This window comes from Pan paniscus, chromosome 12 (assembly GCF_029289425.2).
Source record: "Pan paniscus chromosome 12, NHGRI_mPanPan1-v2.0_pri, whole genome shotgun sequence".
In the NCBI taxonomy this organism is placed as follows: domain Eukaryota; kingdom Metazoa; phylum Chordata; class Mammalia; order Primates; family Hominidae; genus Pan; species Pan paniscus.
This window is the reverse complement of record NC_073261.2, coordinates 52,652,856-52,724,600: the sequence shown is the minus strand read 5'-3', so window position 1 is coordinate 52,724,600 and position 71,745 is coordinate 52,652,856. Positions and strand designations below refer to the sequence as shown.

The 71,745-nt window shown below is 43.0% G+C and overlaps 2 protein-coding genes across 3 annotated transcripts; one reads left to right on the top strand and one right to left on the bottom strand.

Annotated features, from left to right (window-relative positions):
• Positions 1-24,901: 24,901 nt before the first annotated feature.
• LOC100967829 (putative ALMS1-like protein) lies at positions 24,902-60,640 on the top strand. 2 transcript variants are annotated; one of them, XM_055107795.1, is made up of 5 exons: positions 24,902-25,039; positions 25,353-25,595; positions 26,356-26,539; positions 27,387-27,450; positions 59,125-60,640. In XM_055107795.1, the coding sequence occupies exons 1-5, from the start codon at positions 25,034-25,036 to the stop codon at positions 59,165-59,167; spliced, it is 540 nt and encodes a 179-aa protein (XP_054963770.1). In that variant the 5' UTR covers positions 24,902-25,033; the 3' UTR covers positions 59,168-60,640. The 2 variants fall into 2 exon arrangements, with proteins under 2 accessions (XP_054963770.1, XP_034809286.2); XM_034953395.2 differs by lacking the exon at positions 59,125-60,640 and adding an exon at positions 37,546-37,782.
• On the bottom strand, positions 52,612-54,236 carry LOC100971190 (putative N-acetyltransferase 8B). Its single transcript, XM_003846206.7, has one exon. The coding sequence runs from the start codon at positions 54,154-54,156 to the stop codon at positions 53,230-53,232; it is 927 nt and encodes a 308-aa protein (XP_003846254.4). The 5' UTR covers positions 54,157-54,236; the 3' UTR covers positions 52,612-53,229.
• Positions 60,641-71,745: the final 11,105 nt, after the last annotated feature.

The following is a 71,745-nucleotide window of genomic DNA, read 5'->3' as shown; positions in this document are numbered from 1 at the left end:
GCAGGTCTGTTGTAGTTTTCTGGAGGTCCACTCCAGACCCTGTTTGTCTGGGTATCAGCAGTGGAGGCTGCAGAACAGGGAATATTGCTGAACAGCAAATGTTGCTGCCTGATCATTCCTCTGGAAGCTTCGTCTCCGAGGGGTACCCAGCCGTGCGAGGTGTCAGTCTGCCCCTCCTGGGGGATGCCTCCCAGTTAGGGTACTCGGGGGTCAGGGACCCACTTGAGGAGGCAGTCTGTCCATTCTCAGATCTCAAACTCCATGCTGGGAGAACCACTACTCTCTTCAAAGCTGTCAGACAGGGACATTTAAGTCTGCAGAGGTTTCTGCTGCCTTTTGTTCAGCTATGCCCTGCCCCCAGCGGTGGAGTCTACAGAGGCAGGCAGGCCTCCTTGAGCTGCGGTAGGCTCCACCCAGTTCGTGCTTCCTGGCTGCTTTGTTTACCTACTCAAGCCTCAGCAATGATGGGCGCCCCTCTCCCAGCCTCGCTGCCACCTTGCAGTTCGATCTCAGACTGCCGTGCTAGCAAAAAGCGAGGCACTGTGGGCGTGGGACCCTCCAAGCCATGCGCGGGATATAATCTCCTGGTGTAGTGTTTGCTAAGACCATTGGAAAAGCGCAGTATTGGGGTGGGAGTGATCTGATTTTCCAGGTGCTGTCTGTTACAGCTTCCCTTGGCTAGGAAAGGGAATTCCCTGACCCCTTGCGCTTCCTGGGTGAGGCGATGCCTTGCCCTGCTTCGGCTCGTGCTCAGTGGGCTACACCCACTGTCCTGCACCCACTGTCTGACAAGTCCCAGTGAGATGAACCTGGTACCTCAGTTGGAAATGTAGAAATCACCCGTCTTCTGCGTCGCTTATGCTGGGAGCTGTAGACTGGAGCTGTTCCTATTCGCCCATCTTGGAACTGCCCAACACTCCATCCTTATCTATAACCCAGAGTTCTTCTATACCCCATAGAAAGCACCCCTTACACTCGGACATGCACAGGAAGGAAGCTGCTAATTGGAGGGAAGACTCACTCACACTGTCCCCAGGCTCCACTCCAAAGGTGGCCAGTGCAGCTCTTTCACCTCCATTACCTCCAAGTGGTGCTGTCACTCACAGTAAGCCCAGAAGAGCAGGCTGACCTCCACATGGAGCCCCCTCATTTCCACTCCTCACTGCTGGCTGCTGGCTCCATGGACCCTCTAAAACCACCCTTGATAAGATCACCAGGGGTTTCCTAACTGCCAAGTACCAGTAATGCTTTATAGTCCTCAAACATGCTGAACGCTGAGGAAGTTCCTGAATTCATAAAGCTGCTTGCGGTACCTGGGTGCTATGCTCTGAATATGTCCCCCCTAAACTCCTATGTTGAAACCTCATCCCCAAGGTGATGGTATTCAGAGGTGGGATCTTGGGAGGTGATTAGGTCGTGAGGATGAAGTCTTCACCTGTGGGATCAGTGCCCTTACAGAAAGACCCAAAAGAGCTTGTTTGCCCCTTCCGCCATATGAGGATACACAAAAACCACCATTTATGAGGAACAGGTCCTCACCAGACATAAATCTACTGGCACTTTGATCTTGGATTCCCAGCCTCCAGAGCTGTGAGAAATAAATTTCTGTTTACAAGCTAAATGTAAAGTGTTTACCAGTTTATGATAATTGTGTTATAGCAGACCGTATGAACTAAGGCACTGGAGTCAGTCCAAGAGCTTAGATGTAAGGGAAATAAGATCAGAGCAGAGATGTGCAAGAGACTGGCTCCTAGCAGAGCAACTAAGAGTCAGGCAAATAATGTCAACTGAGGAGGCTTCTGGGTCCAGCAGCCACCCAGCTGCTTTAACACATGGCTCTTCATTTCCTATCCCCTTCTCTCCTGGTCTGTCTTTCCCTCTTTGATGGTTCTTTTTCAAGCTTTCATTTTGAGTGTTCCTCAAATGGAAGTTTTCCTCACAACAGAAAAGTTCATGTTTCCTTCCTAATAATTAATAGGAAAAAAATGCCAAATGGATAGAATGGACTCCAGATAAGAATGGAGAATTTTTTAAAGAAGAAGCAAATATGGTTTATGAATATATTTTAAAACTGTGCAAAAAAGAATATACAAAAAAACTCACTAGAAATCAAATAAATAAAAATCAAATTAATATCCAGGTTTTACCTATCATTGTAAAGAATTAAAAGAATGGTATGAGCTAATATAGGACAAGCACAAAGAAATGTGCAGACACACACACTTTTGACGGAATATTGAAATGGGAGATCCATGCTGGAGAATCATTACACAGCATGTCAAAATCCTTTTTTTAAATCAAAACAGAGTCTCGCTCCATTGCTCAGGCCAGAGCGCAGTGGCACAGTCATAACTCACTGTAACCTCAAGCTTACAGGTTCAAGTGAGCCTCGGCCCTTGTCCTCCTCTCAAGTAGCTGGGCCTACGGGCACCCACCACCACATCTGGCTAATTAAAAAAAAACTTTTTTTTAGAGACGGGGTCCTGCTATATTGCCCAGGCTGGTCCCTAATCCTTGGGCTCAAGCAGTCTTCCCACCTCAGCCTCCCAAAGCACTGAGATTTGAGGAGTGAGCCACCCTGCTCGACCTCAAAGTCCTTTGAAAAGACTTGATCCAAATTCAACTTCTAGGGTTAGAGCTCAAGAAAGTAACTGGTCAAATGTGCAAAGATGTTTGCATAAGGATGTTTATCACTGTAAAGTTTATTGACATAGAAGCAACCTAAAATGCAACAAGAGGGGACTGGCTGAATAAATCCTGCTCTATTTCTGTAGCACAGTACCTCACAGCCATGACCAATGCTGATGAGGGTTTACTGACATGAAAAACATTGCCCAACTATAGCACCAAGCAAGAAAAGATTATAAAACAATATGTTTGGATTTATTTTTGGAAAAATGGCATTGAAAAATGATATCCACAAACAAGCATGCAGAGAGAAAAGTCTGAGTGGTTCCGCCAAATGTTGGTAGCAGTTACCTCTGAAAAGAGGAATTGTGGGGGATTCTCTGCATAAAAGATAAACTCTGAAGGTCTTTGCACATTCTAGGCACTTGGCCCTGCTTTCAGACAGTGAAACTGAATCTTGGGAGTCTAAAGGGACTCAGTTATGATTGTGAGCTCCTAAAGGTAAGACCCGTGTTCGGTTTTATTTTATTATTTCAATTAATCCTATTAATGTGCACAATTCAGTGGCATTTAGTACATTCACAATATTGTGCAACGACCACCCCTTTCTTGTTCCAAATCATTTTTATCACCGCAAAAGGAAATTCCTTATTCATTAAGTGGTTCCCCCTTATTTCCCTCTCTCCCCAATCCCTGGCAACCTAATCTGCTTTCTGTCTCTATGGATTTATTTATTGTGGATACTTCATATAAATGGAATTGTACAATATCTGACCTTTTATGTGTGGCTTCTTTCAGCTGATGTTTTCGAAATTCATTCGTGTTGCATCATGCATCAGTACTTCATTCCTTTTTAGGGCTCAGTAATATTCCATGTATGTTTATACTGCACTTTGTTTATCCATTCATTCATTGATGGACATTAAGGTTGTTTCTACGTTTTGGTTATTGTGAATGGTGCTGCTGTGAACATTCAGGTACAAGCAGTTATTTGAATACCTATTATCAATTCTTTCGATGTATACCTAGGAGCAAAATTGCTGGTTCATATTTTAATCCTGTTTAACATTTTGAGGAAATGCCAAACTGTCTTCCAAAGTGTCAGCTGTAGTTTACTTTCCCACCAGCAGTGAATCTTATTTTACTCCACTGCCTGCCTCAGCACTACTGCCTAGAACATAAAGGGAAGAAGCAATAGCTGTTTTTTTTACCAAGAAGTTATTAGATGCCCAGCACTGTGAGAAAGAGGGCTTCCCATGTTGTGCAATTTAATGTTAACAGCCTTGGAGCTAAGGTTGGTATTATTAACATCCCCATTTGGCAAATGGGAAACTGAGGTCCAGAAACCTGAGGTTTCCTCTCCACAGCCCCATATGGGAAGTGAAAGCTCAAACCTAAGGTAGCTCTGACTCCAAAGCCTGCACTGTTTTACTTTTTCAGTACAGCATGCTGACCCTGCAGGCAGGGATTTGACAAGTGTTCAGTGAGTCTGAAATTCACATAAAGCCTCACAAGCCCAGAGAAGCAGCTCTGTCTGGAGGCGCATAAGATTCACCAGTAAGGCCCCATCACCCCCATCCTGTTGCCAGTGGTCAGGACACCCTTGACCAAATTCCCATATGTGACTAAGGCTCTATTCCTTCTTCAAGATCCAGTTTAGTGCTACCTGCTCCGTCCACTTCTGACCACCCAACCAGATGAATCTGGTCCCAGTCCCTCCCTCCTTGGAAGCCTTTGCATTTCTCATTAAACACTTGTATTGCTGCCATTTGTTGCTTACTTAATAATTAACTTATCATAGTTAATTAGACTAGAAATTAACAGTTCAACTACCCTGATAAACTATTTTGTCTTTCTATTGCCTCTATGAACCTGATTATAATAAATCATTGTATTGTTGGAGTCACTGTTATTCCCAGAGCTGTGGGGTTTCAGAGCAGCGTGTCAGTGCCACCCCATGCCTGCATCCAGGAAGATCACTCCTCCACTGGACCAGCCCAGCCTGGCAAGGGGCCAGTGAGGTGGAAGGTGGACAATCCAGGGCCAATACATTCTGGGAGTCTCAGAGGAAGAGAAAAATCGATTCAGACTCATTTAACATAGGCTCCTGGAAAGGATATCATCTCCCCCAGTTGCTCATCAATAACCCAACATCAGATCAGTGCCCTGGACTTATCATATGAAACAGAATGAAAGTAGACAGGTCATCCTTGGTTAGATGTCCAGAAATCCGAGGATGGTGGTCCTAGCTCTTCAGAGAGGACACGTTCTTTAACCTAACCTTTTAACAAATTCTCTACAGAAGATATCAGGTCCCAACACTTCACGTAGCTTCATAGATATAGGTAATCAAAGGACTAATTATGAAGGTGTAGATGGGTAGAGGGGAGCAACAAGGATGGCACAGGAACCCATAGCCCTGAGGAGGAGGGAGAGTTGTTGGAACCTGAAAGGACCTGGGCAGAGCAGGCTGCCCTTAGAGCAGGCCTGGGGCCAAGGCACAATCAATACCAAGCCTGCCTCACGCTCTCTTCCCTCCACTCCTCAACTTGCTGCTGGCTTTCAGAAAAGTTAAGAACTTGCCATTTCTACCCCTTTGCCATTGTTGTTGTCTTACCATAAGGCGGGGAGCAATATAGTATCCAGTTTTCTAGATATGGAAGTGGAAATCAGGTGTATATACCCAGTATATTAGTACCTATTAGTATTCTTATTGGTATTACTTTCTAGATGTTATGTAACTGTAGCTTTGGATTTTCTATTTGATTCAAAAGACATATAAGAGATTTTTTTTTGCTAATTCCATGTTGGATTTATTGTCACTACTTATTAAGTTATAATTTTAATGCATTGTGATTAGAGATTGTACTGTGTTCTATTTGTGTTTTAAGGATACATAGAGATTTTCTTTGTGGCTAAATATAAGTAATCCATGGGTGTTTTAAAGAAGGTAGAGTTTCCAAATAGAGTATGACATTCCAGTCACTGTCAGATTCCACACAACATTTCAGTCAGCCACAGAACATATAAATGATAGCAGTCCCATGAGATTAAAATAGTATATTTTTCCTACACCTTTTCTTTAAGTAGATATTTTAGATACACAAATACTTACCACTGTGTTAAAATTACCTACAATAGTCAGTAGAGTAACATGCTGTACAGGTTTGTAGCCTAGGAGCAATAGGCTATACCTTATAGCCTAGATGTGTAGTAGGCTGTACCATCTAGGTTTGAGTAAGCATATGCTGTGATGTTCACACAACAATGAAATCACCTAACGATGCATTTCTTAATATACATCTATTAAATCATTTTATTAATTAAATTAATTATATTCTTCCTGAATATTGATTTTCTTAATCTGTTGAGAACTTCAAAGAGTATATTTTAAGTTAATTGAATATAGCTTTTGTTAATTGAATGGTTATATATATATATATTTTTTTTTTTTTTGAGAAGGAATCTGCCTCTGTCACCCAGGTTGGAGGGCAGTGGCGTGATCTCGACTTACTGCAACCTCTGCCTCCTGGATTCAAACGATTCTCCTGCCACAGCCTCCTGAGTATCTTGGACTATAGGTGTGCACCACCACACCCGGCTAAGTTTTGTATTTTTAGTAGAGATGGGGTTTCACCATGTTGGCCAGGATGGTCTCAAACTCCTGACCTCAAGCGTTCCACCCACCTCGGCTTCCCAAAGTGCTGAGATTACAGGCATGAGCCACAGCACCCGGCCTGGTTATATATATTTTTATTTTCGGCACATAAATATTAATGACATGAATATTAATGACACTTTTTTCACTGTGAATCATACCATAAATCATATAAAGTAACTTTTATTTTACCTTTTGAATATGTTTTGCCTTTTATTCTACTTCATCCAATACAGTTTTATTAAATGTGGATTGTAACATTGCTCTTTGTCCATCCTTTTACTTTTGGCTTTTCTGAGTCACTTCACTCAAGTGGAAGTAGCACCTACTTGAATTTAACTTTTTTCCCCCACCCAATTTGAAGTTCTTTTTTTGAAGTGAGTTCAACTTAAGTTCATTGTTGTAACAAATATGTTTGGTTTAAATTTTATCATTTTCCTTTTTGGTTTTTTTCCTTTTCTGGTAAACTTATTAAGTTAATGTTTGTTAAACTAAATTCCATTTCAAACGGTGGGGAGGAGTAAAAAACACCTAACATAAAGTTTACCATCTTAAGCATTCTTAAGTGTACAGGTCAGTAATGTTAAATATATTCACATTGTTGTGAGACAGATCTCCAGAACATTTGAATATTGCAAACCTGAAACTCTATACCCATTGAATAACAACTTCCCTTGTCCTCCTCCCCCAGCTTCTGGTAACCACCATTCTACTTTCTGTCTCTGTGAATTTGTCGATACCAAGTTTGGAAGATAAGAAATATCTTTTAATTCCTGATTTTGTGTGATAAGAGAAATAAAATATCTACCCTTTAGTGACTGACTCATTTCACTTAGCATAAGATCCTTAAGATTCATCCATGTTGTAGCATGTGACAGGATTTCCTCCCTTTTTAAGTCGGGATAATTTTCCGTGGGTTGTGTGTGTCACATTTATGTATCCATTCCTCAGTGGATGGGCATCTGTGTTGCTTCCACATTTGCCTATTGTGAGTTGTGCTGCTGTGAGCATGGGTATGCTGTTAGCTTTTTAAGTCCCTGCTTACTGTGCTTTTGGAGACATACTCAGAAGAGGGATTACTGAATCAAATGGTAGTTCTAAGTTTCACCTTTGGAGGAATCTCAATACTGATTTCCAGAGCAGTTGTGCCATTTTACATTGCCACCAACAGCACACATGAGACCCATTTTATCTACATCCTCACCAATACTTGTTATTTTCTTTTTTTTTTATAATGGCCGTCCTAGTGGGTGTGAGGTGATATTTCATTGTTGTTTTGATTTGCATTGCTCTGATGATTGGCGATATAGAGCATCTTTTCACATGCTTGTTGGCCATTTGTATATCAACTTTGGAGAAATGTCTATTCAATTCCTTTGCCCATTTTTGGTCAGGTTATTGATTTTGTTGTCATTGTTGAATTCTGAGAGTTATTTGTGTATTCTGTATATCAGAATCATGATTTGCAAATATTTTCTCCCAATCCGTAGGTTGTCTTTTACTCTGTTGAATGCATCCCCTGAGGCACAAGTTAAGCCTGGTGGTCCCATTTGTCTATTTTTGCTTTTGTTGCCTGTGCTTTTGGTGTCATATTCAAGAAAGCACTGCCATATTCAATGTCACAAAGCCTTTCCTCTATGTTTTCTTCCAAGACTTTGATAGTTTTAGGCCTTACACATAGGTCTTTAATCCATTTTGAGTTAATTTTTTTACATAAGACTAGAGTCCAACTTCATTCTTTTGCATGTGAATGTCCAGGTTTCCAAGCATCATTTGTGAAAAATCTGTTCTTTTCCCATTGAGTGGTCTTGGCACCCTTGTCAAAAATCATTTTGGCCAGGGACAGTGGCTCACACCTGTAATCCCAGCAATTTGGGAGGCCGAGGTGGGTGGATCACCTGAGGTAAGGAGTTCGAGACCAGCCTGGCCAACATGGTGAAACCCTGTCTCTACTAAAAATACAAAAAATTAGCTGGGTGTGGTGGCGCACATCTGTAGTCCTAGCTACTCAGGAGGCTGAGACAGGAGAATCACTTGAACCCAGGAGGCAGAGGTTGCAGAGAGCCAAGATCGTGCCACTGCACTCCAGCCTGGGCGACAGAGCAAGACCCTGCCTCAAAAAAAAAAAAATCATTTGACCGTATGTGAGAGTTTATTTGTAGGCACTTTATCATATTTCGTTGGTCTATTTGTCTGTCTTTATGCTACTATCACACTGTTTTGATTATTGCACCTTTGGTAATATGTTTGGGTTTTCGGTTGTTGTTGATTATTTTGGTTTGTTTGTTTTTTGTAGAGATGGGGTCTCACTGTGTTTCCCAGTCTGATATCAAATTTCTGGGCTCAAGTGATCCCCCAGTGTTGGTCTCCAGAAGTCCTGAGATTACAGGTCTGAGACGCCGTGCCCAGCCAGTAATATGTTTTAAAATCAGGAAATGTGAGTCCTCCAACATTGTTGTTCTCTTTCAAAATTGTTTTGGCTGTTCAGGATGTCTTATGATTTTTACTGATTTCTTGCCATTTCCCATCTTTTTTGTTCATTACTATGTTATATATGCTTTTTATTTTATTTTATTTTATTTTATTTTTGGAGATTGAGTCTCGCTCTGTTACCCAGGCTGGAGTACAGGGGCATGATCTTGGCTCACTGCAACCTCCACCTCCCGGGTTCAAGCTATTCTCTTGCCTCAGCCTCCTGAGTAGCTGGGATTACAGGCATGTGCCACCATGCCTGGCTAATTTTTGTATTTTTAGTAGAGATGGGGTTTCACCATGGTGGTCAGGCTGGTCTTGAACTCCTGACCTCGTGATCTGCCCGCCTCAGCCTCCCAAAGTGCTAGGATTACAGGCGTGAGCCACCATGCCCGGCCATAATATATGTTTCTTTGAGCTGTTTTTCTGATAACTTAGCGGCCATGTAATCTAATTAACTAATATCCTTCAACCACTTTCTCAATCTATCACTCTCAGACACGAAACAGTATCTGTTGACTCTATCATATGAAAAATTAAGAAAGTGACTGCACTTCTCCCCACCTGCGCCCCCACATACAGACATTCCCCCAACTAACCAATAATGGTTATATTTTGTGGATTTTGTGTCAGCTCATTGTAGTAGTATTGCTACATTGACTAGCTTTACTTATTTCTGGATTCTTGTAGGTTTTTAAGATTTTATACTATGCAGCCATAAAAAATGATGAGTTCATGTCCTTTTTAGGGACATGGATGAAATTGGAAATCATCATTCTCAGTAAACTATCGCAAGAACAAGAAACCAAACACCGCATATTCTCACTCATAGGTGGGAATTGAACAATGAGATCACATGGACACAGGAAGGGGAATATCACACTCTGGGGACTGTTGTGGGGTGGGGGGAGGGGGGAGGGATAGCATTGGGAGATATACCTAATGCTAGGTGATGAGTTAGTGGGTGCAGCGCACCAGCATGGCACATGTATACATATGTAACTAACCTGCACAATGTGCACATGTACCCTAAAACTTAAAGTATAATTAAAAAAAAAATTGAACAAAAGAAAAAAAAAAAAGAAAAAAAAGATTTTAAGTCTAGTTACTTTTCTAGGGTATGTCTCAATGTAGGTCAAGCTCTGTTTTTTTATTAATTGAGATAAAATTCACATTCCATACAATTCTTTTTTATTATATAATTCAGCATGTTTTTGTATATTCAGAAAGTTATACATCCTTCACCCCTAATTCCTGAACATTTTTGTCTCCCCAAAAAGAAACCGTGTGCCCATTAGCAGTTACCTCCCATTACCCTTGTTCTTGCACCCCCGCCTCAGCCCTGGCAACCACTAATCTACTTTCTGTCTCTATGGGTTTGCCTATATGAGACATTCCACATAAATGGAGTTGTAAAATATGTGGCTTTTTGTATCTAGCTTCTTTGACTTAACATGATATTTTTAAGGTTGTAGCGTATATCAGTACTTCATTTTTTGGTTTGCAGAATAAAATCCGTTACGTGGATTTACAACATTTTATTTATATATTCATGAATGGATGGATACTTGGGTTGTTTGTACTTTTTTACTTTCACAAATAATGCTGTTATAAATTGTTATAGATTGTGTACAAGTTTTTGTGTGGACATAATTTTTTCAGTTCTCTTGGATATATACGTAGGAGTAGAACAGCTGGGTCATATGGTAACTCTCTTTTTAACCTTTGAGTAACTCCCAAACTGTTTTCCAGAGTGGCTGTGCCGCATTATATTTCCACCAGGATCATATTAGGGTTTCAGTATTTCCACGTCCTCGTCAATAATTGTTATTTTCTGACTTTTGATTATAACCATCCTAATGAGTGTGAAGTGTCATCTCATTGTGGTTTTGATTTGCATTTCTCTAATGACTAATAATGAGAAGCACCTTTTTAAGTGCCTATTAGCCATTTGAATATCTTCTTTGCAGAAATTTCTATTCAGATCCTATGCTCATGTTTAAATTGGCTTATTTTTGTTCTTTTATTATTGGGTTCGACGTGTTCTCCATATATTCTGAACAGCAGTCCCTTATTCACTATATAATTTGAAAACATGTCTCCCATTCTTTGGGATGCTTTTCACTTTCGATGGTATCATTTGCAGTACAAAATTTTTAGTTTTGACAAGTCCAATTTATCTACTTTTGTCATTTGTGTTTTTCATGTTGTGTTTAAAACTATTGCCTAACCCAACATCACACACAAAAAAAGTTTACTTCTTTGCTTTTTTCTAAGAGTATTATAATTTTAGCTCTTAAATTAGGGTCTATGATCATTTTTTAGCTAATTTTTGTATGTAATGTGAGGCAGGGGATACAGTTTCATTTTTTGCATATGGATATCCAGTTGACCCCACACCATTTGTTGCAGAGACTATTCTTTCTTCCATTAAATTGTCTGGGGTCCTTTGCCAAAAATTAATTGACCATAAATGTAAGAGTTTATTTCTAGACTCTTAATTCTATTTCATTGATCCATATGTCTCTGCAAATGCCACCACCACACCGTCTTGTTGTGGTGTTCTTGTGGTAAATTTTGATGTGTGAGTCCTCCAACTTTGTTTTTCTTTTATAAAATTGCTTTAGCTATTTATGGGTTCTATGAACTTTAAGATCAGCTTGCCAGTCTCTGAAAAAAAAATAAAAGGCAGCTTGAATCTTGGTAGGGATGTCATTGAATCTATAGTTGGAATTGGGGAGTACTGACATCTTAAAAATATTAAGACTTCTAATCTATGAACATAGGATCTATTCCCATTTAGTTAAGTCTTCTTTCATTTCTTTCAACAATGTTTATAGTTTTTACTTCTTTGCAGTTCGGCACATCTGTCATTAAATGTATTTCTATATATTTTCTTCTTTCTAATGCCATTGTAAATGAATTTGTTTTCCTAATTTCAATTCTAGGTTGTTTACTGCTAGTGTATAGAAATACAACTGATTTTTCTTACATTGATCATAGATTGTACAAGCTTGCTGAACTTGTTTATCAGCTCTAATAATTTGTGTGTGTATATGTGTGCCTTAGGATTTTCTATATAGAATACCATGTCACCTTCAAATAGAGATGGTTTTTCTTTCTAATCTTATGCTATTTTTTCTTTTTCTTTGCTGATTGCCTTTGTTTGAACCTCCAGAACTATGTTGAATAGAAGTGGCAAGAATGGATGTCCTTGTCTTGTTCCTAATCTTAAAAGGGAAAGCTTGACAGTCATTAAGCATAATATGAGGGATGAGTTATTTGTAGATGCCCTTTAACAGGTTGAGGAAGTTCCCTTCCATTCCTAGTTTGTTGAGTGTTTTTACCATGAAAGGGTTTTTTATTTTGCCAGAAGCCTTTTATATTTCTATTGAGCTAATTATATGTTTTCCCTTTATTCTATTAATATGGTGCATTATATTGATTTATTCATATGATAAACCAACCTTGCATTCTTGAGATAAATCCCACTTGGTTTTGATGTGTAATCCCCTTTCTGTCTTCTTGGATTCAGTTAGCTAGTATTTTTGTAGTATTTTACATCTGTAGTCACAAGGGATATTGGTCTGCAGTTCTGTGATATCTTCGTCTGCCTTTGGTATCAGGGTAATACTGGCCTACATAGAAGGAATCAAGAAGTGATCTTTCTGATTATGTTTTTTGTATGAGATTTTGAATAATTGGTGTTACCTCTTCTTTAAATATTTGGCAGAACTTATCAGTGAAGCTTGGTCCAAGCTTTACTTTTGGAGAAGTTTTCTGATTATTAACTCAGTCTTTTCTCATTATAAGCCTACTGAGAGTTTTTATTTCTTCTTGAATCGATTTTGATCATTTCTTTATCTAGAAATTTGTCTACTTCATCTAGGTTGTCTAATATCTTGGTATATGATTGTTCATAGTATCCCCTCATCCATTCTTAATTTTAGTGATTTGAGTCTTCGGTTTTTCCTTGGTGAATCTAGCTAAAGATTTCAGTTTTTGTTGATGTTTTCAAAGACCAAACTTTTGGTTTCTTTAATTTTCTCTTGCATTTTCCTAATCTCTGTTTTATTTATTTCCATTCTAACATTTAGCATTTCCCTCCTTCTACTTATTTTTGTTTTAGTTACATAGAACTTTAGTTACGTAGAGCTCATCTTTTTCTAATTCCTTTTTAAAATGATTTCAATTTTTATTATAGATTAAAGGACACGTGCACATTTATTACATGGGTATATTGCTTGACACTGAGGTTTGGGGTATAAATAATCCCATCACCCAGGTGGTGAGCATAGTACCCAATCGGTGGTTTTTCAGCCCATTCCCTCCTCCTTTCCTCCCATCTAGAAGTCCTCACTTTGTATTATTCTCATCTTTATGTATATTCAGTGTTCAGCTCCCGCTTGTAAGTGAGAACATGCAGTATTTGGTTTTCTGTTCTTGCATTAATTGGCTTAGGATAATGGCCTCCAGCTCCATCCATGCTGCTGCAAAGGGCATGATTTTATTTTATTTTTATGTCTGCACGGTATTTCGTGGTGTATATACACTACATTTTCTTTATCCATCCACTGTTGGTGGCCACCTAGGTTGATTTCATGTCTTTGCTATTATGAATAGTGCAGGAAAGAGCATGTGAGTACATGAGATTTTTTGACAGAATGAATTCTTTTCCTTTGAATATATACCCAGTAGTGGGATTGCTGGGTTGAACAGTGGTTCTTTTTCAGTTCTTTGAGAAATCTCCCAACTGCTTTATACAATGGCTGAACCAGTTTGCATTCCTACCAACAGTGTATAAGCATTCCCTTTTCTCTGCAGCCTTGACTGCATCTGTTATTTTTTGACTTTTTAATAATCAGAATTCTGACTGGTGTGAGATGTTATCTCATTGTGGTTTTGATTTGTATTTCTCTGATGAATGGTGATGTTGAGCATTTTTTCATGTTTGTCAGCTGCTTGTACATCTTCTTTTGAGAAGTGTCTTCCTGTTCTTTGCTCCCCCCACTTTTTTTTTTTTTTTTTTTTTTTTTTTTGAGAAAGGGTCTCACTCTGTCACCTAGGCGGTAGTGCAGTGGCACGATCTTGGCTCACTGCAACCTCCGCCTCCCAGGTTCAAGCAATTCTTGTGCCTCAGCCTCCTGAGTAGCTGGGATTACAGCTAATTTTTAAATTTTTAGTAGAGATGGGATTTCGCCATATTGGCCAGCTAATTTTTAAATTTTTAGTAGAGATGGGGTTTCGCCATATTGGCCAGGCTGGTCTTGAACTCCTGGCCTCAATTGATCTTCCCACCTTGGCCTCCCAAAGTGCTGAGATTACAGGTGTGAGCCACCGTGCCCAGCCCCTTTGCCCATTTTTACAAATGGAATTATTTGATTTTTGCTTTTTAAATTTTTACATTTCCTTACAGATTCTGGACATTAGAGATTTGTTGGATGCATAATTTCCTAATATTTTCTCCCATTCTGTGAGTTGTCTCTTGATTGATCATTTATTTTACTGTACAGAAGCTCTTTGGTTTAATTAGGTACCAATCATCAATTTTTTTATTTTGTTACAATTGCTATTCAGGACTTAGCCGTAAACTATTTTCCAAAGCCAATATTGAGAAGGGTATTTCCTAGGTTTTCTGCTAGGATTTTTATAGTTTGAGGTCCTCCATTTAAATCTTTAATGTACCTTGATTTTTTAAAATATAGTGAGAGGTAAGGGTCCAGTTTCTTCTGCATATGGCTAGCCAGTTATCCCAGCACCATTTATTGAATACAGAGTTCTTTCTTCATTGCTTATTTTTGCCAATTTTTTGAAGGTCAGATGGTTGTAGGTGTGCAGGTTTATTTCTGAGTTCTCTACTCTGTTCCATTGGTCTATTTATCTGTTTTTGTACTGGTACCATGCTGTTTTGGTTACTGTAGCCTTACAGTGGCGTTTGAAGTTGGGTAATGTGATGCCTTCGGCTTTGCTGTTTTTGCTTGGGATTGCTTTGACTATTTGGGTTCTTGTTTGGTTCCAAATGAATTTTAGAATACATTTTTCTAATTCTGTGAAAAATGATATGCTATTTTGATAGGGATAGCATTGAATCTGTAAATTGCTTTGGGAAGTATGGCCATTTTAACAATAATATTGATTCTTCTCATCCATAAGCATGGAATTTTTTCCATTTATTTGTCATCTCTGATTTCATTCAGCAATGTTTTATAGTTCTCCTTGTAGAGATCTTTCACCTCCTTGATTAGGTATTTCATTTTTTGTGGTTATTGTAAATGGGATTGTGTTCTTCATTTGGTTCTCAGCTAGAACGTTATTGATGTAGAGAAATGCTACTGATTTTGTATCCTGAAACTTTAATAATTTGTTCATCAGGTCCAGGAGGCTTTTGGTGGAGTCTTTAGGGTATTCTATGTAACTCATATCATCAGCAAAGAGAGATAGTTTGACATCTTGTTTTCCTATTTGGATGCCTTTCACTTCTTTCTCTTCCATAATTGCTCTGGCTCAGACTTTCAGTACTAGAAGTGGTGAGAATGGGCATCCTTGTCTTGTTCCAGTTCTCAAGGGGAAAACTTCCAACTTCTGCCTATTCAGTATGATGTTGGCTCTATGTTAGTCATAGAAAGCTCTTATTATTTTGAGGTGTGTTCCTTCAGTGCCTTGTCTGTTAAGGGTTTTTATCATGAAGGGGTGTTGGATTTCATGGAAGATGTTTTGTGCATCTACCAGGCTGCTCTGGGGTCCAAGGCCTATGGAGGTCCCTTGTGGACTTGAGTGTTGCCTCCTTATACACTCTGGGCAGGCAGCTCCCTGTATCAGTCTATATGCCTGGGGGTCAGGAGGAATCTCCCATCCCAGGATTGCACAGGTCCCCGCAGGAAGTGTAGATCCCCCAGGGGCTCGCACTCACTATGGAAACCATTTAGTTGCCCATAGTAATGTGGTTGAATTCTCTTTAACTGCCTTATACATGTTTATAAGTTGCTGTTTGAATCCCCTTCCCAGGACATGACTGGTAATTGTGTGTGGTTTGTATTAATTTTGTTCCTTGGAGCTTGGAGAAGCCAGAGAGGGAGTAGGTGATTCTAGGACTCTGTGCAACCTCCTGAAGTGACATTTTTCTCTGCGATTGTTTTAAAACTCACAAACTGATGGCTGCTTTAGCAATTGCAGGGTAAGGGAAATACCTAGTTCTATGGGACGTGCCCTTGAGGTTTTGCTTTTGTACTTCTTTAAGGTGGCTATTGGCTGCTTTGGTGGCTTCCTAGTGTACAGTAATATTGCTGGGCCTGATTTTTTTCTAGCAAATCTTTATAATGCAGCTAAGCTATTCAGATCTAAGAGATAATTTTCCAGACATTTTTCTGATTTCTTTCTGGCTAGAAGGGGTATATGATTAATCTTCACTCAAGCTAGGGCAGAAATGCTGTTTTCTTTTTTAAACAGGGTTGCATGTCTCTAGTTGAGAAGTTTATCTCTTACCTTAGTCACCTTTTCCGTCAAAAGTGGGCTATCCGTAGGGTATTTTGAATGTAATGACTCACCTTTCACCGTCTGTATGTATGATCCTTTGTGGAGAAAGAACTGTGTATTAGCTCTAAATTTGTGATATGAGTTGAGCCCCTTCTCTGGATTCTGAAGATTCTTTTCATGTTTTGTTTGTTTGTATATTTCAGTCATGGAAGAGGAGATTCATTATGCCTATTTCCTAAAATCCATCACCTGTTTTCTCAGTGTTTCTCTCCTCTTTACTCAGCTTCTCTGTTTCTATAGGCTGCTTCCTCTTCACTGGAACCATGCTTTAGTCATTCCTCACATGGACTGGGGAGGACAAGTGTGACAGGATGGCTTCTGTTGATGTTTCTACTGCCTTACATCTTTCTCTTTATTACCAAATATGTAATATTTTATTAAGTATAAAGATAAAAGGATAGTTAAATATAAAGAGTTCAACAACATAGAAAATAAAAAGGCCTTGTAATTCATCCATAATTCTCCCCATCCTGAAATAGTCCTGATTAACATTTTATATATAATCTTCCAGTTTTATATTTTATGATTCACATACCTTGTTTTATTTTAAAAAATGGAATTATACCAAGTGATTTGAAAGTCTTATTTTCAACTTTTGTTTGTTTTGAAAATGTTCATTTAATATATCATAATAGACATCTTTCTGTGTGAAATACAGATTTATGTAGTCTTTTTTATTGCTTTATGAGTTCCATTGTATACTTATACTGTTTAATTAGTTCCCTAATAACAGATATTTAAATCATTTAAAATATTTCTTTTTTATTATTATTATACTTTAAGTTCTAGGGTACATGTGTACAACGTGCAGGTTTGTTACATATGTATACATGTGCCATGTTGGTGTGCTGCACCCATTAACTGGTCATTTACATTAGGTATATCTCCGAATGCTATCCTTCCCCCCTCCCCCCACCCCACAACAGGCCCCAGTGTGTGATGTTCCCCATCCTGTGTCCAAGTGTTCTCATTGTTCAATTCCCACCTATGAGTGACATAGGTGTTTGTTTTTCTATCCTTGCGATAGTTTGCTCAGAATGATGGTTTCCAGCTTCATCCATGTCTCTACAAAGGACATGAACTCATCCTTTTTTATCACTGCATAGTATTCCATGGTGTATATGTGCCACATTTTCTTAATCCAGTCTATCATTGACGGACATTTGGGTTGGTTCCAGGTCTTTGCTATTGTGAGTAGTGCCACAATAAATATACGTGTGCATGTGTCTTGATAGTAGCATGATTTATAATCCTTTGGGTATATACCCAGTAATAGGATGGCTGGGTCAAATGGTATTTCTAGTTCTAGATCCTTGAGGAATCACCACACTGTCTTCCACAATGGTTGAACTAATTTACAGTCCCAACAACAGTGTAAAAGTGTTCCTATTTCTCCATATCCTCTCCAGCACCTGTTGTTTCCTGACTTTTTAATGATCACCATTCTAACTGTTGCGAGATGGTATCTCATTGTGGTTTTGATTTGCATTTCTCTGATGGGCAGTGATGATGAGCATTTTTTCATGTGTCTGTTGGCTGCATAAATGTCTTCTTTTGGGAAGTGTCTGTTCATATCCATTGCCTAGTTTTGATGGGGTGGTTTGATTTATTTCTTGTAAATTTGTTTACGTTCGTTGTAGATTCTGGATATTAGCCCTTTGTCAGATGGGTAGATTGTAAAAATTTTCTCACATTCTGTAGGTTGCCTGTTCACTCTGATGGTGGTTTCTTTTGCTCTGCAGAAGCTCTTTGGTTTAATTGATCCCATTTGTCTATTTTGTCTTTTGTTGTTATTGCTTTTGGTGTTTTAGTCATGAAGTCCTTGCCCATGCCTATGTCCTGAATGGTATTGCCTAGGTTTTCTTCTAGAGTTTTTATGGTTTTAAGTCTGACATTTAAGTCTTTAATCCATCTTGAATTAATTTTTGTATAAGCTGTAAGGAAGGGATCCAGTTTCAGCTTTCTATATATGTCTAGCCAGTTTTCCCAGCACCATTTATTAAATAGGGAATCCTTTCCCCATTTCTTGTTTTTATCAGGTTTGTCAAAGGTCAGATGGTTGTAGATGTGTGGCATTATTTCTGAGGGCTCTGTTCTGTTCCATTGGTCTATCTCTGTTTTGGTTACCAGTACCATGCTATTTTGGTTACTGTAGCCTTGTAGTATAGTTTGAAGTCAGGTAGCATGATGCCTCCAGCTTTGTTCTTTTGGCTTAGGATTGTCTTGGCAATGCGGGCTCTTTTTTGATTCCATATGAACTTTAAAGTAGGTTTTTCCAATTCTACGAAGAAAGTCGTTGGTAGCTTGATGGGGATGGTATTGAATCTATAAATTACCTTGGGCAGTATGGCCATTTTCACGATATTGATTCTTCCTATCCATGAGCATGGAATGTTCTTCCATTTGTTTGTGTCCTCTTCTATTTCACTGAGCAGTGGTTTGTAGTTCCCCTTGAAGAGGTCCTTCACATCCCTTGTAAGTTGGATTCCTAGGTATTTTATTCTCTTTGAAGCAATTGTGAATGGGAGTTCACTCATGATTTGGCTCTCTGTTTGTCTGTTATTGGTGTATAGGAACGCTTGTGATTTTTGCACATTGATTTTGTATCCTGAGACTTTGCTGAAGTTGCTTTTCAGCTTAAGGAGATTTTGGGCTGAGGCAATGGAGTTTTCTAAATATACAATCATGTCATCTGCAAACAGGGACAATTTGACTTCCTCTTTTCCTAATTGAATACCCTTTATTTCTTTCTCCTGCCTGATTGCCCTGGCCAGAACTTCCAACACTGTGTTGAATAGGAGTGGTGAGAGGGCATCTCTGTCTTGTGCCAGTTTTCAAAGGGAATGCTTCCAGTTTTTGCCCATTCAGTATGATATTGGCTGTGTGTTTGCCATAAACAGCTCTTATTATTTTGAGATATGTCCCATCAATACCTAGTTTATTGAGAGTTTTTAACATGAAGGGCTGTTGAATTTTGTTGAAGGCCTTTTCTGCATATATTGAGATAATCATGTGGTTTTTGTCTTTGGTTCTGTGTATATGATGGATTACATTTATTGATTTGCATTTGTTGAACCAGCGTTGCATCCCAGGGATGAAGCCAATGTGATCCTGGTGGATAAGCTTTTTGATGTGCTGCTGGATTCGGTTTTCCAGTATTTTATTGAGGATTTCTGCATCAGTGTTCATCAGGGATATTGGTCTAAAATTCTCTTTTTTTGTTGTGTCTCTGCCAGGCCTAGGTATCAGGATGATGCTGGCCTTGTAAAATGAGTTAGGGAGGATTCCCTCTTTTTCTGTTGATTGGAATAGTTTCAGAAGGAATGGTACCAGCTCCTCTTTGTACCTCTGATAGAATTCAACTGTGAATCTGTCTGGTCCTGGACTTTTTTTGGTTGATAGGCTATTAATTATTGCCTCATTTTCAGAGCCTGTTATTGGTCTATTGAAGGATTCAACTTCTTCCTGGTTTAGTCTTGGGAGGGTGTATGTGTCCAGGAATTTATCCATTTCTTCTAGATTTTCTAGTTTATTTACATAGAGGTGTTTATAGTATTCTCTGATGGTAGTTTGTATTTCTGTGGGATCGGTGGTGATATGCCCTTTATCATTTTTTATTGCATCTATTTGATTCTTCTCTCTTTTCTTCTTTATTAGTCTTGCTAGCGGTCTATCAATTTTGCTGATCTTTTCAAAAAACCAGCTCCTGGATTCATTGATTTTTGGAAGGGTTTTTTGTGTCTCTATCTCCTTCAGTTCTGCTCTGATCTTATTTCTTGCCTTCTGCTAGCTTTTGAATGTGTTTGCTCTTGCTTCTCTAGTTTTTTTAACTGTGACTTTAGGATGTCAATTTTAGATCTTTCCTGCTTTCTCTTGTGGGCATTCAGTGCTATAAATTTCCCTCTACACACTACTTTAAATGTGTCCCAGAGATTCTGGTATGTTGTGTCTTTGTTCTCATTGGTTTCAAAGAACATCTTTATTTCTGCCTTCATTTCGTTATGTACCCAGTAGTCTTTCAGGAGCAGGTTGTTCAGTTTCCATGTAGTTGAGCGGTTTTGAGTGAGCTTCTTAATCCTGAGTTCTAATTGGGTTGCACTGTGGTCTGAGAGACAGTTTGTTATCATTTCTGTTCTTTTACATTTGCTAAGGAGTGCTTTACTTCCACCTATGTGGTCAATTTTGGAATAAGTGCGATGTGGTGCAGAGAAGAATGTATATTCTGTTGATTTGGGGTGGAGAGTTCTGTAGATGTCTATTAGGTCTGCTTGGTGCAGAGCTGAGTTCAATTCCTGGGTATCCTTGTTAACTTTCTGTCTCGTTGATCTGTCTAAAGTTGACAGTGGGGTGTTAAATTCTCCAATTATTATTGTGTGGAAGTCTAAGTCTCTTTGTAGGTCTCTAAGGACTTGCTTTATGAATCTGGGTGCTCCTGTATTGGGTGCATATGTATTTAGGATAGTTAGCTCTTCTTGTTTAATTGATTCTTTTACCATCATGTAATGGCCTTCTTTGTCTCTTTTGATCTTTGTTGGTTTAAAGTCTGTTTTATCGGAGGCTAGGATTGCAACCCCTGCCTTTTTTTGTTTTCCATTTGCTTGGTAGCTCTTCCTCCATGCCTTTATTTTGAGCCTATATGTGTCTGTGCACATGAGATGGGTCTCCTGAATACAGCATACTGATGGGTCTTGACTCTTTATCCAATTTGCCAGTCTATGTCTTTCAATTGGAGCATTTAGGCCATTTACATTTAAGGCTAATATTGTTATGTGTGAATTTGATCCTGTCATTATGATATTAGCTGGTTATTTTGCTCGCTAGTTGATGCAGTTTCTTCCTAGCATTGAAGTTCTTTACAATTTGGCATACGTTTGCAGTGGCTGGTACCAGTTGTTCCTTTCCATATTTAGTGCTTCCTTCAGGAGCTCTTGTGAGACAGGCCTGGTGGTGAGAAAATCTCTCAGCATTTGTTTGTCTGTAAAGGATTTTATTTCTCCTTCACTTATGAAGCTTAGTTTGGCTGGATATGAAATTCTAGGTTGAAAATTCTTTTCTTTAAGAATGTTGAATATTGGCCCCCACTCCCTTCTGGCTTGTAGAGTTTCTGCTGAGAGATCAGTTGTTAGTCTGATGGGCTTCCCTTTGTGGGTAACCTGACCTTTCTGTCTGGCTGCCCTTAAGATTTTTTCCTTCATTTCAACTTTGGTGAATCTGACAATTATGTGTCTTGGAGTTGCTTTTCACGAGAAGTATCTTTGTGGCATTCTCTGTATTTCCTGAATTTGAATGTTGGCCTGCCTTGCTAGGCTGGAGAAGTTCTCCTGGGTAATATCCTGCAGAGTGTTTTCCAACTTGGTTCCATTCTCCTCATCACTTTCAGGTACACCAATCAGAGATAGATTTGGTCTTTTCACATAGTCCCATATTTCTTGGAGGCTTTGTTCATTTCTTTTTACTCTTTTTTCTCTAAACTTCTCACTTCATTTCATTCATTTGATCTTCAATCACTGATTCTCTTTCTTCCACTGGATTGAATCAGCTACTGAAGCTTGGGCATCTCTCACATAGTTCACGTGCCATGGTTTTTAGCTCCATCAGGTCATTTAAGGTCTTCTCTATGCTGTTTATTCTAGTTAGCTATTCATCTAATCTTTTTTCAAGGTTTTTAGCTTCTTTGCAATGGGTTCGAACATCCTCCTTTTGCTCAGAGAAGTTTGTTATTACCAATCATCTGATGCTTACTTCTGTCAACTCGTCAAAGTCATTCTCCATCCAGCTTTGTTCCATTGCTGGAAAGCAGCTTTGTTGCTTTGGAGGGGAAGAGGTGCTCTGATTTTTAGAATTTTCAGCTGTTCTGCTCTGGTTTCTCCCCATCTTTGTGGTTTTATCTACACCTTTGGTCTTTGACGATGGTGATGTACAGATGGGGTTTTGGTGTGGAGGTCCTTTCTGTTTGTTAGTTTTCCTTCTAACAGTCAGGACCCTCAGCTGCAGGTCTGTTGGAGTTTGCTGGAGCTCCACTCCTGACCCTGTTCACCTGCGTATCACCAGCGGAGGCTGCAGTACAGCAAATATTGCGGTACAGCAAATGTTGCAGCCTGATCCTTCCTCTGGAAGCTTTGTCTCAGAGGGGCACCCAGCTGTATGAGGTGTCAAGTTGTCCCCTAATGGGAGATGTCTCCCAGTTAGGGTACTCGGGTGTCAGGGACCCACTTGAGGAGGCAGTCTGTCCGTTCTCAGATCGCAAACTCCATGCTGGGAGAACCACTACTCTCTTCAAAGCTGTCAGACAGGGATGTTTAAGACTGCAGAAGTTTCTGCTGCCTTTTGTTCAGCTATGCCCTGCCCTAGAGGTGGAGTCTACAGAGGCAAGCAGGCCTTGTTGAGCTGTGGTGGGCTCCACCCAATTCATGCTTTCCGGCTGCTTTGTTTACCTACTCAAGCCTCAGCAATGGCGGACACCCCTCCCCCAGCCTCGCTGCCGCCTTGCAGTTTGATCTCAGACTACTGTGCTAGCAGTGAGTGAGGCTCTGTGGGCATGGGACCCTCCAAGCCAGGCGTGGGGTATAATCTCCTGGTGTGCCGTTTGCTTAGACTGTTGGAAAGGTACAGTATTAGGGTATGAGTATCCTGATTTTCCAAGTACCATCTGTCACGGCTTCCCTTGGCTAGTAAAGGGAATTCCCCTACCACTTGCACTTCCCGGATGAGGTGATGCCCCACCCTGCTTCGGCTCACACTCCATGGGCTGCACCCACTGTCCAACAAGCCCCATTGAGATGAACCTCGTACCTCAGTTGGAAATGCAGAAATGACCTGTCTTCTACATCCCTCATGCTGTGAGCTGTAGACTGGAGCTATTCCTATTCAGCTATCTTGGAACCCTCTGGTGGTTTTGAAGTTCATCACTTTTTTTAGCTATCTCCAGGCCTCCTTATCTCACATGAAAATTATATGCAAGTGTCACTTCAGAATTTCCTTCTGAAGATGCATCAGACTAATGTTTGGCTAGCATTCTCTTCAGAGTTTTTCCAGGCCCAGTGAAAATAGCCAGGCTTTTTTTGTCTTACCACCTTACAACAAACAGCTTAAGTCCTATCCAACTACAACATTCTCCCAACACAGATACAAGGCAGCATGTTCACATTATCTCAAGCTTCCTCCAAATACATCTCAACAGTTAGAATTGGATTAGAAAGAGGACTTGTTGGCTTGCTTATCCTGTGGGTAACTGTGACATTGACTGCAGGTAATAATAACAAGATCTGTTTTATTTTTCTAGGTAGCAAACCATGTGATTTCTTCTGAGTCTATTTCCTCTTCTGCCAGTAGTTTCCTGAGCTCGAACTCTACTTTTTGCAACAAGCAGAATGTACACATGTTAAACAAGGGCACACAAGCAGGTAATTACTTGAATCTGAACTTTTTCATTGAAATACACTGAAATGGCTCTTAAACATATAAGATACTCAACCTCAATCATAATAAAGGACATGAAGTTAAAACTATATCCAACTGCCAATTTTCATCTTATCAGATTGGCATAAATTCAAGTGTGATGGCAAGTTTGTGGGCAAGAGTGTAGGGAAGTGTGTTCCCTTGTATATTCCAGTGGGAGTAGAAGTTGGTTCACTGTGAAAGACAATTTGACAGGTCCTGTCAAAATTACTTTCACTCAGCATTTTTACCTTTGAAATGTCTGCTATAGATATACTATGAATATGTGGAATTTAACCTATAGATATACTTGCATATGTGCAAAATAGTGTACAAAATTAACCACTGAAACATTGTTTTTTATAGCAGAAGATTAAAATGAATTTAGGTATTCCTCAGTAGCTGAATGATTACATAAATTATTGTATATCTGGATAATGAATGAAATTCTACATAGAATGAGGAAGCTCTCTCTTTACTAACGTGGAAAGATCTCCAAGGCATATAACTGATTTTAAGAAAAGGTACAGAACAGTGTATAGCATACTACAATATGAGTTTTTTTAAATAAAAGAAGTAAAGGAGGGAAGAGAATTGCTTAAATGTGCAAAATGAATTCTCTGGAACCATATGGGGTTGTGAACAGAGTAAATGGAGACAAGAAGTGGGAAGGAGGATTTTTAGCTATTGCCTTTCTATACTTTTGGTTTCATAAAATGAAAATAAATAAACTTTCTTGATTTGTTTCTTCCCCTCAAATCCTGTCTTTACTTCTGTCAACCTCTTCCATACCTGGGTGACTACCAAAAGGACTCTAAGTATTTATTGTCTTTCTGCCTTGGGATCCAAGTGGAAATTCTTTACCCTTTGAACCCATATTCATTCTTCTTTCCCTCTCATACCTAAAATGACTTACAAATAAAACCCTTTCTTTTTTCTTCTCCCTCTTTTTCCCTCCTACTCTCCCCTGTCCTTCCTTCTTTTCCTCTCTCTTCCCATCACTCCATCCCACACGAAGGGATTGTATTTTTGAAACATTAAAAAGGTTCACATACTCACTTGAATAAACCTGTCAACTCAGCCTCAAGGTTACTCCCAGAGACACCTATGATCCTTCCCCTCAGGTAACTTGGAGATTGTGAACGGTGCCGAAAAACACACTCGAGCCAACTCCAAGTTCCAGCGAGGCTAAATTGGAAGAGGACAGTGATGTGACTTCTTGGTCAGAAGAAAAACATGAAGAGAAAATGCTCTTTACCGGTTATCCTGAGGACAGAAAGTTAAAAAAGAACAAGAAGAATTCCCATGAAGGTCAGTTTCTCATTCCAGATCTTGTAGTAGAGAAACTAGTGAATTTCAAGTCCCCTGCAATGCTGACTCTGTGTTTCCAAGTGATTCTATGTGACCCCCACCTACCCCCAGCCACCACCTTGTCAGGTTTTCGAAGTCCACCACTGCAGTTAACACAGTCATCCCTGCAGTGAAACCAAACTCAAGGGCACCCTGTGGCCACTGACAGCTGAGACCTCTGAGAGCCTGTATTATATGCATGTCCTTGATGAAAGCCAGGTGGGGCTGTAAAAAGTGAAAATTCTGTTTTCCTTCTAAAAACTATTTCCTGTAGGAGTTTCCTGGTTTGTTCCTTTGGAAAATGTGGAGTCTAGATAAAAAGAAGGAAAACTTGCTTAAGACTCATGACCCTGGCATCTCCCGGTTGGAACCAGTAACCAAGACCAAGCCGTGGAGGGAGCCACTGCGGGAGCGGAACTGGCAGGGGCAGCACCTGGACAGTCGGGGCTCTCTGGCAGGCCCAGGCAGAGAGGATGGCAGAAACCCACTGAAGCTGTTTGTGAGAGCAACCCTGCAGGTGCAGTGACGTTGACTTAACTTTAGCCCTACGTGTAGGGAGAAGAAGGGTAAGGCGCAGAGAAGCTGGCTCTGTGACTTGGCGAGCTGAGGTGTAGGCCTGAGACGCTCTTTTCCAGCACCTCCGCAGTTCACCTGTTTTCACACATGAGGACTGGGTTTCTCATCATCTGTCAAAGGCTGCCTTACTCTTAACCATAGATGGTGCATCACTGTCAGGATCTGGGGACAAGGGCACAGGAGGGAGGATTTGTGGCTCTGCTCATTGGGTTTGTGGGTCCCTGTGTGTGGAGGGCCCAGAGGCCTGATGCTTGTGCAGCCTCATGCATGTTCCTCCATGTCCGCAGCTCCTGTTTCTGCTCCATGTCAGATTTAAAGGAAACCAAGTCTCTTCTGATATGTCCCTCTGGGGATAAAGGAAAAGTTATTAATGATGTATTTGTTTGAATAGATCTTTAAAATAGCAGCATGGGCAGAGCTGTATTGCGTTGATGTTTCAGAGAGTTGTAATCGCCATAGTCTTAGTTCCTGGCCTATGCTGAAGGCATGTCTTTGATTCCTGCGGGTTCCAAGCTGCAGCTCTCCGCCATAGAGAGGTGTCAGAGGTTTCTTCAACTCTAGATATTTTCTCGGCATTTGAATCAGGCTTCCCCAGACCTCTTGGGTAGGTGGTGTGTTTCCAGCCATATGGAGAGTAGATTGCATCATTAATCTGAGGCTGGGCATTTTCTCTCTCTTTTTTTTTTTTTTTTTTTTTTAAGGAATCGCTTCAGTTTCACAGACCTGACTTCATCTCCCACATTGGGGAGCGGATAAAGCGCCTCAAGTTGATAGTCCAGGAGAGGAAGCTGCAGAGCATGTTAAAGAGCGAGCGGGATGCGCTATTCGACATTGACAGGGAACGGCAGGGCCACCAGAATCGCATGCGCCCACTACCCAAGAGAGGTACGCCCTGCCCGTTCACTTTCCTGTGAGTGGAATAGAGAAGGCAAGATCTGCTGCTGTGCTGCAGAGGCCTGCTAAAGGCCAGCCCAGGCCAGTTACCTGGGCAGACAGTGACCTTTTGCTTGCCAAGACTCAAACCTTCTTAGCTAACAGAACCTCCCCAACTTAGCCGTTGGCACATTCATGATCCAAGTAAGCCCAGTTACTCTAGCCCTGTCACTGCATCTTAAACCAGCTCTGTGTCTGTGAGCAAGTTAGTTCCAAAAGTATATTGATTTTTCCTGAAAAGATGGGGCTGATTCCAGGCTTGCCTACCTCTTAGGATGGTAATAATGATAATAATAAACACATAGTCCTTACATCTTGCCCAGGCACTGTTCACATTAGCGCTTACAACACTCTCAGTAGGTACTATTAATATATCTACTTTATAGTGAGAAAACTGAATCAAAGGGAGATTAAGTACCTCTCCCAAGGTGACATACTCAGGTGTGCTGCTCTGGAGTCTGCATTCTTAACAATTATGGTAAGCAGATCTTGATAAAATAATGAAAGCTGTGAAAACTACAAAGTACTACCTAATTCTTTCATCAAGCCTTACCTGGAAACTGGCCAGTTTTTTAATTCAAAGCCTAGTCTTTGCTACGGAGTGTTAGGTCCTTAGGGCCTTAGGCTGCCGTCCTGTTACCCTAGTCTAACCCTGGCTTGCCTTGGTCATTGCTCCTCACCCAGTCTTGCCAGCTCAGGGTAGGGGCACCAAGTCCTAGCAGCTCCCTCTCCCAGCTCTTGCACCACACCCTCTGGGTTAAGTCACTGTCCACTGAAAACCCTTTCTTCTCTTGCCTAGTCTTCCTGGCTATCCAGAAGAACAAACCTATCAGCAAGAAGGAAATGATTCAGAGGTCCAAATGGTAAGACCAAGAAAACAAGAGTTTGTGTACAAGTGTTAACCAGGCCACCAAGTGGTCAGGAGCTCTGGCTTGCACCCAGAATAAAGGCATTATGCTCAAATTTAAACATTATGAGAAAGTTGTGAGAGTCATTTCTCACTTATGGCACTGAAAAAAAAAGTAGCACATCATGGTATGAATGACTCATATGCAAAAGATGAAAAACTCCTCATTAATTTGCATGTCTTAGGCTCCTCTTTATTAACCTAAATGTAAATAAAGAATATTTTAGTCCAGGTGCGGTGGCTCACGCCTGTAATCCCAGCACTTTGGGAGGCCAAGGTGGATAAATCACTTGAGGTCAGGAGTTCGAGACCAGCCTGGCCAACATGGTGAAACCCCGTCTCTACTAAAAATACAAAAAGTAGCCGGGCGTGGTGATGCACGCCTGTAATCCCAGCCACTCAGAAAGCTGAGCCGGGAGGATCCTTTGAACCTGGGAGGCAGAGGTTGCAGTGAGCTTAGATGGCACTACTACACTCCAGTCTGGGTGACAGAGCGAGACTCCATCTCAAAAAAAAAAAAAGATTATTTTAAAATAAAATTAAATATGTATTTGGGTTATTATACCTTTTATCTTTGCAATCCCATTTCTTGGAATTGATCCCATAGGGTGAGAAAGAACAGTGTTCTCCAGAACATATTAAGTTAAACTTTTTTAAAAAATTAAATTTTCGAAGTATGTCAACACTGTTTCCATTTGTGGTCTTTAAAAGTAAGTATTTGTGCCTATGTAGACGTGTATACTTTTATATGCATAGAATATTTCTGGAAGACAGAAAAACCTGATAATACTGATTGCCTTTGGAAAGGAGAACTGATGTAGGATGTAGTAGATTTTTTGACTTTTTGAATTTTGTGCCATGAGGAACGAACATTAGTTACTCATAAATTAATTCATTTGAATGTTGGATGTGGTGGTACATTTCTGTAATCCTACCTACTCAGGAGTCTTAGCTGAGAGAATCTCTTAAGCCCAGGAATTTGAGACTGCAGTGAGCTATGATCACACCATTACGCTCTGGCCTGGGTAACAGACTGAGACTCTGTATCTAAAAAATAATAAATAATATTTTAAAAAATTAATTCATTTCAGATATTCATATATTGATCATGGGAATGCCAGAGAATAAGTTAAGGTTGACTTTTTTAGGTGTTCATTAGAGACTTGCTTTAATGAGAATAGTTTCTTAGTTGGCATAATGCTTCTGAAGTAAAGGTACTTTAAAACAGTTTATCTTACGGACTTTAAGCATTCCTCTTGAAATCTTGTTTTTACTCTTTCTAGTCAGTCTTTATAGGCAATCCAAAGGGATGCTTTGGATGCTTTAGTCCAATGGTTCTCAGAGAGTGGTCTGTGGAGTCCTGGAAGTCGCTGAGACCCTTTCAGGCAATTTGCAAGGTCAAAACTAATTTCAGAATGACACCAGGATGTTCTGTGCCTTTTTTGCTGTGTTGGCTATTTGCACTGATGATGCAAGAGTACTGGGAGAGGAGTAAAACCATTGGTGTCTTACCACTATTCAAGACGGTGGCACCAAACCGTACTAGTCTAGTAGGCATTGTATCCTGCACAGCCTCCCGCCAGGAGTGTGATGGAAGAACAAGGAAGCAGTGTAAATGGAGGTACACAGGAAGCACTTCCTTTGCACCGTGAAGGATGATGACTGTTTCAAGGAAAAGCACTTATGCCATGGTTTGCGTCGTGAGCTGAACCAGCTGCCTTTTTCATGGAACATGACTTTTACTTGAAAGAGTAACTGACAGAAAACCAATTATTCTGACTTGTGTTTAGCAGACATTTTCTTGAAAATGAAGAAGTGACTCTGTGACTTCAGGAAAATGTCTGACAGTATCTGTTGCCAAAGAAAATGTGAGTTTTCAAGCCAACAATAGAATTCTAGAAAACTTGTATTCACCACCATGGGCTTGATGACATCTTAGTACTTAGACCTTTCTGATGAGATAGCAGTGACATTAACAAATGTGATGTTTTTCATGTTATCTGAATACATTTGTCAACATTTGGAAGATCTGCACAACTCCCTGGACCAGGATTTTCCAAATGATTGTTGCTTTTTGTTACAAAATCAGGGAATAGATAGAAGATTCATTCAAATAATGAAAGATAGACTGATGGATTTTTATGTAACAGAATAGGAAAAGTTTATGACATGTTTTCAGATTCCACCTTGCAACTAATTTTTAAGAAGCTACCACTTGTCAGCCAGGCACAGTGGCTCACGCCTCATAAAATGAGTTGGGATGAAGTTTTTTTTTCTTATTCTCTAGAAGAATGTAATGTAATTTATTGCTTAAATGATTAGGAGAATTCACCAGTGAAACCCATCTGGGCCTGGATTTTCTTTTGTGGGATTCATTTTTTTCAATAACTATTCAGATTTCAGTTTTTCTTTTATGCCAAGGTTTAGTAAGTTGTGTTTTTTAAGTAATTTGTTCATTTCCTAGAAATTTACAAATTGATGATCCAATGTTATAATATCCTTTTGTTATCTTTTTTTTTTTTTTGAGACGGAGTCTCGCTCTGTCGCCCTCAGGCTGGAGTGCAGTGGCACGACCTTGGATCACTGAAAGCTCCACCTCCCAGGTTCACACCATTCTCCTGCCTCAGCCTCCCGAGTAGGTGGGACTACAGACATCTGCCACCACGTCTGACTAATTTTTTGTATGTTTAGTGGAGACAGGGTTTCACTGTGTTAGCCAGGATGTTCTCGATCTCCTGACCTCGTGATCAGCCCTCTTCAGCCTCCCAAATGCTGGGATTACAGGCATGAGCCACTGCACCTGGCCCTTTGTTATCTTTTTAATGTCTGGACGTTCTAGGATCTGTAGTGATGTTCCGTTTTTATTCCTGATATTATTTTTGCCTCCTGTCATTTTTACCTGATCACTCTTTCCAAGGGGTATATTAATTTCACTAGTATTGTCAAATAACCCACTTTGGGTTTTATTGATTTTTCTCTATCATATATTGGTCTTATATTGATTTTTTGTTGTTTATTTTGGGGCCGTAGCAGGAGCCACAGCCAGCTCCACATAGTTCAGAGGGCCTGGCAAGTATGGAGGAAGAACCTTGCTTTCCCCTGGAGGTGCTGAGAGTTTAATTCCCGAGGAAGTAAGGGGATTATTTCCCTGTATTGGCAAAGGTTCTAGTTTTTGAGTAGAACTAGAGGACCTCACTTCTCTTGAAGGAGAAGTAGAGAGGCTCCTTCTCATTCCCTTCCCTACAAGTCCCCACGTGACTGATTCTTCCTCTCCAGGGGCTTCTAGAATTAGCAACATTGTTCCCTTTGATCCTTTGGCTGATTACATATCCTGCATTTCTTCTGTAGGGCTGGGTGTTGATAGAGGGCCATAAGACATTATACATAAGGCATTTTATCCCATTTACCTTGTTTCTTACAAAATAAGTCCCAGTTGGAGAATTGTATTATTAATGTATGTAAGTAACTCATGTTCAGACCATCTGTCTTGATTCCGTAGGGAACAATGGGGCCACATGGTATTACAGTAATATATCATTTGCTTTTTGGTCATGGATATGGGTATCCAAATAGTTTCCAGTGCTGGAGGAGGCACTGTAACGGGCTCTCCTCCAGTATTGAGACCTGGTTCCCCATATTCTAGGGTCTTTGCCCAGAAGGCTGATTCCACCCTCCAAGGAGCTTCCACTAGGGATTAGTGATGACACAAATCCTGTAACTCTTAGCCTGTAGGATATTTCTGGTCCTTTCAGCTTGACGCTACACGCAGGCCACTATGGAGTGGAGGTGCTGGGAAGCTAGGAGAGGATAATAGGGGTTGCCTCTCCCTGGATCATGTTCAGTCTGGGTAGCTTCCCTGGAAATCTCATGGAGATTCCACAGTAGTTCCGGATCCAGCTTGAGTGGTGGGAGGTATGTAAATCAATCAAGTAAGCAAGGTGTTCTTTCTGGAGAGGGTGCACACTCTGCTCATGTAAAGTCTACATCACTGTACTTTGGTTCCAGGAATTCCCACCCAAACTGCCCCATTCTAAATTAGGCCTCTTCAAATCAATAACAGTTCTTCTGTGACTGCTGGAAAATGGAAGCCCAATGTTTTAGGGATTACCACAGACTAAGGAGAAGGGAATCCAGACTTCACATGCATTCAGGCCACAAAGAAACACAAGTATTGGCAAAAGTGACAAGCATTCAGCCTACAGATATACCAGACAGGGACAAAGTCTTAAAGATGAGAGTCCTCGTCTTTATATTAGGGCTTCCCCTGTTAAAATGGATGGAGACATCTCTCAACTCCTAGACCTGAAGGGGAGTCCTGCCCATTCCCAACAATCCTGGATCCCTTGAGCTAGGTCCTAAACCTGACAACCCAGAGTCCTAATAATCAAAACCAAAACCACTCTTTTAATCAGTTCACAGAACCACCACCACTTACTGCCTCAAAATTGCACCCAATGAAAGGTCCAAGCAGCCACTTCTGCCCTCCTGGTGGGCTGGGGTGATGGGGTTGTCATGCCTGAGGCCCTTCACCAATCTCCCTCTTGGCAACTTAACCCACTCATGCTTCCTCAGACTGCTGCTTCGCCTGTAAGCAGCCTATAAGGGAGGTCAAGTCAGGGATCAGTCCATAGTCCCATCTGGATCAACCAGATTTGTTTCCCAGGCCCTCCCACCCCACTGCCTCCAAAAAAAAAGCAGGGTTGGTTTGCCTGGTGAGTAACAAAAGTCGCTGAGAACACAGATTTTGATCAATAGGAGTTTTATTACTTGTCACAAGTAGGAAGAGCTCTGGGAATATTCGTCAAAGCAGTGTCTCCTAAGAGAAAATGACAGGAAGGCTTTATAGAGTGATCGAGAGGGGAGAAGGTGCATCATCACGTGAAGAGGAGGGGTCCCAGTGACACAGATGGAGGGAGTCATCGTGCCACCACATAGGACGCATGCTATGGTAATGAAACTATAGCTCTCCCAGGGTGCAGGATTTAGCATTGTAATGAGGAAAGTTCACTGTAAGTGTGTTCATCTATAAGTTGCTGGGGTCTGTCAGGAGCAGGTTCCAACTGACTAGGTGACCACATTTCACACAGGGTTTGAGACAAAACTGTCTGCAAGGCAGAAGGCTGTAAAACGGGCTAATTGTTCAAATTCATTAAATTCCTTCACTCCCTGGGGGCCCGCCCTGTCTTGTCTATATAGCCAGTCCTTAGGAAGTGAGGCCAAGCTGAACTGTTGACACAGTCTATGTCTTTACGAGTCTGGGAGCTGGGTGATTTGACCTCTGATGCTAGACTTATTTTTACTGGTTTTGAAGCCTTGCTTACAGCCCTTTCCCAGTTTATCACGAAATACTCATGAAAGGGGATGGTCGGAGTGGGCATGGGGAAAAGGGAATGATATTAAAATTAAAGCTAGCATCATTGGCCTCCAGGGGGCACTCATGGCTCATCTCCATAGCCCTTGGCTCTTGCAGCTGCCCAAGATGAGAGTCCTGATCTAAGGAAACTCCACCACCACCAAGGCTGGGGTGGTGGCAATGGGGGCATTATTTTCCAAACCTGACTAGGCTACGTTTTAAGGGGATCATAGTCACAGAGAACATAGATATGGACTATTAATTTCCTTTGCCTGAGCAGCCGTAGCCCTATGTGCTCCTCTCCAGCCTTTCAGAGAGCTATGATGGGCCAAAAAATGCTCAGTAGCCCAAGCCATCTCCCTCCATAGACACTAGAGTAAAATCTCTGCCTATGGGTGTGTGTGTCTTGTCTTACTCTATCCTGGATTTGTTTCCTCCAATGCTGGTGGCTTTACTTTAGATAGTCTGATTGTTGCGGAGATGAGACCCAAGGCTCCACTCTGGAGAAAATAGAGCCCTCTTGAGAGGTCAGCCAAACTTGCTAGACTTCTGCATGGGGCTTGGGGTTCAATGTTCCAGCCTGTCCCCAAAAAGTCATGGCCAAATTCACATATTCCTTTGATCCCTGATGGTGTCTCATCACACAGTTCGTCTGGCCTCACCATTGCTCCACTAAGTCCAGGAACCTCAAGGAACTATGAGACAGGTAGGGCTAGACTTAACAAAATGGCTATCACAGTCTTCATTTCATGAGACAGAGGTGAACTGAGAAAAGGTGGAAGGTGCTTCAGAGACTTCTCTGTATTCATCCCTAACTTAGGCAGAGAGCCTTGGCCACACAGGAAACTGGGGAAGACCCCTCTCTTACTCAGGAGTCCCCCACACTGGTGCCATCTTATGACAGGCAGGCATCAGCTTCAGAGCCAGTCAAACAGTTAGGAATAGCAAACATTGCTCCAGAATTTGTTGGGGGTTTTTTTTCCCTGAATTTGGTAGTAAGCTCCACATAGGCAAGAATGACAACCATCTTGTTCTCCTTGTTTCTCTGGAGTCTAACACAACATGTAGCACGTGGTTGGCCCAATAAGAATTTGTTGAATGGGGGCCAGATGTGGTGGCTCATGCCTGTAATCCCAGCACTTTGGGAGGCTGAGGTGGGAGAATCGTTTGAGGCCTGGAGTTCAAGATCAACCTGTTCAACATAGTGAGACCCCTATCTTCTTTTTTTTTTTTTAAGTGGAGTTTGTTGAATGGCACACAGAAAATAAACAATCCAAATGACAGATCAGAGGTGCTGGAAAAGACCAGGGAGATCTAATCGTTAAATCAGGTCATCTAAATATTAAGAGGAGACATTTGGACATCTGATAGAATTTGGCATTGAATAAGTGATAAATACACAGAAAACTGAACAACGGCAAAAAGAAAAGTATCAATTCTAAGGGAAAAGATACAAATCAAAAGCCTTCAGGAAAGGATAAGTCATCATGGCTTACTGTATAGCTTAGCTTAAAATAACACAGAATAGTGAAGTAGCCCAAAGGGCCATCTAACCACACTGGGAAGCTGAGCAGGGGAGGAGTGCGTATATGCATGGAGGAGACTTGTCTTCACCCTCCTCAGCAGCTGACAGCAGGCAGGCTAGACCTGGACAATGGAGCAGGAGTCACACAGCCTGTGAAAGAGGTGCTGGGGAATGTAGAGGCTGCTGTTTCACATGACAGAGCCATTGAACCCTGGCTGTTAAAAATAGTTACATACATAATTTTAATAGAAATAAAAACCAAAAAGAAAAAAGACTTAAATGTGAAAGGCAAAACCATTACAATTTTTAGAGGAAAATATAAGAGAGTAAGAACAGAAAGGCAAAACCATTACAATTTTTAGAGGAAAATATAAGAGAGTAAGAACAGAAAAATGTCTTAAGGCACAAAGTGCTAACCATAAAGAAAAAGATTGATAAATTCATCTTGATAAATTTTTTGTTTATCAAAAGGCACCATAAAGACAGTGAAAAGACAAGGCACAAAATGGGAGAAGATAATTGCAGCACATGTGACCAGCAAAGAATTTGTATCCAGAATATATAAAGAACTTCTATGAGTCGGTTTTTTAAAAACACAATTTATATTTAAGTCTCTTTAAAACAAATAGACAATTCATAGAAATATGGTGATATGGTTTGGCTGTGTCCCCACCCAAATCTCATCTTGAATTGTAGCTTCCATAATTTCCACATGTTGTGGGAGGGACCCAGTGGGAGGTAATTGAATCATGGGGGCAGATTTTTCCCATGTTCTTGTGTTAGTGAATAAGTCTCATGAGAGCTGATGGTTTTATAAAGAGCAGTGCCCCTGCACACCCTCTCTTGCCTACCACCACATAAGATGTGCCTTTGCTCCTCCTTCACGTTCTGCTGTGATTGGTCCGCACCCAAATGTCATCTTGAATTGTAGCTCCCATAATCCTCATGTGTTGTGGGAGGGACCTGGTGGGAGGTAATTGAATCATGGGGGCAGATATTTCCCATTTTCTTGTGATAGTGAATAAGTCTCATGAGAGCTGAGGGTTTTATAAAAGGCAGTTCCCTTGCACAAGCTTTCTTGCCTACCATCATGTAAGATATGCCTTTTTCATTATAAGTTACCCAGTCTTGGATATTTCTTCACAGTGGTATGAAAATGGACTAATACACATGGGCTAAACTCATGAGCAGGCAACTTTATAGAAAAACACAAATAGCCCATAAACATAAAATGTAGATTGAGTTCATTATTAATTAGGGTAATGCATGTTATGGATAGAATAAAATACCTTTTTACATTCACTGGATTGGCACAAAGTTTTGTCTTTGTGCCACTCTAAATGTTGACAGGGATGTTGATCAACTGGAATTCACACACTGCTTGAGGAAGCTTGCATTCACTCTATAATTCAGCATTCTGAAAAGTGCTCACCAATAATCAGCCCAGGAAGGTTCACAAAGACATCTTCACCAAATATGTCCTTTCACCCTTGCAAAGAACTAGAAACAACTCAAGTGTGTTTTGACAAGAGAATGGGTAAATGGCAAGTGGTATGTCATGCAAAAGAATTCTAGACAGAAGAGAAAATTAAGAAACATCAAACTTAGTGAATCTTTGAGACGATGTTGAGTAGGAAAAAAAATTCAGAAGAATATATTGTATGATACTTTTATCATAAGGTTCAAAAGCAAGCCAAGGTAAACATGTGCAGGGACACCTAGGGACCCATGTCATTTTAGGATCAAACAGATAGATGGATAGATGATAGATAGACAGACAGATGGATTTTTTTAACTCAAAATAGTGGTTACATCCTTAGGGAGCTGGGATTGGAGAAGAGACACTTAGCTTTGAAAGTATTGTCAAATGTAGTGACCTTTCTAGTTCATTTGGGTGCTGGGTTCAGGGGTATTCATTTTATTATGCACCATAATTTATGTGAGACATTTTATTATATCAAATATTTTCTAATCTTACAGTAAGCAGTTTGGTAAACAGATTCATAACTGCATATAATGTGTAGGTCTTGTGAACAATGCTGCTGTGAATATCAGGACCCAACTGCACTTGTCTCTCACTGCCTTTTGTAAGCCTGCTCAATTGGGGAGTTCTTCCCCTTATACTGGAGATGAGAACTCAGGTAATGCCTCGACTGTCGGATCACTGTCAGGGGATTACACGTTCTACCGTGCTGACTTTTCACTGAAAGCCCAGTCTCCACTCAATAAGTAAAAGTGTAATAATCGAAACTCCCAACTTGAGTTCCACTTAAAATCTTCTCTCTTCCCCTGCCAGGCCTCTCTGCACCATCTAGGGGAGCATAGTCCCGTCTGTCCCTGCCTGACAGGGCTCTCCTCCTCAGCAGCACAGGGAGGTGTCTGACCCATCTGTGTGTGTGTGTCTATGTGGTAGGGATGGGGACCATAGCTTGGCGTCCTGCCCTCTCACCCTGGCAGTTCATTGTCTCAAGCTGACTTTCTTGGGTGTTTTCACGGCTTCTTCTGAGGCCTCCCTCTGGAATATTGGATCATAACTCCAGCAATGCAAGCAATAGGTTTTCCTCCAGCTTCTGGTCCTCCTCCTCCTCCTCCTCCCCAAACCTGGTTTCTAGCAGTCACTCCACTGAGACTCAGAGTCTTCTTGGCCCAGTGCCAGCCTCTTGCATGTCCCAAACCTTGTCCTCAGGAAATAGTTATGCATCCTATGCTGGGGTGAACTCTTAAGAGTGCAGGATCACCTCATGGCCACAGCCTAGCTAGGCCCTGAAACCCACACTCAGGGTTTGTCAGACGTGAGTCAGCCCCAGGCCACTGAACCTCTCCCACTGCAGGGAATCCCTGTCAAGTGGTGAAAGCCAGCATCTAGACCTGGAGTCACAGGCACCTGTAGCATAACTCCTCCTGAAATGGAGGTTTTTCTTTAGAGATTGGTCCATATCCCTTATCCCTGGACTTCTGAGAAGGGTGGACAACCTGTGGACTGGACTTGAGTTTGCAATTTAGAGAAGTGTCCATAGTAGGGCTGCCAGATGAGGCAAACACAAATACAGGATGCCCAATTAAATTTGAATTTCAGATAAATGATTTTTAATGTTTGATTCTGTCCCATGCTAAAAATTGCCCACTGTTTATGATAAATTTAAATTTATTGGTGCATTCTGTACTTTATCAAGGACACATGCAGGAGGAACAGTAGCACAAAGGCTTCCTGGTGCCTTGTGGGTGAAAGAAAGGCTGCCAGGGAAAGGAGAGAAACACCCAGGGATCCCGGTGACGTCGGGAAGCAGCATCCAGACCATGTAAGGACACTGCCTACAGGGGGAGACTCAAGGCCTGGGAAGGTTTTCTAATCTGTGTCTTGAGTCAGGTGGGGGGATTTCCTGGGAAAGGAAAACCAGACACAGTAGGATAAACATTGTATAGTTCCACTTATATGAAATAGTCAGAATAGGCAAGTTCGTAGGGACAGAAAGTAGAACAGGGATTACCAGGGGCAGGAGGAGAAGACAAGGAGTTCTTGCCTAGTGGGTACAGAGTTTCTGTTTGAAATGATGAAAAACTTCTGGAAATAGATTGTGGTGACAGTTACACAACATTGTGAACATAATTAGTACCACTGAACTGTACACGTTAAAATGGTTAGTTGTATGTTATATATATTTTGCCATAATAAAAACTAGGGGGAAAAAAAGGAAGGGGAGATTGTCTCAGGCTGGCTGACTTTCCCTGCATGTACGCACATCTTCACATGTGCACACGTGTAAAACAAAAATGAAGCAAAAAAAGAAATTCTAATTTAACCAGTAAGCAATATGTAAAAGGAAATCTGAATGTCATTACAATTTTACCAGGTTCAGAATAAAATACCATCCTTCAAAATGAACAAATTACTTATTAGCCGAAGAAAGGTGAAAGGAAGTTTGGAATTAACAGTCTAGATTTTCTCACTGATTGGTCCAAGTCACTGACCTCTAAAATTATCTTAGATCATGCCCTCCCTCCTTCCTACTTTCTGGAAAACAATCAGTCTCCTACCCTATGCTAGCCCAAAGAGTTTCCCATACAAATCACAAATCTGCACTTGCCATTCCCTGGAAGCCCTTACATTCCCAAGGCCTGGCCTCATCCACTGCCACTGCCCATGGCCCCAGTCCAGGCAAAGTAATCACTCCCTCTCCCTCTCTGTCATTCCTTTCTTTTCCTTTCACTCTCTTTCTACCCTCCTCTTCCCCACTCTCTGTTTCCTCTCTCTCTCTCTATCTCTGTCTCCCCACCATCTCCTCTCTCTCTCTCCCCCCGCCTTCTCTCTCTGTCTCTGTCTCTCTGTCTCTCTGTGTCTCTCTCTCTGTCTCTCTCTTTGTCTCTCTCTCTGTCTCTCTCTCTCTCTCTCACACACACACACACACACACACACACACACACACAGCCAGCAACATTCTACCTCTGCCAGAGTTCCAGGTGAATAGGTGTGGACTTTGACTTTCAGATTCCTCTGGCAAGTGTCAACATCAGTCCTGGTGCTCCCTGGCAGAGGAGGACTTGGAGTCACCTTGGCCAAGAAGCTGTCTGGAGGTCACAGTGGCACCGCCCATCGGCCCCTTGGCTGAGGCTAGATGAGGGCAGATTCAGCACAGCAGCAACTCTCCCCATAAAAAAAATCCCTCAGTGTCTTAGTTCTCTGACCCTTCTTGTACTCCTTGTGAGTTTTAGAGCCACCTGAACTCTTCTTTTTTCCCAATACTTGGAGACAAAATTTACATAACATACAGTTAGCCATTTTCAAGTGTACAGTTCCCTGCCATTTGGTACATTCACAGTGTTTTGCAAGCAACACCCATATCAAGCCCCAAAACATTTTCATTACCCAGGAAGGAAACCTGTCGTCATGGAACCATCACTCCTCATCCCCTTCCCCTCAAACCCTGGCAACCCCAAACCGTTCTTGACAGCCTCCTCTGGCATTTCCTCATTTTGGTGTCAGATCTCACAGCAGAATTTCTTACCTATTATATCCAGTGCCTCAGTGTGAAGTTCCAGTTTAACTTCCTGTTACCTCGAGCCCACTATCTTGCCCCAACAATACCCTCCCCCAATTCACAAACACAGACACATTCCCTCCTACAGCTTTGGGCTCCCTATCTGAGTCCTTCAGGAAAGAAGAGCTTGTAACTCCCTTAGCAGTGAGTGTAGACTTGGTCCAAGGAAGATGAGCACCAGTCAGGGCAGCTGGCCCCTCCTCTCTCCCTGGTCTTCAGCAAATCAGCACTGCCCAATGATGCCCAGGCAATGGGAGCGTCGACCAGCAGAGGACACACCTGAATTTCTCTGCCTCATGGGAGGGCAGCCACTGTGTTGCATTTAGGAAGAAGCTGTGCAAGATTCATACTGTTTTGCTAATGTTAATCTTGTGGGCATAATAAACGTCGTACCCACACTTAATTTTCGAGATCAGACAAGATTGGGTGTGTTCAGGGTGGTATGGCCGTAGACCCCACACTTATTTTTAATACACTTCTAGGCAAGCCTGCTGCACTGGTCTGGGGATCACACTTTGAGTAGCAAAGGACTAAATTGCAATAACTGCCGGGGGGGAGAAAAAAAACAGAATGAAGTGCTTCCTCCTGGCTCAGCAGCTAGGGAGTCACTGAACTAACAAGGGGATGGGGTGGGGATAAGAATGTTCCAGGCAAAAGGAACAACATGCCCAAAGGCCTCAAGCAGAAAGAGAGCTTCAGGTATTGAAGAAGTAGAAGTAGCTCTGTGTGGCTGGGGAGTGGGCATAAGATGGAGCAGAAGAATGCCAAGTCCTATTCCTGGGTCTGAATTTCCAGGAGCAGAAGCCCTGTCCCCTCTAGAAGGTGGATATAGTCTGGATATTTGTCTTCTTCAAATCTCATGTTGAAATGTGACCCCCAATGTTGGAGGTTGGACCTAGTAGGAGGTGTTTAGGTCATAAGAAGTGGATCCCTCCCGAATGGTTTGGTGCCCTCCTCATGACTGAGTTGTTACTCTATTAGTTCGTGTGAGAGCTGGTTGTTTAAAAAAGCCTGGCATCTCTCTGGTTCCCTCTCTTGCCATGTGACACAACTGCTCCCCCTTCACCCTTCCCCATGAGTAAAAGCTTCCTGAGGCCCTCACCAGAGGCACATGCCAGCAGTGTGATTCTTGTACAGCCTGAAAAACTGTGAGTCAAATAAACATCTTTACATTATAAATTACCCAGTCTCAGATATTTCTTTATAGCAACGCAAAATAGACTATCACAGAAAGTCGGTACCGAGGAGTAGGGCGTTGCTATAAAGATATCTGAAAATGTGGAAGTGGCTTTGGAACTGGGTATGAGGCAGCGGTTGGAAGAGTCTGGAGGGCCCAGAAGACAGAAAGATGAGAAAAGGTTTGGACCTTCTTAGAGATTTGTAATGTCGTTGTAACCAAAATGTGGACAGAAATATGTACAGTAAAGGCCAGCCTGATGAGGTCTCAGATGGAAATGAGGAAGTTATGGGGAACTGGAGCAAAGGTCACCCTTGTTAAGCCCTAGCAAAGAACTTGGCTGCATTGTATCTATGTCCTAGGGCTTTGTGGAAGGCTGAACTTAAGAGTAATGACTTAGGGTATCTGGTAGAAGAAATGTCTAAGCAGCAAAGCATTCAAGAAATGGCCTGGCTGCTTCTAATAGCCTATGATCAGATATGGGAGCAAAGGACTGACTTAAATTTGGAACTACTAAATCAAACTAAAATCTGGCCTGAGAAAGCCTCCTCACTCCCATACTTGAGTCCTTAAGGATGAACCATAACCTAACTTTGTAGGTAGGCCAACTGAAAACCTAACTTAGAAGGATGCTTCTGTAGCAATAGCTGAGCATCAGCCAATCGCAGTAGCCATGCTTCAGTGACTCACAGGCAGCCTATTGTTCAAACCATGTTCAAATAAGGCAAACACCATGCTGTAACCAATTTGGCTATTTCTGTACCTCACTTCGGTTTTCTGCGTGTCACTTTACTTTTTCTATTCATAAGGTTTTTTTGACCACATAGCATCTCTGGTGTTGCTCTGAATCTGCTGTGATTCTAGGGACTGCCTGATTTGTGAATTGTCTTTTTTTTTTCTTCAAAATTAAATTCTGTTAAATTTAGTTTGTCTAAGGTTTTTCTTTTACCAGATCTGGTGTTGGAAGTGCAATTTGAAGTAAAACTCTGGTGACCTCCAGGAACACCAGGTGACCAGGCCAGTTGTGCTCACTGCTCTCTTGATTGTAACTGGAGGTTGTAGATGCGTTTTCTCTTGGATTCAGAGCTCCACTAATGTGTATTCTAATTGAAGCTCTCCAAGTTTATTGGAGCGATATTAAAGTGGACTGGGTTCCGGATCAAATTTGAATCAATAATTAACTGGATTAGGTTCCGTTAGAGCCTCCAGACCTCTACTAGGCACTTTTTTTTTTTTTTTTTTTTTTTTTTTTTGATAATGGGTTTGTCTCAATCCAAAGATTCTGGGACTCTACCTTCTGGGACTCCATCTAATTTGATATATAAGATTATGGGCCCAGAATGTGTGCATCTTTAGAAAAATAGATTAACCTTACTAGAGAAAAGATGGCCACAATGGGGAAGTTTTAATTTGTATAAAATTGTTTATTTGCATGGCATATTAGAAAAAGGGGGTCAAAACCCCACAAAAACATTGGGATATAGTCTTTCATTGGTACATGGAAGCCTCTAAAAGAGAAAATGAATGAAAACTTGCCTCCTTAAAAGATTCTTTGCAAAAGCAAGTGAACAGCTTAAGTAACAGGCTAAGGACATGATGAAAGAGAACTGTACTCTGACTGAACTAACCCCAACTGATTCTTCTCTTTATCCATCTCTACCTACGTACTCTGAGTCTACTAACCTTTTTACTAAATTGACCTTTCACTCTGAAGATGATGAAAAAAGAGGAATTAGATGTACGCCTCACAAAGGAAGACCTTCTGATTATCCAGGCCTGCCTGCTATAACCACTTTCACTCCATGGTCTAAAACTGAGCTTAGAGCTATTGTAGAAGACTTCCCTGATCTAGGAGAGAATCCTCAAAAATTGACTGAGGAGTGTAGAATCCTCATAGGAGATTATGATCCAGGACTCCCTGACAAAGGTTCATATAAGTTTATTCATCTGATATGGAGGCCTGGTGAAGCTCAAAACTGGATGGCAGCAGCAGAATGGAACAAACCGGAGGAAGATATTAAAGACTCTGCCCCTACTGCCCGCCCCCACAAAACTTCCTCATGAGAAGGCCCAACAGGAGCTAGAAATATTGCTGCAAATCCCAGCCTGGGCAACATGGCAAAACCCTGTCTATACAAAAAATACAGAAAGTTAGCTGGGCATGATGGCACACGCCTGTAGACCCAGCTACTTATGAGGCTGAAGTGGGAGGATCACCTGAGCCTCGGAGCTTGAGGCTACTGTGAGCCATGACTGTGCCACTGCACTCTAGCCTGGGTAGCAGAGCGAGACCACATCTCAAAAGAAAAAAAGGAAAAAAAAATTGCTGAAAATCTTTTAAATTCAAGTGCTAAAATTTTTCCGCAAAAGTTGATTGGTACATCATACAATCTTGTAAACCAAAAAAAGAATGAACCAGTGTCACATTACAGAACTTGCTTAGAAATAATGTGAAACATTCTGGGCTCAGAGTACCAGCAAAGGAGTATTTCCTGCAGGGACTGAAATGGTATTAACTACTCTATTTATAAATGGACTTCATCCTGAACTTAGAAATTTAATTAGAAAACATAAACTTGGATGGGAAGTTACAGCCATGACTGAATTGGTGGCTCTAGCTGAACATTTTGAGAGGACCGTAGAGCAAGAAAAAACCCAAAAGGCTAACAAGCTTATGACTCTTCAATTACAACAGTTACAGGGGCCAAGACCAAAGGGATCTTCTCATTCTCATTTTAAATCACAACCAAGAGGTATTAGACCAAGAAATTCTTCGCCCTAAGATGTCTGCCTTATTGCAAACAACCAGGACAGTGGAATAGGGATTGTGCCCTTTTATACCAGCCCACCAATGACCCTCCCTTTAGGCCAGCCTGTTTCACCACTAGAGGGAGCACAAGAGACCTTAGCTCTCCTGAAGATAATCAGCGTTGAAGCGGCTCTGAGGGATTTGCCAGTATATTGCTCTTCATAACACCCTTAAAAGAATATGGAGAAACAGAGGTTACAATAAATGGGGACTCATGTATAGTCTTGGTGGATACCAGAGCTACCTTATCTGCCACTACCATAAAACACACTTTCATAAGCCAACAGATCCCTCAGAGTTAAAAAGGCTATTTCTGTGGTTGGGGTTTCAAATCAAATTCAAGAGGTTCCCATATCTGAACCTGTCCAATTGACTTTGGGGCACTTTTCAGAAAATCACACTTTTTAACTATATGATAGTGCTCCAGTAAATTTGCTAGAGGGAGATTTACTTTCAAAGCTGAAAGGACATAGACGACTACCTATTGGGTACATTGTACACTGCTTGGGAAATGGGTGCGCTAAAATCTCAGAACTCACCAGTAAAGAATTTGTCCATGTAACCAAAAACCACCTGTACTCCCAAAACAATTGAAATTGTTTAAATTAAAAAATTTTAAAAAGTGGGGAGGATGTAAAATTTTCCTTAGAAGGAGTAAGAATCAGTTTCCTGATTCTCCTGAACCAGAATTGTTATGTTCTCTATAGGCAGAAATTAATAAGATTGAAACTCAGGCCTGTAATGCCTGATCTTCCAAAAATACCTGAATGTTTATGGGTCTCTTCCTCAACTGATACAGGAAGAATTTAAAGTGTGGAACTTATAAAATCCAAATAGACCACTCTAAACTTTTGCCTAAATTACCCAATATCCACTAAAACTAGAAGCAATTCAAGGGCTCTCGCCAATTATAGAAGATTTAATTAAACAGGGACTTATAATTCTATGCACCAGCCCTTGTAACACTCCAATCCTACTGGTTAAAAAAAAATGGATGAGGTTGAAGATTTATTCAAGATTTATGGGCAGTTAACAAAATTGTAGTAGCAAGGTTTCCTATAGTCCCAAATCCTAATACTTTATTATCCAGTATACATGCTGATTCTTAAGTGGTTCACAATATTAGATCTCTGCTCAGCCTCTTTTTGCAATCCAATTCGTAAAGAGAGTCAATGCTTATTTGCCTTCACTTGGAAAAATCAGCAGTACCCCTAGACTGTGATGCCGCAAGGGTTTACCGAAGCCTCTTCGTATTTTTCCCAGGCCTTGCATCAGGACTTAATGACATCATAGTTTCCTTAAAATTCTACTCTCATTTGGTACATAGATGACTTACTATATGCTCTCCCACTAAAGAGTGCTCTGAAATGGACTCAGTTTACCTTTTACAGCAACTCATACATCAAGGTCAGAAAGCTTCAATAGAAAAACTTCAGTTTTCAAGGGGAAAAAGTCCATTATTTGGGACATGACTTGAAGGGATTTCCCTCTCACCTAAAAAGTTAAAAACTATTCAAAATTTTCCTTGGCCTGCAACCAAAGGATAATTAAATAGTTTTCTTGGACTTGCAGGATATGTTTTTAGACTTGCAGGATATAAAATTCCTGGGTTCTGAATTTTTCCTTAATAGCCTCACCATTTCATGAGCTCCCTAAAAAATGCTGTACCAGAGCCTTTATCTTGGGATGATAGTCATGAGCAGGCTTTTAGCTAAATAAAATTGACCTTATAACAGCCTCCAGCTTTAGGACTTCCAAATTGCACTAAACTGTTTACCTAATTGGCTCATGAAAGTAATAATCAGGCATTTAGGAGTTCTTACCCAGGAACATGGGGAGAAACATAGGCCCATTGCATGTTATAGCCTGCAGTTAGACCCAGTAGCTAAGGTATATCCTAACTATTTAAAAGCAGTAGCAGCAGCAACCAGGCTGAAAGAAGCTTCAGCTGATCTGGTTTTAGGAAATGAATTTAATTTGGAAGTCCCACATGCTAAATTCCACCCAAACCCAGCATTTTTTAGTAAGTAGACTAACATGAAATACTCTGTCTCCTTCTAATCTCTCTCTAAAACACTGCAATTTACTTAACCATGCCACCGTATTACTGCTGCCTGATGATGGTGAAGACCACAGTTGCATAAGTGTAGCATCAGATATAGTGGCCCCTCATGTTGATTTACAAGTTAGTCCATTGGACAATCCTGAGTTAATACTTTTGTTGATGGGTCCTTTGCCAAAAGCTCAGAAGGAAAATATCAGCTAGGATATGCTGTTACCAAAATGAGTTAATAGAGAAGGGACCCCTTCCTCTATTAGTCAGCTCTATTAGTCTAAGCTCTATAAGTCAGCTTAACTCTTGAAGATTTTTGCCCTCACCCAAGCTTGTCGTATAGCTAAAGACAAATCAGTAAGTATTTAGACAGATAGTAGATACACTTTAGGAGTAGTACATGATTTTGGCATGATAGGGAAACTCTAAGGGTTTCTCACTTCTAGTGGGATCACCATCAAAAATGGACTCCAGTTAGATAAACTCCTAGATTGCTGTTATTGATCGAAGCTCATACCGCAGAACTGAACCTGAATATCAAGGGAATGCTTAGCAGATATTTATGCTAAATCAGCTAGTACTGAAACTGTTAAGATATGCAACCTGAATGAACTTCATAAGATTAATCCAATCCAACTACCTTACAATGACCTATTTAATAAACAATGCAATGCACCTCATTTGGAAAAACAAAACTGGTATCTAAAAGGATATAAATTCAATGTTAAGTGCAGACTCACAGAGGGCCTAGATGGCTGCCTGGTCTTTCCTGAGTCTTTGAAGCTTCTATTTTCAAAAGCTCTGTACTCCACAACTCATCATGGAACAGAAAAATACGTCCAAATTGTGAAAAAATACTTGTGGGATGATTGTTCCAAAATTGCTAGAATATATATATATATATAGATATATATATATATATATATATATTTTTTTTTTTTTTTTTTTTTTTTTTTTTTTGAGACGGAGTCTCACTCTGTCACCCAGGCTGGAGTACAATGGCGCGATCTCAACTCACTGCACACTCCACCTCCCTGGTTCAAGTGATTCTCCTGCCTCAGCCTCCCAAGTAGCTGGGACTACAGGTGTGTGCCACCATGCCCGACTAATTTTTTTTTATTTTTAGTAGAGATGGGGTTTCACCATGTTAGCTAGGATAGTCTGGATATCCTGACCTTGTGATCCACCTGCCTCAGCCTCCCAATATGCTAGGCTTACAGGCATTATCCACTGCACCCAGCCTGCTAGAATATTTTATAACCAATGTTGGCTTGTCAAACCCATAGTCCTGGAAAAACAAAAGATTCAGGTGGTGTATTGTATTTTCACCACCTAATGGATCATTTGAACAATTATAGATAGACTTCATTCAGTTGCCACCTTCAGTGGGGGTCTCAGTATGTTCTTGTAATAGTTTCCATGTTTTCTGGTTGTGTAGAGGCCTTCCTGTGTAGGAAAGCTGATGCTGCGACAGTAGCTAAGAAATTATTAGAAAATGTGTTTCCTTTATGGAGCATCCCTGGAAAAATCCCCAGCAATAGGGGAATTCATTTTATTAGGCAGGTTATAAAGCAGTTAAACAAGGTGTTATGGACACAATGGCACTACCATTGTCCCTATCGCCCTCAGTCTTCTGAAAAGGTTGAAAGAACAAATGGCATATTAAAACTGAAATTGGCAAAGTTAACTGAATCAGTTGGGTTGCCTTGGCCAAAGGTACTATCATTGGACTTAATGACAATCAGATCCACTCTCACTAAAAAACAGAAGTGGATCCCTTATGAAATAGTCACTAGAAGGCCTATGCCCCAATAGTAAAACCTCATGCATCTTTCTGTCTCCTAAATTCTGATATGAGTGAGTACTGCAAGGCCATTATACCAAAGTGTACTTTCACCAGATAAAGGAAGCTTTTCAAGATCCACCAACTGAGGATAATCAAACCTTCCACAGTCTAGAACCTGGAGATTGTGTCTTCTGGAAATGACATCAGAGAAAGGCTGCTCTTGACAACTCTTTGGAAGGGACCGTGCTGAGATCTTCTCAACACCTACACTGCAGTGAAGCTTCAGGGCCTTAAAACTTGGGTCCACACCTCACAACTCAGAAGGGCCTCTTCAGACTCCTGGAACTGTACACCTGCTGGAGACTTTAAGGTAAAGCTGTCTAAGGAAATATCTCTCCAGAGCAGCTGGCATTCTAGCTGTGGACAGCTTTCCCAAGATCACAGATCAAGACTTCTGTATCATCATGAAAGCCTTACATTTTTTCTTTTCTCCTCATTTCCTGTTGCCCTAATTCTTTCTTTTTCCCTACAGAAAAATCCATGGGATGATAATCAGTGGATGGCTTTAGCTTGAGCGTATGCTCTAGCACAGAACCAGAGTTTGTGGCTTATTGGGTTTGTTTTTATTGCCAAAAAAATAAGGAAACAATTCTGCTAATGCCAATGCCTCTCCATGTTGCCAATGAGAGTCACCCCAAAATTCCAAGGGAAGGATAGAAAGCTATCCTTGATATTCTGAACACCACTGCTACTTGCTTTCCTGCACTCACTAAAAGCAACACTTTAACTTTTTTTTTTTTTTTCTGAGGCAATCTCACTCTGTTGCCTAGGTTGGAGTGCAGTGGCCTTATCTTGGCTCACTACAGCCTCCACCTCCAAGGTTCAAGCAATTCTCCTGCCTCAGCCACCCAAGTAGCTGGGACTCTAGGCATGCACCACCGCATCCAGCTGATTTTTGAATTTTTAGTAGAGACTAGATTTTGCTATGTTGGCCAGGCTAGTCTCGAACCTCCTTGCCTCAAGTGATCCACCAGCCTCGGTCTCCCAAAGTTCTGGGATTACAGGCGTGAGCCACCATGCCTGGCCTTAACTGTTTCAATTAATAACCTGATCATTACCAAAATATAGAAAACCAGTCCAAGTGATGCCTGCAAAAGATATATTGTGCTTTCAGGCATCATGCACTCAAGATACGGGAGTTACCTATGTGAGTACAAGTAATTGCTTGTATAATATCACCAGATTAAATTCAACAGGGTCTCTTTTTACTAAATGTGTTATACACCCTTACAACATACTACAGGGCGAGCACAAAAAGGTCAATTTCCCAGTGGATTTTGTTCAGGAGCTGTGCAGGTTTATTAATGAACAAATCTAACTGACCCCTGCTCAAATGCAACTATGTGGCCCTGTTTTTCAACTCCCAAGGGCCTATACTGGGTCTGTGGATAATCTGCGCATTTCATTCTGCCTCCTCGTTGACTCAGACCTTGCTGTTTGGTCTGGCTCACTTCTGCCTTTCAAATAGTTTCACCTAAAAATTCTCCTAACAGCTCTTATGATTGGAGGCCAAAATAGACATTAACTGAAATTAGCACTAGCTTTGAAATAGACAAAGATAAGCTAGTTTCCACTGAGGAAAGATTCCAGTGGGGTTCCTGGGGACTCACTCTTGGTGGTGGTGGGATACTAGTTGTATGGAATCTGAAGCTAATCCATATTTGGGGTCTTGGATTTTATAGCCAATCAGACATCCCAATGTTCCAGACAGGTAGAAGCTACTCTCCAAAAGGTAGATGTGGCCTGGTGCAATGGCTCATGCCTGTAATTCCAGCACTTTGGGAGGCCAAGGCAGGTGGATCGCCTGAGGTCAGGAGTTCGAGACCAGCCTGCCCACCATGGTGAAACCCTGTCTCTCCTAAGTACAAAATATTAGCCAGGCATGGTGGCATGTGCCTGTAGTCCCAGCTACTTGGGAGACTGAGGCAGGAGAATTGCTTGAACCCAGAAGACAGAGGTTGCAGTGAGCTGAGATCACCCCACTACACTCTAGCCTGGGTAACAGAGCAAGACCCTTTCTCACAAATAAATAAATAAATAAATAAATAAATAAATAAAATAAACGAGGTAGATGTTACAGTTAATGGAACATCATGCAGCTTCATATCTCCTTTTTACTCAAGCTGGGGCCTATGTTTGGTGTTGAACAAAATGGAATGCTGCAATTTTCTCTCTACTGATTTTGTTACTACAGAAAGCTTAATGTAAAGGTGGCTGATACTGCTGTTTCCTTAGACACTGACACCAAATACAATAAAGAAGTCTCTCAAGAGGAAAACATGGTGTGTTTACAGGAGCAACTAACAGTTGGTTTGTAGACATCCTAAATGGTGGATGGCAAGCTTGGGTTTCCCAAAGGTTTCTAGTCTTTATATGTCTTCTAGTAGGTGTCCAGGTTAGTATGGCTTGTGTTACCAGAGTAACAATGAAAATGGCTACGTCTTTAAATCAGGCCACTTTACAGTGAACTATGGTCCTTAATTGCTATCACATTTCAAACAAGAACTATGACCAATTAAACTTTACTATTGTTGAACTGCCTATGTTGCCTGAACTTTGACTTGTTTAAGTTGGTTTCATTTATTTCATAAGAACTCTTGTTAAGGAGTGCATCTTGGTATTTTGATATTATTCTCTTGATAGTCATAATAATAGTTCCCTAGTGTGCTGCATCCTCTCAAGTCATAAATGTTTTGTATGCAGCCATACATTGAGAATTGAATGGTCTCACTTCAACTAGGTCAGCAAGAACATAAAGAATCATTTACCTAGTGTGAAGTTGTGACTTGTGAACTTCATAGTGACACCAGTAAAGACTTGTGAACTCCATACTGAGACTAAAAGGACTTGTGAATTCCATACTGAGCCAATTTACAATAGTGGGAGAGTGGCATCAATGCCTAAACTTTTGATCAATCTCTCTAAATTGAGAGTCTGACAAAGAGAGGGGAGTTGATAAATGAAACTCAAATCCGGCCTGAGGAAGCCTTCGTATTCCCATGCTTGAATTCTTAAGGGTGAACCGTAATGTAACTAGTAGGCAGGCAGACTGAAAACCTAACTTAGGAGGATGCTTCTTTAGCAATAGCTGAGTCTCAGCCAATCCCATTGGCCATACTTCAACCACTCACAGGCAGCCGACTGTTGGAATCATGCTCAGATAAGGCAAACACCAAGCTGTAACCAATCTGGCTGTTTCTGTACCTCACTTCCATTTTCTGTATGTCACTTTCCTTTTTCTGTCCACAAATTTGCTTTGACAACACAGCATCCCTGGTGTCTGTCTGTATCTGCTGTGATTCTGAGGGCTGCCCGACTTGCAAAATATTTATTTTTCTTGCTCAATTACTCTGTGAAATTTAATTTGTCTAATGGATTTCTTTTAACAGAAATTATAATTAAAATGGAAAGAGGGTGTAAATATTTATAAAACTTGCAGCCTGGCCATGTGGTAGACAGGGAGGAATCCAAGCAGCCTGCTGAGCAACTACTTGCTGGAGACATTAGCATGTCTAAAAGGGAGCCAGGTGCTAATATTCAAGACAGTGGGAAAAGGCCTCAGAGGCATTTCAGAAGGCCCCTCCTATCACAGGCCCACAGACCTAGGAGAACTGAATGGTTTCAGAGACCAGGCCCAGGACACCATTGCCCTATGTCACCTCAGTATGCTACTTCCCACATCCCAGCTTCTCCAGCTCCAGCCTTGGCTCAAAGGGCCCCAGGTGCAGCGCAGACCACTGCTTTGGAGGGTACAAGCCCTAAGCCTTAGCAGCTTCCATATGTTTTTTTTTTTTGTCTTTTTTTTTGAGACAGAGTCTTGTCCTGTCACCCAGGCTGGAATGTAACAGCACGATCTCAGCTCACTGCAACCTCTGCCTCAAAGGTTCAAGTGATCCTCCTGCCTCAGTATCCCAAGTATCTGGGATTGCAGGCATGTGCCATCATGCCCAGCTAATTTTGTATTTTCAGTAGATATGGGGTTTCACAATGTTGGTCAGGCTGGTCTCCAACTCCTGACCTCAGGTGATCCACCTGCCTCAGCCTCCCAAAGTGCTGGAATTACATGTGTGAGCCACCATGCCCAGCCTTCCATATGGTTTTAGGTCTGCAGGCTTGCAGATTGCAAGAGTGAAGGAGGCTTGGGAGCTTCCACCTAGATTTCTGAAGATGTATCAAAAAGCCTGGGTGCCCAGGCAGAAGCCTGCACAGGGCAGAGACCCCACAGAGAACCTCTACTAGGGCAGAGCCATGGGAAAACATAGGGTTGGAACCCCATACAGGGTCCTCACTGGGACATTGCCTAGTGGAGCTGTGGGAATGGGGCCAATGCCTTCCAGACACCAGAAAGGTAGAGTCACCAGCAGCTTGCAACCTCAGCATGGAAGACCCACAGGCTCAATCCCAACCTGTGAGAGTAGCCATGTGGGCTGCACCCAGAAAAGCCATAGAGACAGGGCTGCTCAAGGCCTTGAAAGCCCACTCCTCTCACCAGTATGGAGTTAAGGAAGATGATTTTGGAAGTTTCAGATTTAGTGTTTGCCCTGCTGGGTTTCAGACATGTGTGGGGCCTCTTGCCTCTTTCTTTTGGCCAATTTCTCGCTTTTGGAATGGGAATGCCTACCCAATACCTGTAACACAGTTGTATCTTGGAAGTATGTAACTTGTTTTTGATATAACAGCCTCATGGGTGGAAGGCATTTGCCTTGAGGCTCAGATGAAACTATGGATTCTGGACTTTTGAGTTGATGCTGGAACAAGCTGAGACATTGAGGAACTATCAGGAAGGGATGGTTGCATTTTGCAATGTGAGATGACATGAGATTTTGGGGTAAGAGGCAGACTGATATAGTTTAGATGTTTGTTCTCTCCAAATCACATGTTGAAATATGACCCCCAATGTTAGAGGTAGGGCCTAGTGGGAGGTGTTTCGCTCATAGGGGTGGATTCCTCATGAATGGGTTGGTGCTCTGTCCGTGGTAATGAATGAGTTCTGGCTCTGTTAGTTCACATGTAAGCTGGTTGTTTGAAAGCACCTAGCATCTTTCTTGTGTGCTGTCTGGCCGTGTGACACACCTGCTCCGCCTTCAGCTTCCACCATAAGTGAAAGATTCCTGAGGCCCTCACCAGAAGCAGATGCCTGCACTGTGCTTTTTGTACAGCCTGCAAAACCATGAACCAAATACACCTCTTTTCCTTATAAATTACCCAGTCTCAGGTATTCTGTTATGATCCCCTGGAAGAGTTATACTACTTCCAGGTCTAGCCCATGGTAAATCCCACACTCCCCTCTGAGGCCACTTTCTTCTCTCTGCAGAGACCCTGGAGTTAGAGTGGATTGGTTGTGTCTCTGGCCCCAATTCTTCTCCCGAGGCTGCATTCCACCCTTTTGCTATGTGACTTTGCAGCCCTTCTCATTACAGAGGCAGGTACCTCTCTCCTTGAATTTGGGGAAGATGCGATGCATGCAGGAGTTTGAAAACACGTTTGTTTGCTTCTGCTTTTGTTTTTGCTCCTCTGCAATTTCCTTGAAACCCTGCCTGAGCTAGCCTGAGGGAAAATGAAAAAGCACCTTGAGCTAATCTTTCAGCCAATCCCACTGCATTTGCACAATGCAATCTGAGACCAGAGGAACTGCCCAAGCCAAGCTCAGGCAAAATTGCTGACTTCAGACTCATGAGCTAAATAAATATTGATTTCATTTTATGGTTGTTCTTATGCAACATTATCCTGGCACTAGAAAAATGAAACAGATGGGAATCAAAAAGACTGAATGAAGCAGAAACCCAGAAGCTACCCCACAGGCAATCGCATGGGACTCAGATGTTAATGGACAATAAGCTTTTATTGCACTGAAAGGTCATTGCAGTGAGAGGTTGGGGATTGCTTGCTGCTACAGCCGAATGGATTCTATTCTGACCAATACAGAAGGAAAGAAATCATAGACCCCCTGCCTGAGCAGAAGGGAGGCGATAGATGAAATGAACTGTATGAAGATCCACCAGCCTGGCCCACACGTGGAAGAAGGACTGGCCCGTCTTCTTGAAGCCCAAGCTCTGGTAGAGGCCCATGGCAGAGAGCTGGATGTTGCTGGTGTCCAGGACAACTTCACTGTAGCCCTGGTCCCGGGCAAACTGGAGGACAGTCCTGACCAGGGCTTTTGCTATCCCCTGACCACGGTGCTCATTGTCCACAGAGAGATGAAACAGCTGCAACCGCTTCTCCCTCAAGGTGGGATCATCAACGGGCAGAGCTCCTACCGTGCCCACCACCTTCTCTTCAGACTCAGCCACCCAGAAGCAGGAGCCATGCTCACTCAGGTAGGATTTGGTGATGTCAGACATGTCTGTGCGCAATGCTATGTCTACATACCGCGTCCAGGGTTTTTTGGCAAGGAACCACAGGGCAGGAAGGAGGCTGAGGCTGAACACGAGGGCCAGAATCCAGGAGCCAGAGACCAGGAGTAGGGCAAGGGCCCCCCCAAGTAAGAGTATGAGGGTTCGAGGCAGCTTCAGTAATCGCCGGAAGGTGGCTGGGGCGTGCTCGGCCATCCCCCGGGAGAGCAAGCCCACAACCCACTGGCGGTCGCTCTCCTGGTATTTGCGGATGTGATAAGGAGCCATGGACAGACTTCTGTGTCTGAAGTCACTGAGTCCAGGAAACAGAGCTAGGCCTCCCTGCACGCCTTTACGCCAGGCCTGGGGAAGAGAGAGGAAACGACGTGAGTGCCTGCATGGCTTCCAGCCTTGCAGGAACAGGGAGACCTGCTTAAGGGTGTGTCTTTCCGCTTTTGCCCATGAGGAAGCAGGCCTCTGCCACTGGGAGAAGGTAGGGTCAGAAAGACCTGCATTGGAATCTGGCTCCATGCCTTTCTAGCTGTGTGACCTTGGGCATGTCACTTAACCTCTCTGAGCCTCCACTTCTTCATCTATAGAACAGGGGAGAAGAAAACCTGCCTTCTAGAGTTGTTTCGAAGATTGAATAAAATACCTTCTATAAAGCCCTGATAGATGAACTACCCACCACTCTTCCCTCTGTTTCCTTTTTCTGGCTCTCTCAGCTTCTTGGTGCATTGAGAGAGTACCTACCTCAGGCAGGCCACATGCCCAACCCTTTGGTGCTTCTCCAGGGACCATACATCGCAGAAATCCTGTGTCCAAGCACAAGTTTCAGGAAAGGCTCCCTCCAGCTTTATTGTAAGTTTTTAGGTTGCTGAGGTGGCATAAGTGCCAAGCATAAAAAACAGCCCAGCCTCCAGATCCCAAGGAAGGTGCATGCTCAGAGCACTGTCCTTCCACCCAGTCCCCTCACCTGTCACCACAAGAGCCTTGAGTGTCCAGGGAGCTTCAGCTGTCAGCCGCTCACTGGCATCCAGGAGATACTGTCCAGGGCTTGCTCACCCCTGGAAAGCAGGCTGCCTGCCTCATTGCTTGGCTCCTGAATGTTTGGTAATCATCAATCCTAGGGTCAAAGATCTGGGCTGTAACACAGCAGGGAGCCCAGTGTGCATTCCCCTTTATAGTCAAAGGGAATGGCCTGGAGGGGGAGACTCAGGGTCTGGAACCGCCTGGGTTCCTTGCCCTTCTGGAAGGCCTGCCACCTCTCTTGCCTGTTCAGGCCCTGAGCATCTTTCTGCCACCTGGCACACTTGATACTCTCTGAGATCCACCCTGGTCCCTGTACACATATACCACGAGCCTGAGAACTGTGCCATTCACCCTGCACTCAGTCACCATTGGCCAGAAGCCGAGTCCCCACACTTGGCAACAAGGCCCTTCCCAGCTAGGCTTCTCCATGCTGAGGTTTCCCTGGTCCACAAAGCATCGATTGTTGGCAGTTCCTTGCACTCACCTCACCAACCCCCACCTCCACCCAGTCATTGATTCAGTCAACAGTTGTGTGCGATGCACTTCCCGTGTCTGGGGGTCATTTCAGCCATGAGCAAGGTTGACATTCGGCTGACAGGCATGGCTGTGTGTGGCTTGTGTGTGTTCTGGCTGTTGGTCAGAGGCTGTGCCACACCCGTTGTTAAATATTTTGCACTGCAGATGTTGGGGAGGCCCAAATTCATGCTCTTGTACCCGACGTGGAGCTGATCCCAAACACTGACACATGGGTGCTTGGAGATAGAGAAAGTTGTATTCGATTTGGCCAAAGCAAGAAGGCAGGAGAGGAAGATCTCTCAACTTCAGTTCAACAAAGAAGCAGTAGCAGAATGTTTTTATGCAGCTGGAGAGTGAGGAAGGGGGAGTTCAGGGGGATTGAGGGGAAAAGTCTGTTCCCTCAGTCTCAGATAACACCTTGAGCAACCAGGCTTCTGAGTGTCAGCAGCTGGTCACAGTGTCCTTCAAGAAATTCATTCCTTCTGCAAACTTTTCCTGACCCTGAAGGAATGTCTTCCTGCTGGACAAATAAACAGTACATGAGCAGTTTATCATTATGTTGTGGGAACAAGGAATATTGGACAAAAGCAAGTGGTTAACATGTGCAAGCCAGCAACGGTCTGATCAGAATGTTCATTATTTCAGTCACTAAAACATGGTGTGGTGCTGAAATCTCAAGGGGCCCGATTACAAGGATGCAACATATACAAGATAGGCAAAAGCAAAACCTAACAGAAAAAGCCCTTTTCCACACCAACTTACATGCTATTGAAGGGAAACTTCCCTAAAAGATTAGCCAACCCATTGTTGATCAGCCACGCTGGGCCCGTCATCTAGGTTAGGTAGTTTGGACTCTATTCCAAGAGCAAGGGGAGGACATTGATATGCACAGAGGGGAGAAGGGGTGTGTGTGTGTGTGTGTGTGTGTGTGTGCGCGTGTGCGCGCGCACGCGCGCATGCGTGTGTGTGCTTCACTCTGGCTGCAGGTGGACAATGGATCTGAGGAGGTGGGAATGGAAGCAGCTACCCCTTAAGGCTCATGCCGCATCCAGGCAACAGCAGGGCCCCCAGTGCAGGGATGCAGGTGCTCACTGTACAAGAGCAGCTGGCCCAGAGGGGCTGGTAGGAGCTAAAATCGGGCCTCCCGTTGCCAAGCCATGAGCCATGGCACGAAACTGAGACTGGCCAAAGGAAAAGGCAACCTTTTCTTATTTGCTCAAAGGCATTGCTTGCCTGCTAAACTCTGCATCCAGTGGGCTGCATGGCTTGAGGCTGTGCCTAGCTCTGTGTTCACAAAGAAGCCACCTGGGCTAGCAGAGGCCCATGAGACAGCAGTGGCTTCAACAGAGGGAGGAAGTCAAGAAGGTGAGACATGAGCCACATGGAGGTGCACTTGGGGCAGAAATGGCAGGAGTTGGAATGATTCACACAGGGAGGAGGATGAGGAAGGGCTCAGAGACGACAGCCAGGCTTCTGGTAGGGGCATTCAGGAAAACACTGGAGAGAGCCCAGATCTGGAAAAGTCAAGGCTTCCCCTAAAGGTGCTGCCCTGCAGCCTTCCTCAGCAGAAACCAGAAGCTGGGAGTCAGCAGCAGGAACCCAGGGCCAGCCAGTGGAGGCTGCTGAGATTCCAGATCTTTGGTACCCAACACCACCTCCAAGGAAAAGTCTAAGGAGCATCAAGTCTGGGCAGGAAGTCCATGGCTTATCTTTAGAGTGTTCTCAGAACAGTTCAGTGTCAAGCAGGAGTTGGCCTAGGAATTACAAGAAGTGAGCAGCTGCTTCAAAGCACCACTGAGTACTTCTAGTGTGAGTCTGACCAATATTCAGAGTCAGAAACCTGCCGGTCACTTGGAGGGGGAGAGGTTTGTGCTCCGTCCCTGTGTGCTGTCTCTCCCTCCATGCTCACCTGTGGCTGTGGCTTCCTCAAAACACAGCGACCTCACTTGACATTCAGGCGTCTCTTGCTCCCAGGATTTACTGTGACTTCTGCATTTTTGTAGCTTTCCTGATAAAAGCCTGGGCTTTCCTTGTCAGACCTGAAAGATTCATTTATTCATTCAACAAACAGTTCCCGAGGACCTGAGGTGTGCCGGGCCTGGACTTGGCATGAAGGCACCAGATGTCGGAAGCGAGGCTGCCGCCCAGGAGGACACACCTGATGGGGCTCTGGGAACAGGATGATGGTGGAGACATCACATCCAGAATAACTTTGTTAGGAGGGTTGAACTTGACAGTTAGGACTTTTATGTTGCACTTGTTGAAAAGCCACCTAAAATTGTCATAAGTAAGAGAGGTGATCTAATGGCCCATGAAACTGCCAACTCCAGGAAGACAGACAGGGTGACCTGAAAGTAGGTTTGACCTGTTGGTTTTTCTGCCATTCTGTGGGTGGCATCAGCTTCCTGCCAAGACTGGCACTGCATAGGATGTCGGGTGTTTGCCAGCCCAGTTGAAGCTGTCTGCTTCCTTGCTCACCAACAGCAGAAAGGTGGGGGCTATGCCCCACATTCCAGGTGACAGAGAAGGTTTACATGGGGACTCAGTCACACTTTCTGGGGACTGTACATTTCATAGCAGAATCCAGGTTATATTAAAGGAGTCCTGGCCGAAGGATGCCAGCACCCCATAGAGATGGAGAGCCCCAGGGAGCTCAAGGGCTGAGGGGCTGAGGGGCTGAGTGACAGTGAGCACTGCCCACAGAGGGGGTGCCCTGCAGTCAGGAGGGGTGGGAAACGGGTGCAGATCGGCAGCCAACAGAGGCCCACCCACATGAGCACAGGTGGAGTTGCTGGTGAGATGAAGAGTGTGCTGGTTGGGAGTGGAGGGCTGGGGGCCGGTAGCCGGTTTGGGAAACCCAAGCTGAGTGAAGGGTGTGCCAAGGCCTGTGGTGGTGCCTGTTAACAGAAAAATCAAACTGTTAGATGATCTGAAAGAGGTATCTTCTGAGCCAATATGAGTGACCACGGTCTGGGGATCTCAAGAGGTCCTGAAAACGTGTGCTGGGGCCGTCGTTTTCTACATTTGAGGGGACAGGAATTGGAGTAACATCATAAATTAATCCATGGAAGGTGTACATTGACTGGGCCTAACAAGGTGGGATATTGTGAAGCAGCAGGGGGCATTATAGATCACAGGTGGATTCAAAGATTTTCCGATTGGCAATTGGTTGAAAGAGTTCAGCTTTGTCTAAAGACCGTGAAGTTGGTACAAAAGAATGCTTCAGTTCAGAGAGAGGGGTCTGCCTCTGCCACGTGATGCTGTCCCAGAGTCAGGTAGGAAAGTCAGCCACAATATCCTGGGTCAATTTAAAACCCACTGAAGGAGACTCTGTGGTTTCTAGGGTGTGTGTTAATTCTTGCCTTGCAAGGCCTTAAGTCTTGTTCATAATCTGTAACTGATTGTCACAGAGTCCATTCTGAATAATCTAATGATGCCTATTTTAACATTCATGCCAGTCAAGTGATACTCCTGCCTCAGCCTCCCAAGTACCTGGGACTACAGGTGCACGCCGCCATGCCCGGCTAATTTTTGTATTTTTAGTAGATACAGGGTTTCACCATGTTGGTTAGGCTGGTCTCAAACTCCTGACCTCGTGATCTGCCTGCCTCGGCCTCCTAAAGTGCTGGGATTACAGGCATGAGTCAGCACGCCAGGCCCAGAGTTTTCTAAATGAGACTTGGTGTAGCCAGTGAGCTTCTGTTGCCTGCTGTGACATGGGTGCTATTGTTCCCATTAAAAACTCAGACCTCTGCCTCGGGAGACAGGGCTCAGCTGCAGCCTCCTCAACTGAAACATGAAGCGCTGCTTTGTGGGCACCACAGCAGCTCCTTAAACTTGCAATGGTGTGCAAATTTGTGGGCTTACTTTCTACATCCGATCTTCAAAGGTGTCTGCGATCCCAGAAGGTTGGGAACTATTAAATTTGATCATTTCTGAAATGTCTTCCAGTTTAAAAGTCTTCAGTTCCAGTTCATTTTCAATTCCTGAATAAAGGGATGAGTCTTGGAGCTTCTGGAAGCTGGCCTGGAACTGAGCACTTACTGCAGACAATGCCTGAAGTGCAAACCCAAAGGTGCGTAGATCTGGGCTGCATGTGAAAGCTTTCATATTCAGGTCTTACTTTGCGACAGTGAGGGGTGACCAGGGAAGCCTATATGAGGGGCGGGGGCAAACCAAGGCAGCCTGGGAGCTGCCTTAACCACATCTCACCTCACTTCCTCAGAGATAAGGTTTTCTTGAAGGGAACATGCAGATTTATACAAAATACTAACAAGCTGAGATTTTAATTTTTTAAGCAATAAGGAAAAACAGAACTTTTCACTCCAGAAACCCCGTGTTAGGCTCGGCAGAACTGGTGGCACATCTCAGGAGTCATGGGGCAATGCTCTCAGAAACAATGTTAGGGAAAAAAAAAAAAACGAAAAACAATGAAGAGGCTTAATTCTTCTTGTTAAAGGAAGAGGTATCCTCTGTCCCTTTTCTTAGAGCATTTTGTTTGGAAAACTTGTCATTTTAAATCCTTCCTCTGCCCCTTTGAGGGGCATGCAAAGCTTTTTGACAGCTAAATAAGCCTCTTGCCAGCTTTGCAACCCAGGACTGTGTTCCTGAAGGACCTGGGATCCCAATCTTTGAAACGTTATCATCAGAGCAGCCAGGTCCCTATCTCCCAGTCTCCATGGGAGGGCGGGAACCTAACTTTTGCCCTGTGTGATAAATCTACCTCCTATCATAAAGATAAGGGTTGTTTTTCCTTTGTATGAAGTCAAATAGCAGACGCAGGTTGTCGAGTGAATTGAGGTTGAATCTCTGTAAACTCGGTGTGACCAAAAGTGCTGTGCAGGCCCCCTGACCTGAGGACTAGGCATGGCTTCTCTTGAGAACGTGTGCAATGGTTTGGACCCACTGGCTAGATTAGCGGTGAGATTTCTGTCTGTCTTTGCAGCTTCTTAGCGGATCATTGCCCGTGATGCGCATCTCACTCTGGGTTAATCCTTTTTCAAGGATAAAAGTGTTTTTCTTTCTCTTCTTCCTCTGCAGAGAGGCTTGCTGGGATGGGAGAAGATTTTATTTGTAATTCCATTTCTCCACGACCAGAGGATGGGCTCTGGGGGTCAGGCAGCTGGGAAGGAGTTTAGAACCCATGCCTAGGTCTTCCCCAAGGCTCATGCACTCAGTTCCCTCAGTTCAGCAGTAGCAGAAACACTATCTGGAAGACCCCATACTGTCTGGAAAGAGTAATTCATTTTCTTTCATTGCTGACACTCCTGGATGACTGTTTGTGGCGGTTACCCATACCCTAGTCCCACCCTGTGCCCCCTCTCCACCTCAGGGGGCCCCAAGAGCCCTGGCCCTGCTAGTCCAGAGCACCCCCAAGGGAGACTGGGGTTGGGGGTCCCACCAGGGTGCCAGGTGTTGGTCAAGGTGAATGTGAACTAGGAGGAAGGAGATGGAGCCCTCTCCTGGGAACCGGACAGGGACAGGGATGGGGTGGGGGTGCCCAGGAAGCCATGGCTCTGGGCTGGGGCCGCCAACCTGCCCAGGCAACTGGGGCTGACTCCTTGAAGTTGCATTTCTGACTCCCCCTCCCACATGCAGGCTCTTGGCCCACTGGAGGCCTAGGGGAAGTGGCAGGTTCACTGTGGGCGGGGGTGGGGGGGATGGGGTGCCCTGGGGAGCTGGGGGTTCCTGTGGAGCAGGGGTATGGGTCCCACCCTGGCCACCCCGTCTGCCCAGGCTCCACATGTGCCCCCTGGTCCCCCTGGAAAGACCCTTCTCTGTCCCGCTGGTGCACCCCTCCCCCAACTGGGCCTCCACCAAGAAGAAGGGCCCGAGTTCTGCCGAGGCGTCCCTCTGAGTGACCACCCACACCTGAAGCCATCAGTCAGGTCCCTGCACAGGAGCCACCCCTGAGCCTGTGCTCCCCCACCCCTGGCTGGCTGCATCTGGGCTCCAGATACGTGTCCCCCACCCTGACCCCATTGCTGGGTTAGGCCCTTCTTGCCACCCCTCAGCTCTTCTCCCTAGGGAACAGCATCATCGCCAACTTCTCATATCCTGTCATTGTCCACCAGGAGAGCTGGGGCGGGGGACCCCACTTGTGCATAACTGGCCTCAGGCAGCCGACCTGGGGCTCCACAGCTCTTGCTGCCGCTGGAAGTTGGGCCAAGGCTGGTGGCACACACAGGTGTGTTCCTGCTGTCAGGGGAACACCAGACAAGGCTGCTTCGCCTTGGGCTGATCTTTTGCCCTGGACAACCCAGCCCCAGGTACTTTAGGCCAATCTGCTGATCAAGGCCATAAGTGCCTGATAACAAGCTGCTTCGCCTTGGGCCGAGCTTTTGCCCCGGACCACTCAGCCCTAGGTACTTCAGGCCAATCTGCTGATCAAGGCCATAAGTGCCTCATAACCAATCAGCAGGGTACCTTCCCGGCAGCCTCAAGGGTGACTAGGTTTCTACCACACCCTGATCCCCGGCCTTCCTCTCAGCCAGTCCTACCCAGAACACCCTATTTCACAGTGCACTTCACCCCTAGGCTACCTGGCCATTCCCTATCCCCATAGCTGGCTCTAAGTTTTCTTATCACCTCTAACCTGCTCTAAATGCTAAGGATATGCATCTGTTGTTGATTTGTATTTAGTAGGCTCTGCAAGCAGGGATCTTTGGCTCTTCGGTTCACTCATGTATGTTAAGTGCCCAGAACAAGCCTGACAGATACTAGGTGCTCGGTAAGTGCGTGTTGAGTGAGTAAACAACAGACAGCCAGTTTGGGTATTCCCAGTAGGGCAGGAACAGAGAAGAGACACGTTTTATTGGGAAGCTAACAAATCTTAGGCTTCAAAGTTCCTCTTTCCCCTGCACCAGCACCTTACAAAAAAAAAAAAACCTACTGTGGTTTTATAGTTTATATTTTGAAAACAGGCTCTGAAATGTATTTACCTCAGGCTCCAAAAAACCTGGATCTTCCTTGAGGGCAGTGCTGCCTACTGGATGAAATACAGATTTTAGAGTCAGAGTTGGGTTCAAATCCTAGCTCTGCCTCCTGCAGGTGTCTTAACCTCTCTGACCCCCCTCTCCTAATTTGTGCAAGGGAATAATATCCCCACATGTGTAAGACTCAACAGGGTGGGAAGGGCACATTTGTATCTAACCTGAATATTAATATATGCATTCCACAGTTTCTTTTGTATGTATCCATTATAACATAATTTTAAAAACTGATGACAAGATCTGGTTTTCAAAACCTTTCTTTATTATTTGTGGAATAAAGTTCATGGTACAAATATCAACAGAGTCGAAGGCTTCTGTGATGGGTCAAGTGAGATGGGGCCTGGGAAGTGACTGATATTGACCACAGGATGCAGCAACATGGGGATGACTGATGACCTTGACAGGAGCAGCGTTGGTTCAGTGGTCCCCAAAGACCTCCTGACAGGGGAAGGTTTCACAGGAGAGGAACTGGAGCTGAGTGCAGAGGACACCATGGAGCAGTTTTGCCACAGAGTGAAACAGGGAGATGCCTGGCAGCTGCAGAGGAGGGTGCAGTCAAAAAGGTTTGTTACAGAACTACCGTTTGACTCAGCAATCCCATTACTAGGTATATATCCAGAGAAATAGAAATCGTTCTACCATAGAGATGCATGTGAATGTTCATTGCAGCAGTATTCACAATAGCAAAGACATGCAGTCAACCTAAATTCCCATTAATGACAGATTGGATAAAGAAAAGGTGGTACATATACACCGTGGAATACTATGCAGCCATTAAAAAGAACAAGATCATGTATTTTGCAGGAACATGGATGGAGCTGGAGGCCCTTATCTTTACCAAACTAACACAGGAACAGAAAACCAGGCTGGGTGCGGTGGCTCACGCCTGTAATCCCAGCACTTTGGGAGGCCGAAGTCGGTGGATCACCTGGGGTCGGGAGTTTGCGACCAGCCTGACCAACATGGAGAAACCCCGACTCTACTAAAAATTAAAAAAATTAGCCAGGTTTGGTGGTGAATGCCTGTAATCCCAGCTACTTTGGAGGCTGAGGCAGGAGAATCGCTTGAACCCAGGAGGCAGAAGTTGCGGTGAGCTGAGATCACGCCATTGCACTCCAGCCTGGGCAACAAAAGGGAAACTCTGCCTCAAAAAAAGGAAAAAAAAAATCAAACACCACGTGTTCTCACTCATAAGTGGGAGCTAAATGATGAGAACTTATGAACACAAAGAAGGAAACAACAGACACAGGGGCCTTCCCCAGGGTGGAGAGTGGGAGGAGGGAGAGGAGCAGAAAAATAATTTTGAGTACTAGTCTTAGTACCTGGGTAATGAAATAATCTGTACCATAAACCCCCATGACATGAATTTACCAATATAACAAACCTGCACCTGTACCCCTGAACCTAAAATAAGAGTTAAAGTAAAATAAGGTTTTGCTTCCTGGTATGTAGGTGAAATAATTGTTTGCTGAAGAGATCCAGAGGCAAGCCAAATAGTGATGGTATAGGGGTGGGGATACCTTTGGGACAGTGCTCTTGACTGGTTGGGAGGGGATGGCCCGTATGAGACAGTCATGCAAAAGGGGCAGGCAGGAATGTGAACAGGGACTGACAGTGTGTTATGTGCTGGGCTTGGCAGAAGTTCTCTCCATTGCCTCTTCTGTTGTGTCTTGGTTTTTAACAATGAACTAGGAAAGGATATTATTAACTAAGAGTGAGGGTCAGAGAAGAGGCATTGTTCCTTTGAGGGGGAGAGAAATGATAAGCAGTTGTCCAGTAGTTGCCTCTTCTGTTCAGTAAGGACAGAATCTGACAGGGTGGAGCTGGGGGAGAAGAAGAAAGCCAATGAGGAGCCAGTTCTGTGATGAAACTTACAGGCTTCCAGGCTCAGTATCACCCTATGGCATCTGAACTCCATCCTTATCTATAACCCAGGATTCTTCTATACCCCATAGAAAGCACCCCTTACACGCGGACACGCACAGGAAGGCAGTTGCTAATTGGAGGGAAGACTCACTCACACTGTCTCCGGGCCCCACTCCAAAGATGGCCAGTGCAGCTCTCTCACCTCCATTACCTCCGAATGGTGCTCTCACTCACAGCCCAGAAGAGCAGGCTGACCTCCACATGGAGCTACCTCATTTCCACTCCTCACTGCTGGCTGCTGGCTCCACGGACCCTCTAAAACCACCCCTGGTAAGATCATCAGGGGTCTCCTAACTGCCAAGTACCAGGAATGTTTTATAGTCCTCAAACATGCTGAACGCTGAGGGAGTTCCTGAATTCATAAAGCTGCTTGCAGTACCTGGGTGCTATGGACTGAATATGTCCCCCCAAAACTCCTATGTTGAAACCTCATCCCCAAGGTGATGGTATTCAGAGGTGGGGTCTTGGGAGGTGATTAGGTCGTGAGGATGAAGTCTTCACATATGGGATCAGTGCCCTTACAGAAAGGCCCAAGGGAGCTTGTTTGCCCCTTCTGCCATGTGAGGATACACAGAAGGTACCATCTATGAGGAACAGGTCCTCACCAGACATAAATCTACTGGCACTTTAATCTTGGATTCCCAGCCTCCAGAGCTGTGAGAAATAAATTTGTTTACAAGCTAAATGTAAAGTGTTGACCAGTTTATGGTAATTGTGTTACAGCAGCCCGAATGGACTAAGGCACTGGAGTCAGTCCAAGAGCTTAGATGTAAGGGAAATAAGATCAGAGCAGAGATGTGCAAGAGACTGGCTCCTAGCAGAGCAACTAAGAGTCAGGCAAATAATGTCAACTGAGGAGGCTTCTGGGTCCAGCAGCCACCCAACTGCTGTAACACATGGCTCTTCATTTCATACCCCCTTCTCTCCTGGTCTGTCTTTCCCTCTTTGATGGTTCTTTTTCAAGCTTTCATTTTGAGTGTTCCTCAAATGGAAGCTTTCCTCACAACAGAAAAGTTCATGTTTCCTTCCTAATAATTAATAGGAAAAAAATGCCAAATGGATAGAATGGACTCTGGATAAGAATGGAGAATTTTTTAAAGAAGAAGCAAATATGGTTTATGAATATATTTTAAAAGTGTACAAAAAAGAATATACAAAAAACTCACTAGAAATCAAATAAATAAAAATCAAAATACTATCTAGGTTTTACCTATCATTATGGTAAAGAATTAAAAGAATGGTATGAGCTAATGTAGGACAAGCACAAAGAAACGTGCAGACACACACACTTTTGATGGAACACTGAAATGGGAGATCCTTGCTGGAGAATCATTACACAGCATGTCAAAATCCTTTTTTTAAATCAAAACAGAGTCTCACTCCATTGCTCAGGCCAGAGTGCAGTGGCAAGGTCATAACTCACTGTAACCTCAAACTTACAGGTTCAAGTGATCCTCTGCCCTTGTCCTCCCAAGCAGCTGGGACTACAGGCACCCACCACCACATCTGGCTAATTAAAAAAAAGGTTTTTTTTAGAGACGGGGTCTTGCTATATTGACCAGGCTGGTCCCTAATCCTTGGGCTTAAGCAGTCTTCCCACCTCAGCCTCCCAAAGCACTGAGATTACAGGAGTGAGCCACCCTGCTCGACCTCAAAATCCTTTGAAAAGACTTGATCCAAATTCAACTTCTAGGGTTAGAGCTCAAGAAAGTAACTGGTCAAATGTGCAAAGATGTTTGTATAAGGATGTTTATCACTGTAAAGTTTATTGACATAGAAGCAACCTAAAGTGCAACAAGAGGGGACTGGCTGAATAAATCCTGCTCTATTTCTGTAGCACAGTACCTCACAGCCATGACCAATGCTGATGAGGGTTTACTGACATGAAAAACATTGCCCAACTATAGCACCAAGCAAGAAAAGATTATAAAACAATATGTTTGGATTTATTTTTGGAAAAATGGCATTGAAAAATGATATCCACAAACAAGCATGCAGAGGGAAAAGTCTGAGTGGTTCCGCCAAATGTTGGTAGCAGTTACCTCTGAAAAGAGGAATTGTGGGGGATTCTCTGCATAAAAGATAAACTCTGAAGGTCTTTGCACATTCTAGGCACTTGGCCCTGCTTTCAGACAGTGAAACTGAATCTTGGAAGTCTAAAGGGACTCAGGTGTGATTGTGAGCGCCTAAAGGTAAGACCCGCGTCCGGTTTTATTATTTCAATTAATCCTATTAATGTGCACAATTCAGTGGCATTTAGTACATTCACAATATTGTGCAACGACCACCACTTTCTGGTTCCGAATCATTTTTATCACCACAAAAGGAAATTCCTTGTTTATTAAGTGGTTCCCCCTTATTTCCCTCTCTCCCCAATCCCTGGCAGCCTAATCTGCTTTCTGTCTCTACGGATTTATTTATCGTGGATGTTTCATATAAATGGAATTGTACAATATCTGACCTTTTATGTGTGGCTTCTTTCAGTTAATGTTTTCAAAATTCATTTGTGTTGCATCATGCATCAGTACTTCATTCCTTTTTAGGGCTCAAAATTCCATGTATGTTTATACCGCACTTTGTTTATCCATTCATTCATTGATGGACATTAAGGTTGTTTCTATCTTTTGGTTATTGTGAATGATGCTGCTGTGAACATTCACATACAAGCAGTTATTTGAATACCTATTATCAATTCTTTCGATGTATACCTAGGAGCGAAATTACTGGTTCATATTTTAATCCTGTTTTTGTTTGTTTTTTATTTTTGGTTTTGTTTTTTTTTTTTTTTTTGGTGGAGATGGGGATCTCACTATGTTACCCAGGCTGGTATCAAACTCCTGGGCTCAAGTGATCCTCCAGCCTGGGTCTCCAGAAGTCCTGAGATTACACGTCTGAGAGATGCTGTGCCCAGCCAGTAATATGTTTTAGAATCAGGAAGTGTGAGTCCTCCAACATTGTTGTAGTGTGAGTCCTCCAACATTGTTGTTCTCTTTCAAAATTGTTTTGGCTATCCAGGATATCTTATGATTTTTACAGATTTATTGCCATTTCCAATCTTTTTTTATTACTATGTAATATATGTTTCTTTTTTTCTTTCTTTTTTTATTTTTTTTTATTTTTGGAGACTGAGTCTCGCTCTGTCACCCAGGCTGGAGTGCAGTGGCACGATCTTGACTCACTGCAACCTCCACCTCCCAGGTTCAAGCGATTCTCTTGCCTCAGCCTCCTGAGTAGCTGGGATTACAGGCGCCCGCCACCATGCCTGGCTAATTTTTGTATTTTTAGTAGAGATGGGGTTTCACTATGTTGCTCAGGCTGGTCTCGAACTCCTGACCTCATGCTCTGCCTGCCTCAGCCTCCCAAAGTGCTGGGATTACAGGTGTGAGCCACCGCGCCCAGCCATAATGTATGCTTCTTTGAGCTGTTTTTCTGATAACTTAGTAGCCATGTAATCTAATTAACTGATATGCTTCAACCACTTTCTCAATCTATCACTCTCAGACACGAAACAGTATCTATTGACTCTATCATGTGAAAAATTAACATCCCCATCAGAGTTGTTCCAAGCCCCATGAATACAGCCAGGATTTTTTTGTCTTATCATCTTGCAAGAGCTCAGGTCCTATCCAACTACAACAATTACAGATACATGGCAGCATGTTCACATTGTCTCAGGCTTCCCCCAACTACATCTGAACAGTTTGAATTGGATTAAAAAGGGCTCCTGGAGACTTGTAGGCTTGCTTATCCTGTGGGTAACTGACATTGGTTGCAGTAATGATACCAAGGTTTCTTTTCTTTTTCCAGGTAGGAAAACATGTGATTTGCTCTATTTCATCGTCTACCAGTAGTTTCTTGTGCTCAAAGTCTGCACTTTGCAACAAGCACAAATTAAATAAGAGCATACATGCAAAACAATTACTTAAATTCAAACTTTTCCATTGAAATACAAATGGCTCTTAAATATGTAAGATACGCAACCTCTCTCAAATGAAGATTAAAACTGTATCCAACTGCCTTTTTTCACCAGATTATCAAAAATTCAAATTTGATGGCAAGAGTGTAGGGAAATAGAGTCCCTTATATATTCTTGTGGGAGTAGAAGTTGGTTCATTGTGAAAGGTAATTTAACAGTTCCTATCTAAATTACTTTCGCCCAGAATTTTATTTTTATTTTTGAAACAGGGTCTCACTCTGTCACCAAGGCTGGAGTGCAGTGGCATGATCTTAGCTCACTGCAGCCTCCGTCTCCCAGGCTCAAGTGATCCTCCCACCTCAGCCTCCTGAGTAGCTGGGAGTACAGGCATGTGCCACCACCCGGCTAATTTTTGTATTTTTGGTAGAGACGAGGTTTCACCATATTGCACAGGCTAGTCTCGAACTCCTGAGCTCAAGTGATCTGCCTGCCTCGGCCTCCCAAAGTGCTGGGATTACAGGTGTGAGCCACTGCACCTAGCTCACCCAGCATTTTTACTTTTGGAATTTATGATATACTGTGCACATGTGGAATTTAAGCTGTAGATACTTGCATATGTGCAAAATAGTGTACAAAATTAACCACTGAAGCAGTTTGTTATAGCAGAAAATTAAAACAGCTTATCTGTCCATCAATAGACAAACTGTTAAATAAATTACTGTATATCCAGATAATGAAGTCCTACATAGAATGAGGAAGGTCTGTCTATACCAGTATGGAAAGATCTCCAAGACACATAATTTAAAAAAAATCAAAAGTGCAGAGCAGTGTGTATCATACTACAACTTGCGTTTTTTTAACAAATAAAGGAGGGAAGAGAATTGCTTGAATGTAAAACAATTCTCTGAAATCCTGTAGGGTTGTGAACAGAGTGAATGGAGAACAGGAGTGGAAGGGAAGCTTTTCCAATGATGCCTTTCTACACACTTTAAATTTTATCAAACACAAGTAAACCTCCCTCTTGATTGCCTTCTCCTCTTGGGTCCTGTCTTTACTTCTGTCCACCACTTCCTTACCGGGGTGACTGCCGGCAGGACTTGGGGTTTGTCTTTCCTACTTGGCATCTGAATCGAAATCCTTTACCCTTTGAGCCCATATTAGTTCTTCTTTCCCGCTAATGTCTAAACTGACCTAGAAATAAAAAACGTTTCTTCCTCCCTCTCCCCCTCCTTCCTTCTCTTTCTCTCCTTCTCCTCCCATCCCTCACCCCACACAAAGGCATTCTGTGTGTGAAACATTAAAAAGGGTTCCCTTCCTTACTTGAATAAACCTGCCCACTCAGCCTCAAGGCTGCTCCCAGAGATGTCCTCGGGTAACTTGGAGACTGTGAACGGTGCCAAAAAACACACAATATCATGATAACTTCCCAGACTCCAAGTTCCAGTGAGGCTAAACTAGAAGAGGACAGTGATGTGACTGCTTCTTGGTCAGAAGAAAAACTTGAAGTGAAAGTGCTCTTTGTTTCCTGGGGACAAAAGTTAAAAAGGAACAAGGAGAATTCCCGTGAAGGTCAGTTTCTCCTTCCAGATTTTGTGGCAGAGAAACTAGTGAATTTCAAGTTCCTTGTGTTAAGTAAGTTTAGTCTACTGCTTCCTTACATATTTTAAGTTCGTCCTAAAGGGTTCTCTGTACTCCACAAACTGTAACCTAAATGGGCTTGTAAATGGACTATAGCCTACTCTTTGCCACTCACCATGTTTTGACCAATCAAAGGTGGCCCAGTGTTCAAACCATGTTCAAATAAGGCAAACGTCAAGCTGGAACCAATCCGGCTGTTTCTGTGGCTTACTTCCACTTTCCATACACTGCTTATCATTTTGTGTCCATAAATCATCTTCCACCACATGGGTGCACTGGAGTCTCTGAGCCTATTCTGGCTCAGGAGGCCGCCTGATTCACGAATCATTTTTTGCTCAAAGTCTTTTAAATTTAATTTGGCTAAAGTTTTTCTTTTAACACCTACAATGCTAAGATTCTTTGTTTCCAAGTGACACTGTGTGGACTCACCTACCCCCAGCCACCACCTTGTCAGGTTTTCAAAGTATCCAGCACTGCAGTTCCACAGTCATCCCTGCAGTGAAACCAGACTCAAGGGCACCCTGTGGCCACTGACAGCTGAGACCCCTGAGAGCCTGTATTACATGCATGTCCTTGATGAAAGCTGGGTGGGGCTGTAAAAAAGTGAAAAATCTGTTTTCCTTCTAAAAACTATTTCCTGTAGGAATTTCCTGGTTTGTTCCTGTGGAAAATATGGAGTCTAGATCGAAGAAGGAAAACATGCCTCTAGGGAGGCCACATGCCCAAGACTTGTGGCCCTGGCGTCTCCTGGTTTGAACTCCTTGGCGTCCCTGGTTTGAACCACACATTTCTTGGGGAAATCTCTAAGTCTGGGAGACAGAGCTAGGCCTCCCTGCATGCCTTTACGCCAGGCCTGGGGAAGAGAGAGGAAACCATCTGAGTCCCTGCATGGCTTCCAGCCTTGCAGGAACGGGGAGACCTGCTCAAGGGTGTGTCTTTCCGCTTTTGCCCATGAGGAAGCAGGCCTCTGCCACTGGGAGAAGGTAGCATCAGAAAGACCTGCATTGGAATCTGGCTCCATGCCTTTCTAGCTGTGTGACCTTGGGCATGTCACTTAACCTCTCTGAGCCTCCACTTCTTCATCTATAGAACAGGGGAGAAGAAAACCTGCCTTCTAGAGTTGTTTTGAAGATTGAATGAAATAACTTTTATAAAGCCTTGATAGATGAACTACCCACCCCTCCTCCCTCTGTTCCCTTTTCCTGGCTCTCTCAGCTTCTTGGTGCATTGAGGGGGCACCTACCGCAGGCAGGCCACATGCCCAACCCTTTAGTCCTTCTCCAGGGACCATACATCACAGAAATCCTGTGTCCAAGCACAAGTTTCAGCAAAGACTCCTTCCCCCTTGATAACAAGTGTTTAGGTTGCTGAGGGGGCATAAGAGCCAAGCACAAAAAACAGCCCAGCCTCCAGATCCCAAGGAAGGTGCATGCTCAGAGCACTGTCCTTCCACCCAGTCCCCTCACCTGTCACCACAAGAGCCTTGAGCGTCCATGGATCTTCAGCTCTCAGCCACTCATTGGCATCCAGGAGATAGTGTCCAGGGCCCGTCCATCTCTGGAAAGCAGGCTGGCTGCCCCCTCATTGCTCGGCTCCTTAATTTTTGATAATCATAAACCCTAGGGTCAAAGGGCTAGGCTGTAACACAATAGGGAGTGCATTCCTCAGTGTATTCCCCTGTGTGGTCACAGGGAATGAGCCTGGAGCAAGGGAGCCCAGCAGGCTGAGAATCTGCAGTGTGCTGGGCCTGGGCTTGGCATGAAGGCACGAGATGTCGGAGGCGTGGCTGCCACCCAGGAGGACACACCTGATGGGGCTCCAGGAACAGAACAATGGTGGAGACGTCACATCCAGAATAACTTTGTTAGGAGACTGAACTTGACAGTCAGGAGTTTTACATTGCAGGTATCAAAAAGCCACCTAAAATTGCCTCAAGTAATAGAGGTGATCTAATGGCTCAAAAAACCACCAACTCTAGGAAGACAGACAGGGTGACCTGAAAGTGGGTTTCACCTGGTGTTTTTCTGCCATTCTGTGCATGGCGTCAGCTTCCTCCCAAGACTGGCACTGCATAGGACATCGGGTGTTTGCCAACCCAGT

What these genes read in the sequence shown, in the direction of transcription:
- LOC100967829 (XM_034953395.2), top strand. An exon ending in TTGTGAGAGCAACCCTGCAG is followed by an intron (nt 25,596 to 26,355) that starts GTGCAGTGACGT and finishes TTTTTTTTTAAG; the next exon opens with GAATCGCTTCAGTTTCACAG. An exon ending in GCGCCCACTACCCAAGAGAG is followed by an intron (nt 26,540 to 27,386) that starts GTACGCCCTGCC and finishes TCTCTTGCCTAG; the next exon opens with TCTTCCTGGCTATCCAGAAG.
- LOC100971190 (XM_003846206.7), bottom strand. Translation starts at nt 54,156, where the DNA reads ATGGAGCCAGATTCCAATGCAGGTCTTTCTGACCCTACCTTCTCCCAG.